Raw genomic sequence first — 59940 nt, 5'->3', positions numbered from 1 at the left:
ACAAAACAAACAAACACTGGTAGTGATTCAGAGGATGAGAGGTTATCAATAGACTGACAGTAACACAAATTGGTGCAGGTGTGGACACTGTGTGGTGATGGACAGCGATGTGGAGTGTGTGTGTGTCTGTGTGTGTGTGGAGATACATGAAACACAATGACTCATCCGTGCCGTCGGTTCAACCTGCATCACCCAATATGTACACAGAAATGTAATCAGAAATAATCATTGTTCCTGTTGCTCTAAATGGTTGCATTTGAAAAAAAGAATAAAAAAAAAAATAGAGAGAGGAGTCACAGGATAGGAAGTAAACAGATCCTGGCGCTGGAGCTTTCTCTCTTTCATTCTCCGTTAACTTTGATGCTACAGCTGTATAATATGTCTGCATACACACTAAAAAATGTTGGGTCATTTTGTTAACCCAATCGCTGAGTTATGAAATCGGCAACCCAACTTGGGCTATTATGATACATTTGGAGTTATTTATTGCAACTCTTGTGTTGGTTTCGAGTCCATCAGACCCAACACAGATTTTTAAACTCGGCACATGGGTTGTTTTGACCACTGTTGGGTTGTCAACGGGTTCGTGTGTCACTTCTGTTCTTCTCTCTCTGCAACACAAAAGAACAGAAGTAGTCCTCTGGCTCTCTGATGCAGAACAGGTTTGTGCTTATTTTCTCTACATATCTAATTCACACGACTGTGCGGCGTCATGTCATGTGAATTAGATATGTAATGTAAATAAGCATGTCATCATGTAATGTCATCCACAGAAAAAAATGCTTGAGCGAGCGCCCTCCATGTAGTTAGCGTCAACCAAATAGCTAGCTAAAGTGTGTAGCTCGCTAGCTACACTATGTATAACGTTTGCATTGCCAGCTGTCGGGACGGCTGTGGTTTAGTGGGGAGCGCAGTCGTCTTACAATCGGGAGGTTGTTGGTTCAACTCCTGTCTGCATGTCGCAACCCCCCACCCCCCAACTATGGGTAAAATAGCACCATTGCCTTGTGATTGTTGTGGGAGTGACAAAGGCTCAGGGAGACCCCCCGACAGAAAAATCCAGAGTGAAGCCCTGAAGGTAGTTGGTCCTCGCATTGTGGCACCCTCCAGCAACTCCTGTGGCCAAGCTGGTACCAACTGTAAGAGCCTGTCCCTTCTGTTGGACACTAGCAGCGAGGCTGAGAAGGGGGATCTGTCTGTTGTATTTTTTTAATTTATCTCTGAATAAAAATTTTTGGAAGACTAAACCAATGTGTTTAGTTGAATTAACACAGAATTGTAGTTAATATGACCCAGAGTTTGGGCACATTCAACCAATATATGTGGTAAAATTGACCCAGGCCTGAAATTAATTTGATGCAACAGTTGGGTTAAAAATGAGCACAATATTCAACCCAATCATATGGTAGAATCGACCCGGACTAAAACTGATTTGACCCAATGATTGGATTAAATCTGTGAACCCATCTGTTGGGTTAAAAAGACCAACCCATTTTGTTGGGTAAAAATAATTTCTGTTGGCCTGGTCCAATATTGATTAACTGTTGGGCTAAAAAATAAACCAATTTGGGTTGTTTTTTACCATTCATTTTTTAGGGTGTAGATATGCTTCAGTCCATCCACTCTTTTCATGATATATTTCTACTCAGGCTCTTGTTAAATAAATGTCTGGAGGGAACAAGCCTGTGCAGAATGAGCAGAATAAAGTCATGTCTTATTTACATATGAGCTGTAGCGGAGCCAGAGTGGGGGCAAGGGGGCGGTCGCCCCAGGGCCCACAAGGTCATAGGGCCCCGTTTAATTACATTTAATCGGAAATAAATTATTATAATAAAATGTGCAATGTGTGCAAGAAAGTATACGCATATGACTGTGGCCTCCAATTTGCCAATTCTTACATTACGACTGTCCATGAATGCATCAGAGTTTTAAGCCAGCGCTGATTGGCTGTGCGCATGAACGAGTTTTTTCTTTGCACTTGGTCTGAACTCTTTGGAGGGAAGTTAAACAGTATGCTAAACACTATGCTAGCCGCTAGCAGTACTACCCAAAACCTAACATCGGAGCTACTGGTGAGTCGGTGAAACCTTCAAAAATATTATCTTTATCAGAATGCTGTGGTCTTAAACACCTGCCTATTTGAATGTGCCTTGTGTTGCTTTCAACTATAAGAGACTGCCGAGTCTATTTCTTTCTAATATACGTGAATTCCAAAAGATATAGATAGCTGTGTCTATATCTATCTGAATAGATTGTGCAATTTTAGACCAGCTGTGTTCATTTTATATTTAATCTGTATCAAAGATGGTACAGATGTAGCCCGTGACTTTTTATCTGATATTTGAGCACCATGGACAGCGGATGCTCTGAGTGACAGCTGTCAGGCTGCATTTGTGTGTGTGTGTGTGTGTGTGTGTGTGTGTGTGTGTGTGTGTGTGTGTGTGTGTGTGTGTGCGTGCGTGCATATGTGTATTTGTTCTTCAGAACAAGTTTTTGAACTGGTTTGTGACTTTATTCTGCTTTCTGAGGCATAGAGGTTTGCTTGGCTCAATTAAAGTGAGCATTAGTGTGTTCTTTGATGGTAGCATGAGGTATTGTTTGAATGGTAAAATTACTGTCATAAGGGCCCATCGAGAATGCTCCGCCCCCTCTGTACTGAGGCCCACGCTCAGCCTCTGCATATGAGACATTATTAAAGCCGCTCATTGATTAGAATAAACTGGCAGGTTAATTCCAAATAAAGATTTCAGGTGCTCTCATGGTCATTTTGAAGCAAAATTAACTTTTTTTTTTTCTTAGAATTAAAAGTCCCATAGTCATAGCCACCCCACCCTCCCCACCCCGCAAAGCAGCTTGGGCTGCTCCAGCCCGGGGTGCTAAACCAGCTCGGACCGCCACTGCTCTCAGCTCCTCCGCTTGAAGAACGAGGACCAGAGACCACAGCCTCCATCTCCGGCTGCAGCCTCCGGTTCCACACCTCGTCTGCTGGAGGCTCTCTCACGGCCGTCACCGGGGCAGCAGGCGGGGAGGCGGTGCTGCGCGGGGTTCCTCGGCTCGGCCTGACCCTGGAACGTGAGCTCGGAACCGGACCGATCCGCGCTGCTTCCCGCCCCGCCGTCACTCCGCGGGCCCGCCGGGTTCACAACCCGACCGTAGCCCCGGTCGGGCGGTGGGGTTTAATGTTCGCTCATTGCAGACTTTCAGTACATTAATCGTATCGTGCATGCACGCGCACATCACATACACACACGTTCACATACTTTTCTTTTTCAGTCTGTGTTTGGGCGAAAGCATCTCGACTCAAATCCAAGTCAAAGTTGCAACTCAACTCGAGAATCATCAAATTCACGAACCGAGTCAGACTCGATTCATGAATCATGAACCGAGTCAGACTCGATTCCAGGTCATGTGACCAGAGTCCGACTCCGTTTCCATAGCAACTCTTTGATCCACTCAAATCTGCAGCCAGTTGGCTGGATTTCATTTTAAATTTTTGCATCGTCCAGTGCAGACATACAGCTTCTCGCTGTCGACCTTAATGATCCAAACATTAAAAAACTGCCCTTTTAGTTGCTGAACAAGCTTTTGGCTTCCAGTTCTTGGGGAATTCAAGTTTTCCAGGGCGTTTGGCGGAGGACAAACCCTCAAGAGAACCGACCACTCACTGAGAAATGTAAGAACCATTGTTTTCAAGTCAATATTTGACATTATTACTGGAAATAAATAACAAAAGTTTTTTACACCAACGTTTTCTGAATTGGCAACACTCCACAACAACTTTACTGGCTTTTACTGTTTCATTTTGCTCATATTGTTAGATTTAGCAGATGAGTGTGTGTGAGGCAGATGTATATTGGACATTTGTGAAAGCAACATGTTCTGAACCGATGTATTTACAGCAGTCATCCAAGATGAACCAGTTTGCACCGTGTGGGCTTCATGGAGACCCTCAGACTGCCCCCAACTGGGGTCCCACACACGTGACCGCAGAAAGTCCCATGTGCGCCCGGGGTAAGAGCCCTACTCTCACCCCCGACTGGAGCGCCACCCACGGCCCCTGCAGGAGCTTCCTGCATGCTTTCAGCAGGAGCCCCACCCAGGCACCCGGCAGAAACCCCACCCGCTGGGGCCCCAGGTATGGAGATAATTGTCTTATTGTCCAGTGACATGGGTATGAGTCCATTCTGTTTCAGAGGTGTTTTGGGTAACAGATTATTTTCCAGTCCAACATTTTTACGAACTTCGTACCATGTTTTGATGACATGCATTAATACAGGGTTGTCAGTTCTAATAGAAATAGTTTTGGGAGTCCACTTACAAACAAAATCCGCAGGAACAGTTTCTTTGAGTGCGTGCATTCCAATTAAAACCCACGGTGGGATATTTTCCCTACCAAAAAGAAAAGAAACAAGTCGCATTTGGGCTGCCAAATAATGCTTTTTCAGATTTGGTAATTTAAGCTCCCCCAATTTAAAGTCCCAGGTAAGTTTTTCAGTTGAAACCCTTGGAGGTTTACCATTGCATATGAATTGTCTAAGATGTTTATTAAGGTTCTTAAAAAAACTGAGTGGTAATGGAATCGGTAAGGACTTGAAAGAGGTATTGCAGTCTAGGCAATATGTTCATTTTAATACAATTTATCTGGCCAATCAAGGTAATAGGTAGATTTATCCATTTTTTCAGATCCTCTGTTATTTGACTAATTAGTATCACATAATTAAGATTGTACAGATTCTTTAAATTTTTATCCACCATTATTCCAAGGTATCTTATCCCCTCTGGGGTCCATTTAAATGGGCTCCTCTGTTGATATTCCACATAATCAAAGTCTGAGAGGGGAAGAATTTCACTTTTTTTTTCATAATTCACTTTATATCCTGAAACAAACCCAAAATTATGTAGAATTGATTGTAATTTAGCCAGAGAATTGAACGGGTTTGTTAAATACGGAATAAGATCATCTGCCATAAGATTAACTTTAAGTGTCGTCCTACCCACTTTTACCCCCTTTATCTCTGAATCTTGCCTGATTAACTCGGCCAAAGGCTCGATGGCGATAACAAAAAGGCCAGGGGACGAGGGGCCACCTTGTCGGCTCGACCTGTTTAGGGGGAAAACAGTGGGAAATTGTCTGTTAGTAATAATTTTAGCTTGTGGTTTTCTATAAAGTGTATTATTCCAATTAATAGAATAAGAACCAAATCCAAATTTAGATAACACCTTGAATAAATAAGGCCATTCAAGACTGTCAAAGGCTTTTTCAGCATCTGAAGTGACAGCTATACTGGGTTCAGCACTGGATGTTGCCTCATGAATAATATTAAACAACCTGCATAAATTATTGGCAGAGGATCTCTTCTGAATAAAACCCACCTGGTCTGGGTGTACCAGTTTTGGTAAATATTTACTCAGCCTATTTGCTAGAGCTTTAGAAATCACTTTATAATCAGTATTCAAAAGGGAGATCGGTCTATAAAATGAGCACTTTAGGGGATCTTTGTTTCTTTTAGGGATCACTGTAATTATAGCCAAAAAAAAAAAAAGGAGTCAGGAAGGCTTTGTGTTCTGGATGCTAGATATATCACATCCATAAGAAGAGGCACAAGCAAATCCGTAAACTCTTTATAAAATTCAGGAGGAAACCCATCTTCCCCTGGTGATTTATTGGATTGTAAAGAAGATAAAGCCTCCTGGATTTCTTTTGAAGTAAATGGGAGATCGAGATCCCTCTTGCCCTAGATTAGATAAAAATACATCTACTGCAGACAGATCTTCCGGTGATTCTAATTCATATTGATTAACATAAAAGTTTTTGAAGGTTTCATTTATTTCTTTTGGATTTTGGGTAATACATCCACATTCATTTTCAATTTGATTAATTGTTTTTAAACTTTCCTCCCTTTTTAACTGCCAAGACAGGACCTTTTGAGCTTTTTCCCCCAATTCATAGTGCCTTTGCTTTGTTCTCAAAATATTCTTCTCAGCTCTATAAGTACTTAATGTATTATACTTACATTTTTTATTGAACAACAAATTGTAAGTCTTTTTATCTTAATGATGTTGAAATTTTTTCTCCAGGCTCAGAATTTCACTATCTAAAATTTCCAATTCTGCTGTCTAAGATTTTTTTTAAGTCTTTTTGTATAGGAAATGATCTGTCCTCTTAAATAAGCTTTTAATGTATCCCATAAAATGAAACTATTTGGTGAGGAAGCGCAATTTGTTTCACAAAATAGTTTAATTGTTTTCCCTGATTAAAGAAGTCAGAAGTCAGTTTTCTTTAGGAGGGTTGGATTCAAAGGCCACCTGTATAAAGTTGGTCCTTTTTCTGGCATTTCTATAGACAGAGTAAGGGGGGAATGATCAGAGAGAATCCTTGGTAAATATTCGGACTCTAATGCTCTGTAACTGAACTGTGTTGACAGTAAGAAAAAATCGATTCTTGTATGTGAATTGTGACGGCCCGAATAATATGAGTAGTCTGTGTTTTGGGGCTGCATCTGCCTCCAGACATCTGCTAGATTTAAATCATTCATAAATGACAAAGTAGTAAAGGCTGAGTTTGTTTTGGAAATGCAGGTTGAAGGATCCAGTACTGGATCCAAACAGAAGTTGAAGTCTCCTCCCATAAGAATATGTTTATGACCTCCTGATACCTTAAGAAAAATGTCCTGGATAAAAGAAACATCATCATAGTTTGGAGCATAAAGATTTAGCAAAGTCCATTGTTCTGAGTAAAGTTGACAATTTATCAAAACGTAGCGGCCTAATGGGTCAGTAATTGTATCATGGATAGTGATGAGAATATTTTTATTTATCAAAATAGCGACTCCTCTTGCCTTGGAGTTAAAAGACAAGGAGAAAACCTGGCCTATCCACCCTCTCTTTAATGTTTTGTGCTCTTCTATAGTGAGATGAGTCTCTGTTGTCTTCTAGTGTGTGGTCTCTGAATCGGGGAAGACTGAAAAAAGCCTGTAATGTGTACTGGCCTTTACCGAATGCGGAAGCAGCCAGAAACAGCGCAGAGACAGGCGGTGGAGCGAGATCAAAACGACCAATAGCAGCTCTTCTCTCTTCCACCAGTGTTGGCCCCGCCCATTGGGTTCAGTGAGATTCGCAAGCAAAACTTTTGGATTGGCAAGCAAAACTTTTGAATTCAAAATCAAAACTTTTGAGCTTGCAAGCAAAACTTCAGAATTCAAAACCAAAGCTTTTTCTATTTTGATCTACAAAAAAAAAAAAATGGTGGGGTTGCCACTTAAATTATTTAGTTCTCAGATCTATTCTATTTGATTGAACTTTTATTTTTTAATTGCAACTTCATGTTTTTTGGTCTCAACTCTCTTTTTCGTTTGCAAAACCGTTTTTGATTGATTGAATAATAAAGAAATAAAATTATCTCCATACCCAGGCACATTCCTGGTGAGAGCCCCGCGTGCACCTAGGGTACGAGCCCTACGTTCACCCCCGTCAGAAGCTCCACCCAGGACCCCAGCAGGAACACCAGCCAGAGCCCCAGCAGAAGCCCCACCCAGGGCCCCAACTGAAAAAGAATATGTGCCCCCAGCTGGAGTCCAACGCACATTCCCGGCGAAAGCCCCACGTGCGCCAAGGGTTTCAGGCCAACATCTGCCCCCACCAGAAGCCCCAAACAGACCCACAGCAATGACCTCAACCAGGCCCCCAGCAGCAGCCCCCCTCAGCCCCCAACAGAAGCCCCACCCGGGGCCCTCAGCAGCAGCCCTCCTCCGGCCCCCCTCAGGCCCTCAGCAGTAGCCCTCCTCTGGCCCCCCTCAGGCCCCCAGCAGCAGCCCTCCTCCAGCCCCCCTCAGGCCCGTAGCAGCAGCCCTCCGCCGGCCCCCCTCAGGCCCCCAGCAGCAGCCATCCTCACGCTCCCAGTAGCAGCCCTCCTCCGGCCCCCCTCAGGCCCCCAGCAGCAGCCCTCCTACGGCCCACTCAGGCCCCTCAGGCCTCCAGCAGCAGGCCCCCTCAGGCCCCTCAGCCCTCCAGCAGCAGCCCTCCTCCGGCCCCCCTCAGGCCCTCAGCAGCAGCCCTCCTCCGGCCCCCCTCAGGCCCTCAGCAGCAGCCCTCCTACGGCCCACTCAGGCCCCTCAGGCCTCCAGCAGCAGGCCCCCTCAGGCCCCTCGCCCTCCAGCAGCAGCCCTCCTCCGGCCCCCCTCAGGCCCTCAGCAGCAGCCCTCCTCCGGCCCCCCTCAGGCCCTCAGCAGTAGCCCTCCTCTGGCCCCCCTCAGGCCCCCAGCAGCAGCCCTCCTCCAGCCCCCCTCAGGCCCGTAGCAGAAGCCCTCCTCCGGCCCCCCTCAGGCCCCCAGCAGCAGCCCTCCTCCGGCCCACTCAGGCCCCTCAGGCCTCCAGCAACAGGCCCTCTCAGGCCCCTCAGCCCTCCAGCAGCAGCCCTCCTCCGGCCCCCCTCAGGCCCCCAGCAGCAGCCCTCCTCCGGCCCCCCTCAGGCCCCTCAGGCCTCCAGCAGAAGCCGGCCACCGGCCCCCCTCAGGCCCTCAGCAGCAGCCCTCCTCCGGCCCCCCTCAGGCCCTCAGCAGCAGCCCTCCTCTGGCCCCCTTCAGGCCCCCAGCAGCAGCCCTCCTCCGGCCCCCCTCAGGCCCCCACCAGCAGCCCTCCTTTGGCCCCCCTCAGGCCCCCAGCAGCAGCCATCCTCACGCTCCCAGCAGCAGCCCTCCTCCGGCCCCCCTCAGGCCCCCAGCAGCAGCCCTCCTCCGGCCCACTCAGGCCCGTCAGGCCTCCAGCAGCAGGCCCCCTCAGGCCCATCAGCCCTCCAGCAGCAGCCCTCCTCCGGCCCCCCTCAGGCCCCCAGCAGCAGCCCTCCTCCGGCCCCACTCAGGCCCCTCAGGCCTCCAGCAGAAGCCCGCCTCCGGCCCCCCTCAGGCCCTCAGCAGCAGCCCTCCTCCGGCCCCCCTCAGGCCCTCAGCAGCAGCCCTCCTCTGGCCACCCTTAGGCCCCTCACACCTCCAGCAGCAGCCTGCCTCCGGCCCGCCTCAGGCCCCTCAGACCTCCAGCAGCAGCCCTCCTCCGGCCCCCCTCAGGCCCTCAGCAGCAGCCCTCCTCCGGCCCCTCAGCCCTCCAGCAGCAGCCCTCCTCCGGCCCCCCTCAGGCCCTCAGCAGCAGCCCTCCTCCGGCCCCCCTCAGGCCCTCAGCAGTAGCCCTCCTCTGGCCCCCCTCAGGCCCCCAGCAGCAGCCCTCCTCTGGCCCCCCTCAGGCCCCCAGCAGCAGCCCTCCTCCAGCCCCCCTCAGGCCCGTAGCAGCAGCCCTCCTCCGGCCCCCCTCAGGCCCCCAGCAGCAGCCCTCCTCCGGCCCACTCAGGCCCCTCAGGCCTCCAGCAACAGGCCCTCTCAGGCCCCTCAGCCCTCCAGCAGCAGCCCTCCTCCGGCCCCCCTCAGGCCCCCAGCAGCAGCCCTCCTCCGGCCCCACTCAGGCCCCTCAGGCCTCCAGCAGAAGCCGGCCACCGGCCCCCCTCAGGCCCTCAGCAGCAGCCCTCCTCCGGCCCCCCTCAGGCCCTCAGCAGCAGCCCTCCTCCGGCCCCCCTCAGGCCCTCAGCAGCAGCCCTCCTCCGGCCCCCGTCAGGCCCCCAGCAGTAGCCCTCCTCCGGCCCCCCTCAGGCCCTCAGCAGCAGCCCTCCTCCGGCCCCCGTCAGGCCCCCAACAGTAGCCCTCCTCCGGCCCCCCTCAGGCCCTCAGCAGCAGCCCTCCTCCGGCCCCACTCAGGCCCCTCAGGCCTCCAGCAACAGGCCCTCTCAGGCCCCTCAGCCCTCCAGCAGCAGCCCTCCTCCGGCCCCCCTCAGGCCCCCAGCAGCAGCTCTCCTCCGGCCCCACTCAGGCCCCTCAGGCCTCCAGCAGAAGCCGGCCACCGGCCCCCCTCAGGCCCTCAGCAGCAGCCCTCCTCCGGCCCCCCTCAGGCCCTCAGCAGCAGCCCTCCTCCGGCCCCCCTCAGGCCCTCAGCAGTAGCCCTCCTCTGGCCCCCCTCAGGCCCCCAGCAGCAGCCCTCCTCCAGCCCCCCTCAGGCCCGTAGCAGCAGCCCTCCTCCGGCCCCCCTCAGGCCCCCAGCAGCAGCCCTCCTCCGGCCCCACTCAGGCCCCTCAGGCCTCCAGCAGAAGCCGGCCACCGGCCCCCCTCAGGCCCTCAGCAGCAGCCCTCCTCCGGCCCCCCTCAGGCCCTCAGCAGCAGGCCCCCTCAGGCCCCTCAGCCCTCTAGCAGCAGCCCTCCTCTGGCCCCCCTCTGGCCCCCAGCAGCAGCCCTCCTCCGGCCCCCCTCAGGCCCTCAGCAGCAGCCCTCCTCCGGCCCCCCTCAGGCCCCTCAGGCCTCCAGCAGCAGGCCCCCTCAGGCCCCTCAGCCCTCTAGCAGCAGCCCTCCTCCGGCCCCCCTCAGGCCCTCAGCAGCAGCCCTCCTCCGGCCCCCCTCAGGCCCCTCAGGCCTCCAGCAGCAGCCCGCCTCCAGCCCCCCTCAGACCCCCAGCAGCAGCCCTCCTCAGGCTCCCAGCAGCAGCCCTCCTCCGGCCCCCCTCAGGCCCCCACCCATAGGAGCCCACCTCCGGCCCCCCTCAGGCCCCTCAGGCCTCCAGCAGCAGGCCCCCTCAGGCCCCTCAGCCCTCTAGCAGCAGCCCTCCTCTGGCCCCCCTCTGGCCCCCAGCAGCAGCCCTCCTCCGGCCCCCCTCAGGCCCTCAGCAGCAGCCCTCCTCCGGCCCCCCTCAGGCCCCTCAGGCCTCCAGCAGCAGCCCGCCTCCAGCCCCCCTCAGGCCCCCAGCAGCAGCCCTCCTCAGGCTCCCAGCAGCAGCCCTCCTCCGGCCCCCCTCAGGCCTCCAGCAGTAGCCCGCCTCAAGCCACCCTCAGGCCCTTAGCAGCAGCCCCCCTCTGTAAATATTGATTAATTTACTGATATCTTCATTATGAAAATGCAAAAAAAAAAAATAATAATAATAAAAAAAACAAAAAAAAACAAAAACAATTGTTGAAGAATGGGTCTTTGAAAAGTGCAGTTTGTATGTTCACATGATGGAAAAGGAGTCTGAAGAACCTTTTAAGCCCACACCTTAATAGGAAGGTTGTCAGTTTGTTTCGAAAATTGTGTGTGTGTGTGTGTGTGTGTGTGTGTGTGTGTGTGTGTGTGTGTGTGTGTGTGTGTGTAGGGTGGGGGGGGTGCGGGGGGGGTGTACAACTGTGTGTGTGTGTGTGTGTGTGTGTGTGTGTGTGTATGTGCGTTCTCGTATTTCTATCCTTGTTGGGGCCAAATGTCCCCACAAGGATAGCAAAACGTGGAACGACGTGCCTTGTGGGGACCTTTTTCCGGTCCTAAGTAGGAGAAACAGTGTTTTCTTGACCATGTTGTTGTTACTGAAAAAAGTAAAAGTGCAAAAACATTTCTTTAGGGTTAGGCTTTGTTGTGGTGTGGGTTAGGGTTAGGGTTAGGGTTAGGGTTAGGGGCTAGACATGAATGGGAGTCAATGGACGGTCCCCACGAGGATAGAAATACGAGACTGAGCGTGTGCGTGTGCGTGTGTAGATACATGAAATACAAAGACTCATCTGTGCCGTCGGTTCAACCTGCATCACCCAACAACCCTGAATCCAGACATAAAAATTGCAACACAAAGTGCTTCACAGATTAAAAGCAAACCCGCTCCACCCACTGCACCCACCAATCCATCTTCCCCAAAACCAAAGATACAGCACAAGAACACAAACCATCCCTACACCCCCCCCCCCCCCCCCCCCCCCCCCCCCCCCCCTTCCTCCACCATAAACTAATGAAGTGAGTATTAAAATAGAATATAAGGCTGGGCACAGATGAGTTAGAAGAGGAAACACACCCAGGAGCCATCTACATCGAGAGCAGCAGGTCGCCCATGGCAACCAGGGCTCCTGCACAGGACACCCAGAGGAGATGGGGAAGTGATCCCCAAATCTCCACCAAGAACCCACAGCACAGCAGTCTGGCAGCCACAAGCGAGCCCCGCTGCCGATGCAGAGGGCTCCCTCAGAGGAAACACTTGAAAATAATAATAGGTAAAAACATAAAAACTTAAGACTGAAAAAGGCTAAATGAGGCTAAAATATAGAGCAAAGCACAAGCATTATAAAATATTAACAGGACAATGAGTAAATACAACATAAATAAGATAAATAAAACAGATGAATAAGTAACAAATGATACCAAATCAAGACTACACTAAAAATAAATATCATTTAAAACATAGACCAAAAAGGTGGGTCTTGAGCCTGCTCTGAAAAATGTGAACATTCTCCGCGTCCCTGAGCTTTCGGGGCAAGTCGTTCCAGAGTTTAGGACCATAGAACTTGAAAGATACCTCACCCTGAGTCTTTCAGTTAACACGAGGTATTTGGAGGAGACGCATGCCACAGGAGCGCACGGTCCGCGGAGGCTGATAGGGTAAAAGCAGATCTGAAAGCTAAGAAGGCCCAAGACCATTAAGACACTTAAAAACCATTAAGAGAACCTTAAAATCGATCCTGAGAGACACGGGGAGCCAATGCAGCAATTTTAAAACTGATGTAATGTAGGCCCGCTTTCTAGTCCTCGTCAGGACACGAGCTGCTGAATTTTGTAAAAGTTGTAAACCTTCAATGCTCTGCTTCGGAAGACCAGAAAGCAGGCCATTGCAATAGTCAGTACGAATGGTGATAAAAGCATACATTAATGTCTCCGTGTTGGCCCGAGAGAGAATAGGGCGGACTCTGGCTGTGTTTTTTAAGTGATAAAAACCAACTCTGCTGATGTTCTTAATGTGTTGGATAAAATTCAGCTCAGAATCGAAGATCACACCCAGATTTTTCACTTGCGGTGATAGATTAATATAAAAATTCTTGTAGTTTAGGTAAAATGTGGCACTGGCGACAGGAAAAGGGTAACACACACTCTGTCAGCATAGATAAGATGCTCTCAGTCAGCATTCTGGAGAATGCAGGCAAGTCACTCATTCTGCTGAGTCAACTTAAGCTTCCCGTGCAGTTCAAGACAACATTTAACAATGAATGCATTGAGCAATGATAATCAAACAGAATATTTCCAACAGGAGGTGTTACTGTCCATCAGGCTTGAAAAGCTTAGATTTTCTCTTCATGGTTCCCCAAATTTGTTTGAGAAGACTTGGAGACCTCTCTTAAATTACATTGAATCGTTGACATCCATGCCTGATTGTGATGACTGAGCCCTCCCTTCATTTTATGTTTTATTTATTTATTTTAGTACTTATTTATTTCGATTAATTAATTTGATTTTTTAATGTCATTTAGCGATTTTTTGTTGTTTTTATTTTGTTTTTGTATTTGTTGTATATTCTGTGTTGTTTACATTGGGACAAGACACATTCATTGAGAACCTCTCTCCTTTGGGGTGGGGTAGGGGGTGGGTGGATGTTTAAAATATTGGAAAAAATGATATTCTGGAAGTTCTGTCCATCACACTGTATCATATGTTGTATTGAAATTGCTTCCAATAAAGATAGTTAATTTTAAAAAAAAAAAAAGTGCTCTGTAATGATCATCCTACCCCCAGCCAGGGAGGATTTTTTTTTTTGGCAAGAATTCTGTAAGACTGCTCAAGGAAGGAGGCTTTTATATCTGTAATACCAAAGGAGGGAAAGGATAAAACAGACTGTAAAAATTATAGACCCATAAGTGTTTTGAACTCGGACGATAAATTATACACAACTATTCTAGTGCAGAGAATGAATGCTGTAATGCCTTTGTTAATCGATGAAGACCAGAGTGGCTTTTTGAAAAATAGACACGATAATATTAGGAGAGCCCTTCATGTCTTTGAACAAATAACCGAAGTGAAAAGTAGATCAATTGTCTTAAGCTTAGATGCAGAAAAAGCATATGATTCAGTAGATTGGGACTTTCTCTATCTATCAATGAAAAGATTTGGCTTTTGTTGTGATTTTATAAGATGTTTTCGGTCTCTGTACTCATCTCCTACTGCCAGGATTAAAGTTAATGGCAGGCTCTCCAACCCCATAACTTTAGAATGGGGCTGCAGGCAGGGGTGCCCTGCAAGCCCAAATCTTTTTAATTTCTTTATTGAACCTTTAGCTCAGGCTATACGTCAGGAAACGGCACTAAAGGGGATCCTTATAGGTGAGGAGGAACATAAAGTAAGCTTATACGCGGACGATGTTTTAGTCACAATAACAGACCTCTGGTTTACCAGTACTAATGAAAATGTTGAAAACATACGGTCTGTACTCGGGTTATGCCCTCAATGTTAACAAAACACAGGTCTCAATCTCTGATGTCCGATATTAATTGGAATTCGACCAGCATGAAATATTTTGGAATATAATTGCCCAAAGATTTGTCACAATTATATGACATCAACTACATTTGTATCAGTAAAGAAATTTAAAGTGAACTTGTCTCTTGGAGCCTGCTCCCCCTTGACTTTGGTGACAGAATACGGATAGTAAAAATGAAAATCCTTCCCAAGCTAATGTACCTTTTTCTTGCATTACTGGTACCTATTCCTGAGAAGCAGTTTAGGGAATATAACAAACACATTTCAAGATTAATCTGGTTCAATAAAAGACCAAGAGTAAAGTTTTCTACCCTGCAGTTACCGAGGGAGAGTGGGGGCATGGCTCTACCTTCTTCAAGGGATTATTATATAGCTGCACAGTTGAGATCTTTGGTTAGTTGGTGCAACCCATCTATATGTACAAAATGGAAAAATATTGAGATGACACTTTCAGAAACACCAATCCAGTCCAGACTTGGCCATGTAGCAATGGAGAAGGATTTATGGCTGACTACCGGTCACTGGGTTAATCTGGGGATGAAAATTTGGAGAGAGTTGGTGAAGCAGCAGCAACTCCAGCAGAGTATAAAGTCCTTAAGTGGCCAGCTTATGACCCTGAGTTTTAGCCTGCATTTCATGATATTAGATTTAAACACTGGGCATCACATGGCCTTACGGCAGTGTGTACAGCCATTGAAAAATCTAAACCTATGGCCTTTGACACATTAGGTAAGATGTATGGGCTGGAGAAACAAGATTTTTATAGATATTTGCAGCTTCGCAAGTACATTTGGAAAAGGATAAGTAACTGTAGCCCTGGGGATTGTCCAATAATAACGATCTTTACTAATGCATATAACTCTTGTTAGTAAGCTGTATCAATGTCTGATCACTTTTAAAAAGGCCTCAACAAATTACATCAAACAAAAATGGGAGAATTAAATGAATATTGTGATTTCAGAGGATATGTGGACCAGCATCTGGAGAACACAGTTTACATCAACAAACTCCAACAGCTGGCGGGACTTCAGCTGGAAGACCATCATCCGTTTTTTCATGACACCAGAACAAAAATCCAAATTCAGTACCACAGCTGCATCATGCTGGAGAGGCTGTGGTGAAGTTAAGGCAGGTCATGGACACATATTTTGGAGCTGCCCATCTATACAACCTTTCTGGATAGAAGTAAAGGAAATAATCATAAGAACACTGGGCTTTACCATCACTCATTCGCCCACACTAATGTTTTTGGGATACAATACAGACAACCTTACAACAGACGATGCTTATCTCTTGAAGATCCTACTGGCATCTGCTAAAAAGGCCATGACAAAATGCTGGTTATGCAAAGATCCCCCTACCACAAGCCTCTTTATCTCCGTTGTGGAAAGTATCAAGCAGATGGAATGGATGACTTTCAACCTGCGACAGCAGAGGGAATTGGGAAAGAGACGCTGGAAGAAATGGCAGGACTTCATACACAGTGACAGTGCACAACAAACAATGTAGAACTGATGTACAGCTCTCAATGATCTCATATTGTAATCAATGTTTTTGTTTTTCTCAATTTTCACGTATTGCCATCCCCAGACCTCATAATGTTGAATGTTGAAAAAGCTTTAAATGAAAAGTGAAAAAAATAATAATTCTGTAAGACATTCCGTAAGTCACGCCGAATTGTGCCTCATACTTCCCTCTATTAAGCCAAATTGTGTGTTGAAGGTTAATGTGCTTTGTTTTGCGTGTTTTCAGCGCCTGAAGAATGCCCAGGGGGCAGAAACGTCGGGCGGCAAAACACGCGATTTAACTTTCACTTTAATTTTTGCCATATTTGCGCTCCTTATTTCAATTTGTGCCTTATACCAGCCTTTTCCCCGTGATTTTTCTGATAATTCGGCCTGGTTCAATATGGCAAATAGGAATGGACCGTGTTTCACTGCTAAAAGCGCCGTGACCTGTGTGCTTTTTTTACGCTCAGCTGGAGCGCGGTGTGTTTGCTGGCGTTTATGGAAGCAGTGCGTTAACGTGCCCAGCCCGAAAATAAATAATATATATTTAAAGAAGTAACAACCTTTTTGGGAAAACGTAAGAAGTAGAAAGTACCAATATTTAGATTCAAAATGTAGGGAGTAAAAGTAAAAAGTTGTCAGAAAAATAAATACTTCTAAAAGTAAAAAGTACCTGAAATTTTTACTTAAGTACAGTAACGAAGTATTTGTACTTCGTTACTTGCCATCATTGTCTCTGTGGGATTTCTCTTTGATTTCAAAAAGTCGTTTGATAATAACAAAGTCTCTACCGCCACCTGCTGGACGATCTGGAGTACAACATAGAGTCCAGCGTAAAGTTACCAGTCTGTAAGAAAAACTGTTCATATATTGGCTAAAATATATCTGGAAACAGCATTTTCTTGTCAAGAAGATAATAAGTCTTGCATAAAAAATAACATTTCCATACGATTTTAGTACAGTTTATATTTGTATGAGTTTGAATTACCAGGACATGACTAGAATAAAATAAAATCCCTTCTCTGACAAAGAGAAATGATGCATTCTTGCATCATGCACATGGCCGTTTTCAAGAACAACAACATTTAAAAACTACTTCTGAAATAAAACTTTAAATTTGACCACGAATTACTATTTCATGGTAATATTACTAAAGGGTCATTAGATTTCTATTTTGTTGCCTCCAATTCACCATTTCCTGTTAAAGTGTTTTGCAGCCTCATATATTATGTCATGGTGCAATTTATTAATTTGTGGCCACAAATTATTATATCATGGACAAAAATGACTATTATTTTATAAAATAGTATTTAGTGACCACAACTTAAAATGGGATAAATCCGGCAAGAAGATGAATGAAAGAACCGAAAAGCTTTGACCTTTTAATTCATGCAAAGACAAAATCAAATGAGACAGTAGCAGAGTGGTTTAAATATCTTTAATTATATATATTTATATATATATATATGACACAATAAATCAAAAAATAAATCCCTCAGTTAGTGAAACAGGTGGTTGCCTGCTTTGTTCAGATTCATTAATAAGCGTGTGATCCCTTTAACTTATGAGGCTGGAAAAAAAAAAAAAAGCATCATTCAACTTCATATATTTTAACAGGTTTGTTTGTGTTTGGCAAAAAGTGCAACGACTCCTCACGATGATGGCAACGTCAGATAAAAAGCTCTGAAGACTTAGAAATCTGGCCGGTCCTTCTTCAGCTTGGAGTAATCCATGTTGACTGTGAAAAGCTGGAAAAGCAGACACACACACACACACACACATACAAACACACACATGCACACACGGGAACAGATAATCAGTGTTACGAGGCTAATATGGACTTTGAGGCAAGATAACAGCGAAGATATGGCTTGTTCTTCAAAGAAATGTGCAGCACTTCAACCTGACAGGTACAGAGGTAATAATTAAAACAGACCGAGCTTCCGAAATCAAATGCTTTGTGTTTAATGTGCAAGAGGAACATACTTTGTACTGCTGATTGGGCCCCATGTTGTTCCAGGGCTCAGGGTTGTTCTTGCGATCCCATCTGACAAGGAAAGGAGAAGAAATCACTATCAAAATTAGAATCGTGATCGAAATTCAGAAAAGCACAAAGGATCTGATTGCGTCTTCATGCACACACACTTACGAGACATCAGGGTTTTTCAGGGCCAGGCGACACACATACATCACACTCATGGTAGCTCCGCCACCAATGAAGATGAAGAGAGGGATCAGCTGTTGGACAGAGAACATAATTATTGTCAGGGGACAGTCAAGGACACACATTCTTGTTTCTATACAGTAGATTGACTATTTAATCCAATTCCAAAGCTGCATTTCAGCAATAACTTGTTTTACCCTTGTTTATATTGTCGAAAGTCTAAAGATTGTACAAAAACCTTGAAATAATCATGAAATCTGATCAGAACAACTGGAATAAAAGCTTGTCACGTGCAAATGGAATAGAATATGTTCTTTATTTTACGGTAGTATGGTTTCCTCTTACAGTAAAACGGGAAAAAAGGACAATTTCATCAGAGAGAAGGGGTTAAATGTATGTAACCTGACAGTCAGGTCAGTTACTGATCACTGGGGGGACATAAACATTTCCGCACGGTGGTCTATATATGGTGTGTGCCGTAAAGCAGACGGCTTCGCCCCCTCGCCCTTGGACAGGAAGGCTGGGACATGCATTGCTCTGGCCTTGAGTCAGGCCGGTATGGAGACCATATAGGCACGAATGTACGTGCTGCAGCGATCCGCTCGCATGGCAGCCCCATCACGGATTCCCCCTGAAAGGGAAAGGCGTGATTTTCTACAAATCTCATTCAAATGCGGATTTTTTTTTCAAAGAATAATCCAGATACAACATTATAACCTCCGGATTAAACCACACCTGGATAAAAGAGGTGACTGAATGCGTAAAGATGGGGAGGATATGCTGTCATGGATGAGAGTAGAAACAAGAATACGATTATTAACGGACAGGAATGTTGGAATAAAAATCATAATTAGCAGAGCATTTGAATTAAATAAATAAATAAAATTGCGACGAAGCAACACATGTCGAGGAATCTGACAAATCACCCCACACAACACAAATAAATACCCCTTAAAATCTGCGTTAATCGACGGGAGGCAGCGCGTGAGAATAAAGATGTGATAAAGCTCGTGCGTGCTCTAATAATGAGATATTTTAGGGGGTCGGGAGCGCGCGCGGCCACACCGCGTCCTCGTATCTCAATGTCACCGGGACCTTAATCAATAAAAACCACAATGAAAAATTAAAAAACTAGAGCAGAGAGAGTCAGACTTACAGCCGGGTGGCTCTTCACTTGTTTAGCCACGGTCCCCAAAATCGACGACATGTCTTTACAATTCTCCCGCTGACGGGTCTGTTATGGAGGAGGAGAAAAAAATGTGCCGGTGCAGCGCGCGCCTGTGCAGCGGATCTCGGGCCTGGACACGCGCACAGTGAACAACAGTGAAATGCTCACCACCTCCTCCGCTGCCAGCCAATCCCACGAGGAGACGACAGCAGCTGCGCGTGGAAACCACTGGAGGACTCACTGTACATAAGGTCTGAGAAACTGTACTGCTTAAAGGAAAGCAGCTCAGCCTCCTGACCTTAAAATACACCCGGAGACATAAACAGAGGGTTAAACTTTATTTTGGCTGATTTTTCATGCCTGAAATTATTGTAAGTATAATAAAGACTAGTAAAAGTATTAAACATGGTCGTGTAAAAACAATATAGACTTAATTTCAATGACACCCGTAACGTTATGGTTTTTTTTAAATTACATCTTATATTTCTTTATTAAAAAAAAAGCTGAATGAGGTAAACGATTAGATAAAATATATGTGCATGAATGTGGGTTGGTGTAGTGTGTGGGTGTTGCCACTTCCTTTCCCACTTTGATAACACCAACTGTAACCTTAATATACTCAACAAAAAATATAAACGCAACCCTTTTGTTTTCGCTGCTGAAACAATTGGTTTGCATAACCAAAGAATTTCTGCACAAACTGTCAGAAACCGTCTCAGGGAAGCTCAACTGCATGCTGGTCGTCCTCATCGGGGTCTTAACCTGACTCCAGATCGTCGCCGTAACAGACTTGAGTGGGCAAAAGCTCACATTCGATGGCTTCTGGCACGTTGGAGAGGTGTTCTCTTCAACTTCGCACAGTCTTGGAAGAGCAGTGGACCAACATTCCACAGGCCACAGTTGACAATCTGATAAACTCCATGCAAAGAAGAAGATGTGTTACACTGCATGAGGCAGATGGTGGTCACTCCAGATACTGACTGGTTCAGAGTCCCCAGACCCCCAATAAAGCAAAAAAAACTGCACATTTCAGGGTGGCCTTTTATTGTGGACAGTGTAAGGCAGACCTGTGCACTAATCATGGTGTCTGATGAACATCTTGATGTGGCACACCTGAGAGGTGGGACGGATTATCTCAGCAAAGCAGAAGTGCTCACTATCACACATTTAGACAGATTTGTGAACAATGCTTGAAAGAAATAGTAATATTGTGTGTCTGGAATGAATTTTAGATCTTTGAGTCCATCTCATGAAAAATGGGAGCAAAAACTCAAGTGATGCATTTATATTTTTGTTGAATGTATATTTTTTCAGTTTGAGAAATGTATTTTAACTAGAGCAGTCTAAAGGTTTCCATACTTAATCGCAATTAAGACTCTGAATTACATTTTTAAGTTGTGTTGTTTCGCATTTCACGGCAGTTTTCAGCCCACAACCTAAAACATTCCGTTTTTGATTGGGAATCAAACACTGAAAGAATTTCCTTTTTGAATTTGTTGGATTTTCTTTCAAAATAAAATGCCATGTAGACCAACTTAACACAATGTCTACGCTAAAAGGAAGTAAAAAGCAAAATGTAAATCTTCATAGCAGATTGATTCCTTCATTTCAATAATTATTAACAGCACCGTTTAACATATTCAGGCTCATCAGTGCGATACTGTGGATATAAATCATTAATAATAATCAGACGTCAGGAAGTCAGACCAGACCTGTTCTGAGTCACCAGTCAGGAGTATTTATTAACCACACGCAGGACTCTCATTATTTATGTGCACAGAACACAGAACCTGAGATAGCAGCACATCTGGAGAGCCTCGTGACTCATGAAACACTGACTTTCTGGATGAATTGTGGGAGGAAAAAAAAAAAAAATTAAAAATCAGCATTTCAATAAGAATACAAAAAAATTATGAAAAATAAAAAACAAGTCCACCCACAGAAACGGGACTCTCAAAGAAATAAACCTGTCGAAGAACGCTGTCCTAGAAGTGCATAAAGAATCACTTGATATAAAAACGTGACAAAACGCCCGGTTACAGTCGGACCGCTCTAATTCATCATAACTGGGGGTTGTAGCTTATGTCGCAGGCAACGGAGGAAATTCACACATATACAAAAACAAAATATATACACACTGCTACTTCTAAACTTACAAGAGCACAAAGTGAATCTAAGAATCGTGACTCCGAAAGTAGCAGTTCTACTTGTGCAAACATGTCGACCAGAAACGACGTCGGCTTGGAAGAACTAAGAAACTGAGGACGACGGATACGTACCACGAGAACTGAAGAGAAGTCGACCGAAAACTATAAATACCAAGCATGAAGGAGATCAGAAGTGACAAAAAAAAAAAAAAAAAAAAAAATGAAGCAGGAATGTGATTTCATTGTGGCAAAAACTCGAAAGTTTGTTTAGGAGCAACAGGTGCTTGGTGAAGTTAATAACATGAATGTCGGATAAATATCTCGGAATGCATAAAACCAACTAACGTGTCTCATAAAAAGGATTGAGATCAGCTTGAATTCGGTGGACTTCTACCATATTGTACCAGATGAAGCACGTTGTGTTTAAAAGGAGAATAAAGAGGGGATTAAACATTTCAACAAGAACGTGCAAATTTCATAAATGTGTCGAAACTTGGTGAATAATATGAATTTTGTTAATAAAATGGGAAAATAAAACCACTATCCTCTTCTGTGTATATAGACGAGTGTGGCGTTGTTGTAGTGTTTCGGTGTCTTTGGCGAACAATAAAGAAAACAGTGCAGTAAATCGACGATCAGAAGGCCAACAAGTCACATCTGGGATAAGATTAAGAGGAGGAAGACTGGAAACATTCCTTCACACACTTTTTTTTTTTGGCCATAAATGCATCTTTGGGGTAATAAAAAGGCCGAACCAAAAGTCTCTTGGTTTAGAAATGTAAACTTTCCTACATACAGCATCATTTCAGACTGTGGTCGATTCGTTTCCCCCCCTCGCCACAACATAAAGTTAACTCATACGCCCAAATTTCAACCAAAAGAAAGAAAGAAAAAAAATAAACAAGCTTTTCCTACAATCACAAACTTCAACACGTCTCCTCGCCGGCTACGATTCGATGAAAACGCCACCGCCGACAGGACGCAGGCGCTAAAGGAGGCGGACGGGGCAGAACGCCGACCCTCCGTGGGGGGTGAAGTTCACTTTGTTGGGGTCGGGGCAGGAGGAGACCGGGGGGGATTTGGGCTGCTGTGGAGATCTGCGGGATGAGAGCGAACAGGAGGTGAGACGAGGCGGCGCTGGTGAGGTTCTGCCACATATTCACGCGTCAGCTGAACTGCGTGGATGCCGCCGTGGCGAAACTAGACTGCATTTTAAATCCAGTAGATGGCAGCACAGAAAAAGTGGAAGTTGTTTGAAGACAGATTAAGTGACAGAAAAAAACTGCTGCTCATACTCTATATATGAGAGTATAGTATTATTTGTGTTTTTAGGACAGCTGCAGTTTTTAAGGCATTCACACATTTCTTTCCACACGTCCCTATTTTCAATTTTTTTACGACACAAGAAAAAGCTTTTTATTCCCTTTTCCAATAACAATTATTATTGTGTTTTGCTATCTCCCCCCCCCCCAAAAAAAGAAACCTATGAAGGTGATTTTGATTATCTTCCGTATGCCGTATGGGTGACACGCGGTATGAAGACGACTTTTTTTCAGCAATTCAATGTAAAATTAAGCGAAATCGAGTTCGGGAAAAAAAGCCATAGAAAAAGCAGCAGACTGTTCACATTTGACTGATTCTGTTGGTTATCAAGTGAAATGTAGAAATCAGATTTACCACAATTATACTACACGACTTAAACCTAAAACATCATCCAAAAGAAAAACCGTGATTGTCGCCACTAGATGGCCTCCTGAGTCTGACTGTTTCATTCTGGATGTCTCTACATTCTACACAGAGGTAGATTATTTGATCTTGATGAATGCATATCAGGGCAAAAGTGAAGACAAAGAAAAAAGAAAAAAGGGAAAAGGAGGGTGAATAAAGAGCGTACTTCAGGTCCTCCAGTGCGGTGACCTTCTCGCAGCCCTCCGGAGGGTCTCTGTGGAAGCAGCAGCTGGTGTTGGGCTCCGGGGAGGAGTTGGGCTCGGACGGGGGGAGCTCACTGTCACTCTGGAGGGAGAAGGGGAACTGGAAGCCCACCTCGGCACTGTCCACCGAGCCTGAGCAGAACGCAGAGAGAGGAGGAGAACATTACCCCTTAGACACAACAACTCCTCCATACATTCACCATGAACTGCTCTGATTCGCTGAGAAACTATTAGATCACTCTTATTTGTGAGTTTGAGTTGAGTTCATCTTCTAAACTGAAGCTTAACTCTTCCTATAACGAGGCTGGTTTCACCTCCGCACCCCCCTCCGGTCGGCTGCGGCGGTTTTCTCATTTCGACTCGCATGCAAGCAGTGAATCACTGAAGTGAAACTTCGGCATTGTTAATTATTGCTCATTTCCCAAATGTTGTCAAATCAAACCGCAAACAAATCCCAGCAGGGACAGCTCAGAGAGCGACCGAGACTGAACAGGAAACTCCAAACTTACCAGGGACTGTTTTCATGTCTTTTACATTGAACACATTGAACTTTTGGAGCTCACCTGGATGCTGGTCCTGGGAGGGGTCCACAGACTGAGGCTTGGGGGTGGAGATGTCGTTGGGCGAGCAGCACGGCGAGGAGGGGGCCGAAGCCAAGCTGAAGGTGGCGAGATCACACTGGGATCCATTACTGCTGCTCTGAGGGGGGATCGGGGCCCGGTGCCCGTCCGGGACCTCCAGCAACTGACAACGCAACAAAAACGGAATTTTCAAAACAATGGAGCGAGACGCATCAGTGGGCCCGTATTAAAAGAACACTTTAAAACAAATCTGATCGTCAGATGAAGAGTCATCAGATGCAGCGTGCAGTGGAGGGTCGGCGGCCGTTACCCTGTGCTGGGGGTCCGGCGTCGGGCTGATGAACATGCCTTCCAGCTCCTGGTTGAGGCCCTCCACGCTGCTGCACAGCTGGGGGGAGAGTGTCGACAGCGCAGGGCGGGGGATGGGAATCGGCTGAGGAAACAAAACACGAGCGAACACGCCTTCAGTTTGTAGCGCAATACTGTGATCTATAGAGAAGGAGCTTTTCTCTTCCATCAATTTCTCTTTTGGAAAGGTGTTCCCTTGCTTGGGACAAAAGTCTGCTGTTTGTGGAGAAACAAATACTGGGGTCTTTCTCTGCAGCTCCCAGAAACGCCTCGACGAAGTCGTCCATTTGTTCACCATACAAGTAGAGCAGAAGGCTCCTTGTTTAAATAACCGACGACAAAAAAACATTTTACTTGTATGATCGTCTGTTTGCTTATGGGTCAGCCTTGGATGACCCAATATGGCGGATGTGTTTACATATACATAACAAAGAAGGGCGTTTTAATAAAAAAATTAAGATTAAAATCCAATACTTGTATTTAACTGTAATTAGAAAACAAATCACAAATGCTTCTTTACTTTCACTTCAGAAATTGAGCAATATTATCATTTATGAGCCATGGCAGGTCTGACACCCCCACAGGTCAGCCAAGCGTGACTCCAGCCACACACCAGAGCCCCGAAAAGCAGAACACATTTCACTCTGAAAAGCAGAAGCAACAATGTGATGCAGCGATCTTCCTGTTGCTTCAGTTTTATTTCATTTAACTCTACCAATGCCAAAAACGGAAAGATGAATGTATGCCAGTGTTTTCCTGGCTGACCTAATGCACTATAAGTGGTTAGTAGGAGGTGACGCGGTGTGTTTGTGGTGGTGATGATGATGACGATGCTAAGGTACCTGTGTAGTTCCCCAGCTACAGCCCTCCTGAGGATCTTCCCAGTGGCAGTCTCTGTCACGTTCCTCTGAGGCCGCAGGTTTGCTGCACTGCAGCGGCTGCTGGAGTTCAGCAAATTGCAACCAGTCAGTTATGCTGCTTCTGCATGCAAATCACAGCAAAATCCTAAACACTTCCAACAGGGCGCTTCATTTCATTCATTTACTCATGCAAAAGCATGGAACGGTTAAAAAGAGTGTTTATGTACGTATGAGATAACTGGCCACCTGTTGCTCAATGATGTCAAAATAAAAGTCTTCACAAACTGACCTCCTGCTTGTGATCAGCGCCACCGAGTGATGCCGAGCGCCTGTGGCTGCTGCCCCCTCCCCTGCTGCGACTCCGATCCGGCCATGAGTCCGGGGTCTGAGGAGGACAAGCACCAGCGGCGCGTCAACATCTCTCAAACGATATTGAACTGAAACTGACACACATTGATGGAAATGTCAATGGCGCACGCACACATTTTATGCTGATCTGCAACCACATCAGATCATTCACACCCACAGACTCGACTGATGCTTGTAGAAGGAGAGCAGGAGAAACTGCAAAAACAAATGGGGGAGGATGTGGGCAACCAGCGAGCGAGTGCCTGCACACTGCGCACAGAGGATGGGTGCAGCCTCAACGATCTCGTCAGCCGACTTCAGTGAGTCTTGCTCTCAGGGCTGTGGTTCTCACTCTGTAATAAGCCGTGCAGGCACCGGACACTCGGTCCTCGCCCCCACTCCGCCCGAAAACTTCTGCCTCTGCAAGAACTGCAGACAGACGCTCAACCTGACTCAGCTGAGCAGATGCATGGAAGACTTCAACCCTTTGACATCATTAAATATTATTTAACCCAGAGTCAGACGCTAAAATAAGAATTCAGTGAAATAAACTCACACCCGCACTCTGATTCATTTGTCTTTAGCGTATTAACTCGAAGGCTTCAGCAGGTAAACAGTCCCAGACTGCAGCTGACCTGGGTGCATTTGTCCTTGTGGTAGCGAGCGCTCTGGCCCTCTGGGTCTTTCAGCCACTGTCCCTGCAGGTACGACTCGGTGAAGGCGTCGGGAGACATCGTCCACCTCCGGCTGGAGCTCAGCTGGTGCGGTCGGATCTTGGCAGCTGTCCACGTCAGAAACAACTTTTTAATTTCACAAACCAGTAACAACTTATAGAAAGACAAACCGTGCTAATGTGGATTTAAAAAGAGATGCTGCAGCTCCCTGCTGAAGCTTTTATCACACTGTTATTTCATTCTCACATATATTCCATAGGATAAATACTTCAGTTTTGAGGTATAAAAGATATCTAGACCTGAAATATTTACTGATTGACTCACTGATAAAGTCATTCCCATTCATCCATCTTTTACACCAACTTTCACCTGAATAGAGTCAATAAGAGTGTATTGAAATTATTTCATATGCTTAGTATAATTATCAGGTGCTGCAAGATTAGTTTCATTTCAAAGAAGACAACAAAATTGACAAAAGATATTGTATAGACTGGCACAAGAATAGTTGCAATAACAGTTGCTTTCACAAATCAAATTACCTTTTACCCACACATCATGGCATTTAAAAAAGCATTACTTCTGATGTTCCAGGCAGATTTCCTTTTTAAAAACTAAGTTTTAATTCTTGACCTTTCACTAACTTGGTGAAATCTACTTTGTGTGCTGTGTGTATATTCAACACTTATTTTATTTCTGCAACTGTCAGCAAAATCCTCACATTGAAAGCTACAGACTTTAACATAAAGCAGAGGAAACAGTCATCCTTAGTGGTGGCAAAGGTCTCTAATGCTACAGATATGAACTGTGACAGCTTTAAATTCATGGCTATTATCAAGCCAACAGTTTTACTATCTAATCAAGCAATTGTGCACTGTTCATATAATAGTGGGTTATGAAAAGTTTAATTATATACATTGTGCATGATTGAAAATAACTCAATTTGAAAATTATGGTATGCATTTCAATTATTTATACACATTGTTGATGTATTTTGCAGATTAACTGTGAGGTTTCTGCTGTTTATCAACACATTGATCAAAATATTTATAAATATCAGAGTGAAGACATGAAGGAGTCCTGGTCTACCTGTGGACTGGGACTGACCGGGCTGCACATCCCGGAGCTGGGGTCTGGTTCTGGACAGGAGCTGGTAGGACACGGTGGCCCTCAGGGGCTGCTGAGGGGGGGCCGCGGGCCTGGGGGGGCCGCCTCTGTGGGACATGATCACCTGGTGGATGGAGGAGGAGGAGGAGGAGGAGGAGGAGGAGAGCTCCGAGGAAACTAATGTTAGGTGACCAGCTCCAAACTCTTCCTCCGGTGGTGATGAGGATGATGACAGACCTCAAGCCGCCGCGGAGTCGTTACCGGGAGTAACGTGGTCACGCCGTGGGGAAAAAAAACAAAAACAAAAAACTTTTCCTCCTGGATGTGTGCGCGTTAGCAGCAGCCTACTAGCAAGCAAAGTTTCTTTGTGAGAGTATTTCAGCGCCGCTGTCAGAACGAGGAAGCGGCGGGCTGTAGTGTGAGTTCCGAGCAGACTGGGACGCAAAACGAGCGACGTGTGTTTCCTTCAAACGCTCCACTAGGCCAGAAAGTTGAGGGGAGGAAACACACTTTCAGCCATCTGTGCTCCGCTTGCGGACAAACTAAACTCCTCCGCCGCCGCGCTGTTGTTGATTTAATTAGTTTGGGGGCGGGACCTGACGCCGAACGTCACTTCTGATTGGCTGATGGAACCTGCAGCTGCAATCCTATTGGACAACGTGCTGTCACTCGTGTCGCTTTTCCACGCTTCTTTAAAAAAAAACTGATTGTTTTGTCTTGGAGACAAAATACAACTTCTACAACCCTGATGTCAAGGTAAAAAAAAAAAAAAAAAACACCTTAAAACATGCAAATGTGTCACTATCAATTTCATTCATACGATCAATTGCAGCTGAACTATTCCTGGCTATCCTGAGGCCCAGCTGGGTGTGTGTACACACACACACCCACCATGGTGGTTTTGGGTGGTTTACAGACAGTGTGCATTGTGGGAGATAAATGTCCAGAAATGGTGCAAAAGGGAGTGTCAGTGGTGGACAGTAGAAGAGGGCCGAGATAACAAGATAGCATTTCAAGTCGCTCCTAGACCAGGGCTGAGTCCCACGCTGCACCCATCGAACCCCCAGCGTCAACAGATACAAGTCCCAGATCAGACACACCAAACTGTTTAATTTATTTATTTTTTGTTCAAATATCCTTTTTGTTGACTTGTGAAGCTGTATAAGTAGATTTTGATTTGTTTGTTTTTAGGTTTTTTTTTTTACATTCAACTCCTAATTCAAAATATGAACAATCTAACATTTCCAATTGAAAATTGTGAATATGTTTTTACCGTTATGGCAATGTTTTATATTAGCAAAAACCAAGGCTGCGATTGTTTTCACTCAATTATTCTGGATTGGACCCCCTTTGGGGTCAAAAGGCCATACACTCCTGCTCTTGTAGAACTGAAAACACCTTAATGTGGTGGATAAGTTGTGAGCTTTCATTGCGAAATATTTGCAGAAATTCCTCTTTTCAACTCCTAAAAATGTGGCTGTTAATCACAGTTTTGCTCTGGCATGTGAACTTTCAGCATATTTTCCTGCACCTTGTAAATATGTGTGTTGACAACTGACTGGCTGGTGGTGGGAGTTGTAAAGAGATAATTGCAACAAATTAAAGGGAAGCTCACAATGCGATCATGAGAGTTTCAGGAGGAACCGCTGTCTTCTAAAAGTGAGATGGAAATGTAAAGGTTAGTGGAATTTTGTCATAAAGGCTCCTCACATGTCTGCTAATCTTTAACCGAAAGCTATTGATCAGCATTTTTGTGATTTGCTTCTTCAATTTCCCTGTTATTTTGTATTAATGCAGTTTTTGAGTTAATTATGTATTTTTTTTTGCTGCAATTTTTTTGTTTTTATGTTTTTCTTGCAGTTTTGCTAGATATTATTCACTTTCCAGTCTTATGAATATCGATTTTCTGCAGCATACTGTACTTTCACTTTCATTTTATAAAACTTTGCTAATCTTGCTTTGTATTTCTCAATGAAAACATAAAACTGACTGACATTTTATGATCTGAAATGCTTTGAATAAGAAAACAATGCTTCTGTTTCAGAAAATCAAACTGAAGCAAAAACATAATTGCTCCACTCCTCTAAAATATTTATGTTTGACTTCTTTAAAAGGCGGGAAATGAATGGCCCTGCTACTTTTTGGCCAGTTTAACTTGGTTCTTTAGACACTGTTTAAAGACATTTTCTGGCTGAATATCAGACGGTGGTGTTTCAGTGTGAACTGGAGGATAAACCCTTTGTCTTCCTTGTTCGTTTATGAACTGGTGGGCCCGCGTTTTGAAGCTGTATGGCAGTAATATAAAGACTGATCAGCTGTGTTGACTGGTAGGGCAGGTTGTTGTGCAAACTCAAGGTTGGCAGTTTGATGCGCTGTCTCGCCTCGTCCGTGTGTTGAAGTGTCCTTGGGCCAGACGCTGAATCCCAAATTGCCCCGAATGGTGGGCGAGCAGCCGTTGCCATTGGAGTGTGAATGCATGGGGGTGGATGTGACTGATGTGAACCATGTTGAGGCTGCTGGAGCGCTGAAATTATGTCTTCAAAGTCGAATTATTTGTTATTTCAGCGCTTGGCTTTTAAACATGTTCTTAAAAAACTCCTTCTGGAAATCGTGCAACACTCTCTTCTCATTGTGACAGGCTTTGCAGTGTGTGTGAATCTGAGTGAACGGTGTGTGTGGGGAGAAAGCTGTGGCTGCTTTCGGATGTTTGGGACCCGTGTGCTTTTCTCAATAAAGTAAGGAACTATAAGTAAAGTATTTAACAGAGCAAAAACTTAAAAACTCACATGCATCTAATAAAAAAGGACGAGTTTTAACGCTTTGAAAAAAAGGCAGTTTTATTGCAGTTTTAAATAACACAATATTTCCCGACTCTGAACAGCTCTGCATTAGATCTGCAATGTACATGTCCGTAAGGGACACACGGAGAGGTGTGTCGTGAAATTAACCATAATATAAAAGAACGGATCACAGGAAAACATGAAAACACACATACACGCGCTGCACATTCACTACCCCCCCCCCCCCCACCCCAAAAAAAACACTACTCTATCAAGCCAACATGGTAGAAAAAGACAGAACACTCACTCTGCATAGTCACAATGCTCTTTGCATTTGTTTTCAATAGATATTTTATCTACTTTTCTTTTGTATTTTCACATTTTAGTGACTTTGCAAACCTCGGCAGCCTGTCATGTGTTTTTGACATTTCTTAGCATCCGTAGCTAACCTACCGTTTGATTGAATAAGGCCTAAACTGTCATTCATCCTAATATCATAAAGCTGTGTCTGTGGATGAGCTCAACATAAATCATCTTCACTGTAAACATCCTTCTGTTTTCATGTATTCCCATCTAATAGGATTATAACCTGGCAAAACATTGTCTCTGGTCCCTAAAACGTTACAGCAGCTCATCCTTCTTACTTGTGTTATGTAACAGGAGGATTAAGATCTACAGACAGACTGATAAGACACAAACGAGTGGACGGACACAGAGCGGGACCAGTTCAGATACGTGACTCGCACGGAGCGAAGCGGCGTGACGTGGGAGAGGTCAAACCTAAAAACCAGTTGTTTGCATTCCAGGAGGCTTCATCGATGAAAGAGTGAAACTGGAGCAGGCCAGGAGGCGGCGCGGCGGCGTTCCCCGCGTCGGTCCGCTGACGGAGACGCTGCTCTTTCGCAGACGCTTTAGAAAAAGTGGAAGTCGAGAGCGCAAAAGGCAAAAAGGGGACTCGTTCGTCCGCCGACCTCGACCAGGCGTTTCTGTTTCCCCGTTGTCTCGGCGCCTGTCAAGCCGTTGGCAGTGTTTCTTTGGCGGCGGCCCTAGCTGGGAGAGAGGGCAGGACTGTTCTCTGTGCTGATGTTGACCAGGCACTCGCTTGACTTCAGGCTAGCCAGAGATTTGCAGCTCGGGAGGGAGGCCAGCGACCCACACAGGCCCATCATAGAGGGGGTATAGTCCTTTTCTGAAGGGAGGTGGAGCAGGACAGCGCAAAGCAACGATCAATTCCGGCACGTACGGGTGTTCGCTCGCCTATTATTTTACGAGACGGTGGCGTGTCATTGTCTCGAGTGTTACCTGAACACCAGGCGCCTCCGTTCTGCTTTCCTTCCGTCCTGTGAGACTCTGAATAGCTGACGTCCACCGACAGCAGCTCCGTGCTCGGAAAACTCCTCCTGGAATGAGAGAAACGGACCAGCGGGGTCAGCAAACAGCACAACGCCTCCAGGCAGGCGCAAAACGTGGTTTTAAAAGATGTTTATCGTTGACAAATACTGTTTTACAAACAGGATATAAAACTGTCCCTTTAGGGTTGATGATCAGTACGATCATTTCAGACCAGTCAGCGGTTACAGTTTTTGTTTACTAACTAAACAATTCACACCACAGTCCTGTCGGCTGGGACGATAAAGCTTAGTGATGACGGAAATGTCGAGCACTCAGAAAATACACATGGTCAGTGACAGTGATTAAAAAAAAGAAGAAATATTTTAAAAAGCAGATTCATTGTCAGAAAGGTTCAATCAAGGATGGACTCAAGTTCGACTGTGAAGGTATTTTGTCTCCCTCTAGTGTCGCTTTGCATTCAAACCCCAGAGAGGATGCAACAGGATGTGAAGTGTTGTTCCAGAGCTGAACCGTGGGGGTATCGATTCCACTGCTTTGACTCCTCTTTGGGATCTTTCCTTGCAGCGTTTGCATGTTCTCCCCTGTGGTGAATAAGTGCCTCCACTGGAGTGTGAATGTGATCAACTGCATGGGAAGCAAACCTGCGGAACAGCTTCAGGTCCTCTTGGCTGCTGTACGGCTCGAGCGCCGGCCACTGGTTGACCAGGGGGATGGAGAGGTTTTTGGCCAGGTGGTTGGAGTCACATGGAATCAAGCTTGTCCTGACACGAACAAACGGAATTTCACGATGCAGCTTCCAGGTTTGTACCGAGGAGCGCGAGGTCGACATCCGGACACTCACAACTGCTCCTGGAGCTCGAGGACGACGGCCTCCAGCTCCTTCTTCTCGTGCTGGCTCTGGCTCTGCAGCTCGTCCAGCCGGGCCTTCAGCCGCTTGTTCTCCGTCTCCGTGTTCTTCAGCTGAGACTCGCGCAGGCGGACCAGCTCCTCCAGGTAACCCTGACAACACATGAAAGGAGAAGCTCACCGTCTGATTCTAATATTAGACATCCACCATCTGTGATGCTCGGCGTTAAAGAGGAGTCAAGCTGCACTGAGAAAATTTCACATATTTACATGTTTGAAAACTTTTTTTGAGAAAAGATCTGAGCTGACCTTCTGCGCGTTGACGATCTTGAACCTCTGCTCCATCTTGCGGCACTTGGTGCTCCAGCTCTCGTCGTCGGTCACCAGCGGGATGTAGGGGTGCTCGGGGAGGCTATCGTCGCTGGCGCTGCTGTCCACGCTCCGTCGGTCGTCGTCGTCGCTCATGTAGTCGTAACTGTGGCGGGAGAAACGCGGCTTCATCGTTATACTGCAACGTTAATTAAGCTTAAAGGTGCTGTAGGCAGGATTCGGCATCTCCGCCATCTTGCTTAGGTTTACCTAAGTAAGATGGCGATTTGATCCATCTAAGATGGCGATTTGAAACCCAGCACAGCCAATCATGTCCTGTTTTCTCTGACATCATGCCCTTACGCAAGTTAAGCCCCTCCCACAAGAACGTGTGACGAATGCCCCTCGACCAATCACGGTTAGAGCCTCAGGGGCTCTTCTGATTGGTCAAAGATACCTGGAGCTGTCAAGATTCCTTTTCAGCTCAGAACAGAGACAGATGGAAACGCTGCGCCCTCGCGGTAGTGCAGTTATGCTACACTCCTAAAGGATTATCAATGGATACTCTAACATTTAATCCAAAGAAAACACAGAAAAATGAGCATTGACTAGCAAAATCCTGCCTACAGCACCTTTAATTCCCACAATGAAACAAACAATTAAAAAAATAAGCTTCAAAATGTTCACATTCCTAGTTTTGTGGACGAGTGTTTGAATATACCTTTGTGTGAATTTCAAGTATGGAGTGTAGTCAATCACTGACGAAGATTTTCCGTCCAGAGCTTCTCCTTTAAGGCAGAAACTGTGAGAGAAACAAGGCTAAAATAAGATTGTTTTTAAAGTTTTAACTACCTTCTAGCAAGCTTACTAATATTTAACTGTATGCATGTCAGGACCGCCCACCTGAAGTCAATGGCTCCGAGTCCTATGAGCATCCCTGTCAGCACTGTGGCTTCTTCCCTCAGCATGATGGCTCCTTCTGCATAGAACCTCCTAAAACACACAGATACAGACACTGAGGATTTATTTCCAGTTACAATCGTGGCAGCGGTGCAGTGCTGATCTCCGACCTGGTCGTCCTGCTGTCCCTCAGTGCGGTGGCGATGTATTCGGACAGCCTCTTCTCCATCAGGGCCACCCTCATCCAGGCTCGGCCCTGCAGCCGCCGGGAAAGGTCGGAGGAGAGTTGATACACAGGTACAGCATGGAAATCCACCGAGTCTACATGTGGTGGGGGTGTGATGGGGAAATGATGCCGAGGACGGCGGGCTCGCCTTGGCTCGGGAGGTGCTGATGTTCTCCATGCTCTCGATGCTGCTGATGCAGCTGTTGGGCACCTTGCCGCAGGCCAGACGGATGTAGTCCCAGTAGCTCCTCTGACCGTCGAACCAGCTGGTGGAGCCTGCAGTGGCAGGATGGGACATTAAAATCACACTTCATGTTTCACCGGACACCTTGCTTTCTTAATTTATTTAATGCAAGCTGTCACTCGCATACACTTTGTCTTATTGTTTCTATTTGACATACTGAAGCATGACGGATCGTCCAGCAGGCCTGTTACCTTTGAACCGGTGGCTGAGAATGTGCTCAAGAATGGCTGAGAAATTGATGAACTCCTCTGATGAGTCATCGATGGGCTCGGCTGTGTATTTCTCCAGCAGCGTTTTCACTGAAAACCTGAGAGAGCAAGAGGAGAGTAAACATTTGCCCACAGATTACCACGGCTGCCTTTGTTTCAGTTCATGAGTCCTCTTAATCTGCATTTTTCACAATCTACTGGATATTAAGAAACATGTTTATATATGAAATACCACAGTAATGAAATGTTCTACTAGTGTAATAAATTCAGTGAAACAATTTGAAATAGCCGCCATAAACACTGCAACTTCCTGCGACGTCACTGTTTTCTATATCGATTATCTGTTCCAGCGTAACGCCAATTTCCTGGAAACTCTCTCCACTCCAGACTGAAGTCATCCATTTACTGCGAAGGAGGACCTTCACAGGCGGCTCTCAGGAAGCTCCTGCAACTCAATTTACTTTTTACAGGACGTCTTGAATTTACGAGTCCAGACTGATGTGATACAGTCACTTCCTGTGTTACGCGCCTGTGGAGCCTGAACTCCCCAACAGATGGAGAAAGTATTAAAACTGCTGAGTTTTGTTGTTTGTTTTTTGCCCCTCTTACTGAGTCAATTATTTTTAATTATTATGATTATTATTTTTTTGTCGTGAAATAGTCTCCTTAGCTGTCAGTCCAGTGCACATGTCGACCCCATGCTGTGGTTTATTTTGGGGAAAACTCTCCCCCTGCAGACGACCACTCCTTAGTATTTTCTACAAGACTAAATAATTCATCAGTATTTGCTGTAGGAACACCTGCCAAAGGCTGTTTATTCTGTTAAATTGAGTAATGGTGGGAGATGTATGGAGAAACCCAATGCACTGTTATTAATATGACATGTTCTTCTGAGCAAGTGCACACTGGTCCATCCATCACATGCGTATCACTGAGACAATGCTGATCTTGGCACAGACCGGGAGCCGGGCGATCACAGTCCCCTTTTGTTCCAAAGGCAACAATGTCTTGTTGAGCCGCTCCGACTGGACAATAACTGGCTGCCTATCCTCAGGACGAGCACAGTCCCCCGTGTTTTCACTGTAATACAGATAGCAGGACTGTGGCGTGACCCACATTACACCTGTCACGTGTTCGGGGAGGCGGCGGTGTGTGACTGACAGCGCAATGAAAAATGTCATTCAGACATATTAATCTTATTTTTTCGGTATAATTCAGTTTATTTAACGTTTTGCTTTAAAGATGCTGTGGATCATTGTAATCGTGGTTGTTTACAATTTGAAAAGTGTATGACTGAGCAAAAAGACCTTGTTTTTTGAAATGCCGGTTTGCGACCTTTATAAGAAAATAAATCTCTTTTCTATACATTTTTAACCCATGATCTTGTCCAGGGGTGACTAATATTAAAATATTAAAGCACTCATTAACTTAATTGTCCCACACATCATGTCCAATTACAAGATAAAAGTCTCTGAGAGTTTCTTTTGTTGTTCATTACAGTGAAATCATAGGAAGCAACAGGAAGTCAGAAGAGATGAAGATCCTATAATCATTACACTGTGTTTAGGCTGTATATGTGTGTGAGTGTGTGTGTGTGTGTGTTCACGCCCTGGCACACTGGACGCAGGCATACATCTCCACAGAAGCCTCACAAAGTCCAATTAGGATCTAATGTACAGGGCCTCGCCTTGAGTCCCCGGGGTGCTGGAGAGTCCTTGCCCCAGGAAGGTTGTCGTCATAGCAACCACGCCATCCGTGCTGAACATTGCACTGACAGAGATGACAGTGCTAAACACACCCAGCCAGCCGGGCCAGCCTCTGTGTGCTGACGAGGATGAGGAGGATGAGGATCATGAGGATGATGGACTTTAGCTTGAGCACAAATTCCATGTAATGCAAGGTCGCGAGTGTGTATTCCGCTGTGTGTTCATCCAGGCCCACTGAGCTCGAGGGGATTTAAGAGGCTCAAAATATGTAATGTGTGCAGCATTAAAGAGCAACTTCAGAGCTTTTGGAGCCATAAAATCACATGATCACTGAGAATGAAAGCAGCCATTCGCTTATTCAGCGGAAACACTGATCCCAGGCACCACACCAGGATGGAGAGAATAAACTGACCTGCAGACAGTGAGGAGGTTCTTCCTCTCCACCGCCACGTTACGAGCCGACGCTTTTTTCGAGACGTCTCCCATGGCCATGGCTGCGCGCACGCAGCCGGGCTGCATCCAGGAGGAGGAGGAGGAGGAGGAGGAGGAAGAGGCAGCCCCGGGATGAAAGGACCCCTCCCTGGCTGTCGGCGCACACCGGCCGGTCCCCCTCGCTCACTGCTGGGCCGGATGGATGCTGCGCGTCCGCATCGGAGCTCGGCGCGTCTCAGCGCAGCGGAGCATAGCAGTGCGCGTGCCGTGCGCGGACGCGTTTTGTGTCAGCAGCGCTTTTTTTTTTTTTTTATTATGAGGACTGAACGGTGCGTGTGCGCCCCGGCTCTCCTCCTCCTCCCTCCTCCTCCTCCCTCCTCCTCCTCTCTCTCCGCCTCCTCTCAGACCTCATCCTGCCGTCAGCGCCTCTTTACGCATCACGCGGGCTGAAGATGACGAGCCGGTCACGTGCTGGACATTTATCCACTGACTTCACCTTTTCGACATTAGTTCTTGCACCTTGGCTAAAATTACTTGTAATGTGATTATTTTTGCAGAATACAATGTGGAATATTTTATACAGTATTTACATTTTGTGCAGCGAGGTGATCAGAGGAACTGGGCCTATATTCAATTATTATATTTTACATTTAAGTTTTCAGGCAAGAACAAAAGACTGATTCTTTTTTTCATATTTTTCACAACTTTACAACAATTTTAGATTTCAAGATGCAAATAAATGTTAATTAAGGGCAATATACGATCTGTATTTGCATGTCCATGTTGTCTAATTTGTCATTTATCATTAAATTAAATTTTTGTTAGCAGTGTTATATTCTTTTCTGCAATCTCAAGTTCAAATTTCACCTTTTTGAGTTGGATGGGCTTTTCTAATGCTGGATTTTGTAATGTTTATCCCGTTATAAGGAATTAAAGTTTGATGTTTCAAGGTGCCACATCTCAAAAGACATGTCCCAAACCTTTTCTGCCCACTCTGCTCTTCTAAAATCACTCACTTTAAGTTTTATTTAGAAACATAGTGAAAATTACTCTCATACAAACTCGGAACTATTTTCAAAGCAAAAAAGCACTTTCTTCAAATCTGTCAGTAAAATTAGTTAACCCGTGTCACTTAAACTCCAGGTCAAACTGTGATGGATCGAGACAGGGTGGATACACAAGTACAGTGAAGTCAAACACACACTCTCATGTATTTCAAATGTTGGTCACTTTTTGAATACATCGAAACATTCTTTGTGGGATGCTTCTGTAAAAGTTAATCATTTTGAATTAAAATCAAGAAGTAGTCAACCATGGAATTGGATTCAAAATTCCAATAAAATGTAAAAAGTACTGAAAATAAATGCAAGTTTATTCATTTGTATGTAGCAAAAGAATTGCCTGAAAGAATCCAGTAATGCAATGTATGTAGTTCTGATTTTTTTAATCAGTGACTGGAACATGTAACAGTATTATTCAGAAAACCAGAAAACATGACTCGTCTCCCAGAATGTTGTACTTGTCTTATCAGTTTTGGCAGAAACTCTGATTAGTTTCATTTCTTGTTCGCTATCAGCTCCCGAAAATGGCTCCAGTACAATAAGGGTGATATCATCCCCATCGCAGTCGTCACGATGGATCATTTCCTCAGTTTTGTAATTTCCGATCAGCATCCTCCTCTCCTCTCCTCCCTCCCTCCCTCCCTCCCTCTCTTTTTCCACAGCCTGCTCCTGTGGGGGAGGCTCCGGTTCGGGGCCAGGTCTGTGGTGTAGTGCCATCAGTGTGGAGACACTCTGATCCCCCCCCCCCCCCCCCCCAACAAACCCCTTTTTCCTCTCTAATGAACTGACAGCTGGTTGCCACCATAGGTTGTTTGGTGGGGGTTGGGTCTTGGAGGCGGTTTTGTTCTGGTGGTGGAGGAGCATTTGCTCATGCACGCCTGTTTCTGCTGCTCTGTACGTCTGGACATGTTATTTTCCGAGCGAGTAGAGAAATGTTAATGTGCAGGGAAGCTGGCAATGCCTTTGTGCATCAAGTTTCAAGAGATGCATCTAATGCACGCTTTAATAATAATTAGGTGTTGATTTATGCACAGTTTATTTTCTGCTTCCAAAAGCTGGATTTTGTCATTTCCATGCAAATAAAAAAGAAGCCCCAAAAAGACCATAAATTACAGTTATTCTCACGCATGGCACGTTCACGGCACACTATTTTCTGGAAACCTGAAGACAGTTAAAACATTTACAGGCACAGCTCTCCGTCTGTTTACCTTGTGGATACTGGTGGCTTGTGCAGCAAGTTCGCCAGCTCACGCTCGAAGTCTACAAACAGCTCAGGTGGCCGACCGTTGCTGCGAGCCGAGGCCTGAGGGCAGCGTGCGAAATTCTGGACGGTGTTGCGAGGACATCGGGGCCAGAGGCCACACGGAGGAAGGAGTTAGGTTTTCCTTGTGAGGGGCAAAAGGTTTGTGCCTCGGCCCTCGGGGTCCTGTCAGTCTGATGAATCGGACTGTGGAGACCAGACGGACAACAAGCAGAGGTGCGGATCTGTCTAGACAAGCTGCCGGGACACTTCTGACTGGAACAGATGATCGCATTTTAAGGATCGGCCTCTTCAAGTAACCTGGTTGTGTTTTTTCCAGCTGAAATATGTAAATAATTTCACCGAGGGGAAAAAAAAAAAAAAAGAGGTTTGTGTGAAGTGTAAAGGTCAGTCGGTATCGTCTGGAAAATCCAACACAGGAAAAACATGAATCGGGAGATTGGGAATCGACTTGTATAGGGAAGCGGACCACTTTTGGCCCGCCTGCCACCAGTTGCCCATCTCCACGATCAGAGCGCACATCATGCATGACATAGCAGACAGTTATACATCTGACTGGTTGTCGGGTTCTTGCTGTTTTACAATAAATAACAGTCTGATGAGGATTTTTCCTGTTTGGAAACTGTTTGCATGCTGTCATTGTTTATGCGGCTGAATGCTGAGAACTGCGGGGAAAGTCCGGCGAACCGTAAACTCCAAGATGCCGTGGATGAAACAGACTCGCCACATTTGAGAAACACGGTCTTCTCCTGAGTCAACAATCACAAGGTGGTCTCCAGCTCCCTCAGAGGTGAGGAGCTGTGTGGATTTTGGTTTCTGGAGTATCCGGCGAACTCTCCGGACTCGGCCACGCCAGACGGCTCCTGCTGGGGTTCGGAAAGCTCGGTGTCGCCGGGAGGGTAGCCGCACGGGCCGGTCTGAGCGTGGCCGGAAGGCGAGGACGTGTGCCTGACGGCGGCGGCGGCGGCGGTGAAGGCGTGCGCTCTGGGATTGGCTGCGGACAAGCTGACGCTGTGCACGGTGGTGTGAGACATCATGCCGCCGTAGTAGCAGCTGCCGCCGCCGCCGCTGCTGGTGATCCTGGCCTTCTGTTTGAGGTCCAGCACCAGGGTCCTTCGTAGCCAGGCCTTCTTCACCTCCGCCTGAACCTGACAGAGACAAGATGAGAACAGACAGTTGTGTTCACACCTTCAGACAGACAAGATGTGTTCAAATATATCTGAGCTTCACTACCTCCCCATTGCAGAAACAGTAGATAAACGCTACGAAGAACCCCTGGGAAAGTTAAAAAAAAAAAAAGGTTTTTATTATAAAATAGTGTGAAGAAAGGGAAAATTCATTTATATTTTTGGTAAATTTTGTGTGTTCCGACCTGCGAAGAGTTGAAAAACATCTCGTAATGCATCTGCACCTGCCACAGCAGCCCGGTGACCTCGGTGTAGGGCAGAGCCATGAACACCATGTAGTGCACGCCGAACAGGGGCATGAGGACCAGCGTGGACTTCAGCAGCTTCCTGTAGAGAAGAGCGAACACTCAGAAAGGCACTCGATCTATACCGACCGTCCGTCGTCAGTGACACAGGAGCACGAGTCTACCTGTACTGCTGCCTGGGGTCTAGTTTACCGGTGTTCGTCTCCCACAGTTTAGAGGCCAGAACGCGAATAATGTTGATGAAGAGGAGGAAGTTCACCTGCAGAGAGAGAGAGATGAGCGAACAATTATATCATCAACTCCCTGTGGTCAATAACTGTTGTGAGTGCTACTCACAACAATGGCGGCCAGGATGGGAACTTGATAAATCCACTTGAGGTTTCCTGCACTGATGTCCCAACATCTAAAAACAGCCACACACACACACATAAAAAAAAAAAGCTGAAGTAAGCATTTGTGAAATGAGTGCGATGTTTGCTGTCACACAACCGTACTGCATGACTCACTGCGTGTCGGCCAGCGAGGCCCGGGCGCTGACCCAAATGGACACGAACACAGCTGGAACACCTGGAACGAGCAGACAGATGTCAGGTACAGCCCGGCCGGGAGCCCGGACAGCAGCGGAGGCAGCTCCGGGGGGGGGCCGCTCACCCCAGCCCATGACGGTGAGGGCCCACAGGTAGTTCTTGTCTGACAGGAAGGCCATGAAGATGAGACTGTGCAGGTACAGGCCCTCCACCAGGATCCAGTAGTGATTGGTTGCCAGGAAGTAGAGGAAGAGGGTGACGGCGACTTTACACCCGGCCTGGTGAGACAGAGGCGGATTAACTCTAAGAACTCAAACGGACATTAATAACGAATAAACGGCCTTGAACGTTGAAGACGCCGCTCACCATGTGCGGCTTCTCCGCTGTGAGCTCCGGCTCAGCTTTGGTTCCGGCGGATACGGAGTAGAGGACGGCGTCCTTGACGAAGATGCTGACCGCTCGGCATATGAAGGAGGAGAAGAGGTTGATGTGGATGTAGTTCCGTGTGCAGTGGAGACGTCTGTCGATGAGGCAGAGGGGGATCGAGGGAGGATTAATCACCGTCGCATTTATCGGCTCACACTGAAACAGTTGCATTAACTTATTTGCACCTCTTCCAGAGTGTAGCAGACGGCTCATTAAATCTCTTCTGTCGGTATAAATCAATGGGTCACTCAGCGTTTCAGAGTTTCTGTTGACTTACTTGAAGTAGCAGAGGATGGAGACGGCCACCAGGAGGGACGCCAGAGAGATGGAGTAACCGACGGTGTACATGAGGTGTAGCCGCTCAAACACCTTCTGAAGCAAACTCACACACTGTTACAGGAGCCCTCTTGTTTCTGTATTCTCATATACCTCATAGGACAAATGCACACACACACACACACACACACACACACCTCTTCATGACTTCTGTGGTTGGATGTGAGGTATCTGGTGCATTCAGTGTAGTTTGCCCAGGTGCGGTTGATGCTGGACACGAGCTCCCAGTTTCCTGACAAGTCACACTGGCGATAGGCTCTGCCTGCAGCAACCGGGACACACACACACACACACACACACACACACACACCGCATTAAAATCACATGTCTGCAGATTTATGAGTTTTTGAATGTCCATGGTGGCGTCCTTGACACATTTTGAACGTGCTGCGTTCTTCTGGGACGGCGCAGCTCTCCTACCTCTGTGGTTGAAGTCATAAATGTACTCTGGACACAGGACGGACACCAGCTGACCCGCCCTGCTCCGCGGCCAGCAGATGATCCCGTCCCACTCCGGGACACAGTCGCCTTCTGCAGGAGGAAGAGCGACAGCCTATAAATTTATCTCACACACTCACTCTATGAGTAAAATGTAGACATTTTGAAAAAGACACATGTCACAAAGAGGTTTTAGGTTTAGAAAAATATTTAGCCTGATGTTATTTTATTTCATGAAATTAAAGAAATGGACTATTTAATCCATTGCTGCAGAACTCAGCCTCCATCCGTCTCCATTCATGTGGTTTCCTTCTCTCGTCTGATTTCTCTGACGTCCGCTTCGTCTGAATGGACTTATCTGACATCAGCTTCCATGACGCGGTCCAAATTTAAAAAAGAAATGCCCCTCTTGCCTCTTTCAATCAGAGAGATACTGGTCAGCAGGATATTGGATTGGTGCTGTATCTGATCCTAAATAAATATTAATGCAATAAATACTTTTTGGCTTTGTATGTTTGGGCATCTGCTCACTGATATCGTATCTAACAGGAACATATTTGGCAAATTAAAGGATAAATAAAACTTCCCTCTCGTTGTTCAGCGTTGAATTTGGAATCTTGTAGCTTGACCTCAAACTAGTTCGACTGAATATGAATATAAGAAGGAACAAACCTTTCATGAGCGCCATTTGTGCCTGGATGCTCCTCTCGCACCTGGCGTGGGCGCCGATCAGGACGTAGATCTGCTCGTCTCTGGTGATCACGTCGTCCGAGTCAATCTGTCAAAGGCGTGAAGAGTCGGAAAAGAGAAACGACAGAGACGAGGCGGAATCAGCATGGATCTGGAGGGATGATTATGATCCAGATGAGCAGCTTCCCACCAATATCAAAGTTGCCGTCCACACATTTCTCTGGAGACTCTTGATGAACATATTAATATTTTAGGAATTTTGCTCAGAAAATGATCAGTGTTACGTTTCAGGATTTTAAAGAAATACATTTTGTTTGGTAATTGTGAGATCAGAGTGCTTCAAGATGTGAAGTTACGACTCAACAGCTGTCGTCTGATGTGTGTGGGGAAAATAAAGTCATTCAGTGGGAGCGTGTTTGTTTAAAAACTGACCCTCTTCCTCACTGATGAATGTCTGGACCGTTTCCTCAAGCAGATAAATCTGTGTCCAGAATTCAATCCATCAAAGAAGGTCACATCCATGTGAAATTTTCTATCTTTGGCCCAAAGTGCTCTCTTTTTTTTTTCCTTCCGTTCTTTTTGCTTTCTCAGTGTCGTAATATAGTGTAAGATATGATACTACTGTGTGAAAAGTTTATATTTAGAGCGCAAAAAATCATCCTTTCATTATTATACTGCAGAGTTGTTCATCAGCACACGCACACTGAGAGCTTTAGTTTGTGCAGTTCATGTAAGTAAAAATATCTAATTACCAAGTTTATTTTTTCCATCTTTCCTGCTAAATTTTAAAAAGCCAACTTCATTGAACACTTTAATTATTATCAAGAATAAAAGACATTCAGATCGTTAGATTGAATAGGATGTACTTACCAGTGCAGTCACTGTTATGACACTGTGGAACAGAGACAAAACGCCAATCTCCTGTGCTGACACCATGATGACTTTTGGACTTTATTATGAAAACAGTTTTCTTTAAACTCTCAGATCATTTTCTCCAAGTTTGTGCCATTCTCCCAAAGTTAAATGTGTCTGTCTCTAGTAATCCATCAGTGCTCCTCCATATCTGTTGAAAGCTTCCTCTGAGGTTCCTCTTGAGTTTTAGTGTCTGTTGAAATCCAGAAAAGAAGTTTTCGGAATGCCAGCTCCGTCCAGCCTTCTCGGAGCTCGGCTGACATTACTGTTCAGGTCAGTGAGACCGTGGAGTGGCTGGCTGTGTGCAGGGAGAGGGTTCCTGTGGCAAAGAGGGGAGCAGTGTGGACGAAACCTCCTCCTTTGGGTTGAGAACAGTTGGACTTGATTGGCTGTTTCTTCCGTTCCTTTAACTCTTTGTGCTCCTCTGGTGGAATCATCTGCCCTCCTGCACTCTGTTCATCTCTTGTTTTTAAGCTTGTATCCTTTATTGACATATCTGAACTCCTTTCAGCTTTTTATCTCCTTTTGATGATCAGTTTTATGTTAAAGCAACACACACATTTTTTTCCATACAAACACTTCCTGTTTTCTAAATCAGTGTTGACAATTGCTCATATGCCTCTTTCTATGTTCCACCGTCACAAATAGAAACAGTCTGGCTTAATATTTCCTACATGTCAAGAGGACAACATTTCTTATCTAGTTCCCATGCTGGGACACTTTAGAGGACACTGATAGAGACCAGGCTGTAATCTCCAGTGAATCGCTCCCGATCACTAACAAACACATAAATTACATGAAAACATGCGGTATGTGGGAGCAGCTTTTAGTTTTGACCCATACGTGAATGCACTGGGTTTACACACTATTCACTATAAGCTGCCTAAACTTTACATTAGATTCACAATCTGTAAATATCTTATCGCAATATAATGATATCTATAGCTTCGGTCATTATGAGGGCCACGGAGCCAACATGTCTTTGATCTTTTATTTTCTTTCTCAAATTAACTCAGTAACACAGCTATTAAAACTGACTTCTACTTTAAATGGTCAACTTTCCATCATTACCTGTGGAATTAATTACTCATCCACTTTTGGGAATTGGCTCTTTGGCCTCAAAGTACAGTCACATGGGCTGCATGCAGCACTCTTTTGCCCATGTCTGGTATGTTATATAAAACATGCACATGTACAATTCCCACACTGGACAAAAAAGATCTGTATAAAAAAAATGTTTACCAGATGTGGGAAATCACTTCAAATACACATTTTACAGGTAATGAGGACTGAAATTTAACACTTCTAATTATGACAATTTCATAATTATAAATCTGAGACATTCAGAGACACAAATGATCCTTAAACTGAAATCATTCAAACTCCACACTCCGCTCTCTGTGTGTGTGTGTGTGTGTGTGTGTGTGTGTGTGTGTGTGTGTGTGTGTGTGTGTGTGTGTGTGTGTGTGTGTGTGTGTGTGTGTGTGTGTGTGTGTGTTTCAATCTTATGATGAACTGACTTCTTCATAAAAGTTTTAAAATCACAGTCAATCAATCTCTTCATATATTATTGTGTTCATTCACTTTCACTGAAACCACATAATCCCTTAAAAAACGATATTAAAAAACAAGACTGATTTTATGTGAACGTTGATTTCTTGCTGTCAAGCTGTTAAAGTTGAAGATTTAATTTTTTTGCTTTATCCCCTTGAGCAACATAAGTTAATAAGCATCTTTGACGGATATTGGAACTATTTAAAAAAAAAAAGTACATTTTTACATGAAGCACAGTTGAAATTCTTTATGAAACAAACAATAATGTAAACACGCTGTCATTTATAGTGAAACAATGATGGAATTGGTTTTGATGACCAAGATTTGAAGTTGGAGAACAGACAAAAAAGAGATGGAGATAATCTAAGAATTATACAAAAATAAATAAATAAATAAATAAAAAAGGCCACTGTATAAATGCATCTAAATCTGATTAATTGAACTGAGTACTTCACTCTGAAATCCCTCTTTTAAAAAAATCACTTGGCATGTAGTATTTTTGTGGGTGTTTTTCTTATAACAATGACACTTGAATTTTGAAAAAAAAAACGGGCATTCAATGGGTTAAAATCCTGAAAAGAATGAATGAAAGAATTTTGATGATCAAAGTGAACGTAGAAAAATTTCATTCTAATATTTATTTTTGTATTCAAATATGAAATACAAAAAAAATTCTGTAAAGAGGATAAAACTTCAATATTTTCTGTTAAATATTATATTTCTACATGATCCGAGCTCTTAATTTTACTCCAGTGACGTCAGTTAAACCCGGAAGTTCCGGTTCCACCGGAAGGGCAGCCGCAGCGTGTGTTGGTGTCCTGTCAGAACTGTAAGTGCGAACATTTCAGCACTTTTCATGACACTACATCCCCCTTATATGAAGTTTGACACCTCGTCTGCACAGAAAGATTCAAAGCGGCGCTGTCACGCGCAGTATGATATTACTATTGTAGTAAAAGTGTAACATTAGCGGTGTCTGTGTTGAAGGGCATGGCGGGGGTTGCTCTGCCGCCGCTCAGGGCTCTCGGGACCCTGCGGACCTCCACGCTGGTCGCGGCCGCAGGCAGCTTGTGCTCCCCCCGCCGGGCCTGCTGTGCGCTGCCCCCGGTGTGGAGGACGTGTCCTGTCCGCACGCTGCGGCTCTGCGCCGCGCTGTGCGCGGGACATAACAAGTGGTCGAAGGTGAGACACATCAAGGGTCCTAAAGACGAGGCCAGGGCCAAGGCGTTCAACAAGTTGGGCATGATGATAAAAATAGCCGTGAAAGGTAAATCTGGAGCTTACTTGTCCTTTTTTTTAACTTTGACAGGTGGGTGATTTCACGTCAAGTTGGAGGTAACTTTGAACTCTTTCTGTGATCTGCAGAAGGAGGCTCCAACCCAGACCTCAATCTGAACTTGGCCCACCTGCTGGAGCAGTGCAGGAGCAAGAACATGCCCAAAGCATCCATAGACGCTATCATCAAGAGTGCTGTACGCTGTTTTCAGCTCCCATCCATCCTCTACAGCTGTTTTCAGCTGTGGTTGAAGGCAGAATTCATCCTGAACATCACTGGCAACAGAGACTGTCACACACTCTCTCTCTCATTGCGAACTCGGACTGAGGATGTATTCTCAGGATGAGGCGCTCATGCTTCAAGAGCCTCCTTTTTAAGAGAAAACTCTCCGTTTGGATATCATTGCAACCTGTGACTAACAACCATCTCTTGTTTCTGACAGTGCTAGTTGTTATGAGAAGTGAATTCCGTCTGGAAAATACAGAGCATACAGTTCACTATGCTGCTCTGCACATAGCAAGGACACAAGATGTTCACAGCTGATAATGATAACCATATTAATAATGGAAATAAAATGTGGAAACACCTTTTCTCATCACCTGGGAAAGTTTAATTTGTGAGAAATTCTTATGAACTAAGTGAATGCTCATTTTTACACGTGTTCAGTTAAAATAATCCATTAATGAGTTGTAACTCTCATGTGTTGCTTTCGTGCTCTGCAGGAAAAAGCTAAGCCAGTGTCTCAGCACATGTTTGAGGCTCGGGGTCCCGGCGGGTGTCTGCTCCTCATCGAAGCCCTGACCGACAACATCTCACGCACCCAGCAGGACGTCAAGCGCCTGCTGGCCAGACACGGGTCAGAACCACCTCACTGTAACCGCAGCCTGCTGAAGCCTTTTCAGGAGTGGCTAAAGTGCACAAATCCACTTCAGTAGCATTTCCTTAATGAAAAACGCATACTGTGAAACGTACTCCAGTGTCATTTCTATACAGTTGGAAAAATAATGGAAAGACACTGTAGTCCAAGTGTGCTGATAATGGAGACAAGTATCGCTTGGCTGTTGCCACTAGATGTCCCTATACAGTCAGTAACCACTGGGTATAGCTGAGATATATAGTATATTTCGGTGCACTGTGTTGGACTTTTGACACGTGCAGCTGTTTGAAAGATGCAAAAACAACAGTCACTGCTGAGAACTATGAAGGTGTGTGATCTGAATTTCCTGAACTCAGTGTGGTGATGAGACTGTGATGCAGCTTCACCGGAGAGACCAGTGAAAGGGATTCTGTTGCCCGTCCTCAGAGCGATGCTGTCAGATGGGGCTCGTCATAACTTCAACAGGAGGGGGGTGGTGCTGGTGCCGGGCCAGGACGTCACCACAGAGCGAGCCCTGGAGCTGGCCATCGAGGTCGGGGCCGAGGATGTCCAGGAGACGGAGGACGAGGAGGAGAAGCCCCACCTGCAGGTCAGGCGTCTGGAGCTACTCACCTAAAGCCTGAGTGTCACATATCTACACTGATACCAATTTCTGTTTTGAGCGTGACCACAAACTACATGATACAAAGAAAATGAAGTTGACGTTATTTCTTCCATTTTAGACAATAAATTAAAATAAATTCAAACTTTATTTGCTCAGCACCTTTTGAACTGATCTGTGCAGAGTTCCTCACAGATAATAATCAGAAGCGGCCACTCCTTTGCTTTCTCTCTTCCTCCAGTTTATTTGTGATATGACTGAACTGAGGAAGGTGCGCAGCGCGCTGGAGGAGCTGGGAATGCAGATCTCGTCTGCGGGGGTGGAGTTTGTCCCCCGCACCCTCTTGCCTCTGGACCGCGACCAGCTTGACGTGGCCTCCAGTCTGATAGGGGCCCTGAGTGACTCTCCTGACGTAGTACGAGTGTGGGACAACATCCAGGCCGACAGCTGAGCGCCGTTTCCGGACACGGGGTGGACATTGAACGTGTGAAATATCTGATTTCACATCCAGAGAGTTTCCTGACTGATGCCTTGTCCATCAGTGGGTCGTCGCACGGCTGCACATCGTCATGGAAGACAAACGTCATCAGGGTGAAAGGATGAATGCATTGACCAGGAATTGACTGGCTGCATGAGATAAAACTTGGAAAAGAAATGAAACGGTCCCTGTTCACACTTTTAACCATCCTTTCATCAACAGGACAGTTAATTCCTGAAGTTTTCATCAATAGTTGGTTCCAGCCATGCAGGCAGCATCCTGGAACACACTGTCTCCATTTCCCTCTAGGATTTCTAACAAAGATGTTTTCGTAATGTTAGAAACTTGAGCATTTCTTTGTTGGTCGATATCACAGAATCTGTCAGCAAGTTGGTTAAAAGTGTTGAAAATTAAGTTATTTTCATAGAAACATCTGAAAGCACTCTATTGAAGGGACAAATTTGTTTGCATCAAATATATTAAATAAAAATTGAGGTGGCCTCAGGACAGTAAAATACACCGCATCACTGTCGTTTGGGTCTTTGTCTCAAAGTTTTTTGTCTTTAAATTGAAATATAAGAGTACACACAAATATGGGATGAAAACAAAAGTCAGAGTGGTGCAACAGTTATGCTCTGGAACAACGTCACACCAACTTTTCTATAGACGCACAAGAGCAACACATCCAAACAATACACACATTCACATTCATCCACATGAAACGCACACATTCAGATGTGTGAATATTTGTAATTTCGGTAACACTTTATTTGAAGCCCCCCTGTATAGCACAAGTACATTTCTAAAGCATTATAATGCCATTATAGCAGGTGTAGCTATAGTTATAAACACTGATAGATTATCACAATGCCAGGACCGAACCCTAACCCTAATCCTATGCTGTATAGTGGGTTATAAAGCATTGTGATCATTCATGAGTGTTTATAACTACTTATAATGTGTTATACCGGGTGCTTCAAGTAAAGTGTTACCGTAATAAACCCTTTGTCAGACAAAGCCTTAATTTGACTGAATTATTGTGCAAAATGATGATTCAGGATGTAGAATTGTATTCTGTGCTAACATTAATAAGGTGGATTTTTCACAAATATTAAATGGAAAAGCATAAAATGTTTTTTAAATGCCAAACTACTGAGAATTGCCTGCAGAAAGTAAATGTTTGACTCCATATGCACTCGTTTGGGTCAAATTCAAGCTCCGATTTATCGATTTAAACTACACCTACATGTGGACACATGAGCAACGGTTTAACTCACATACAGGGTCAGCTTTTTTTATGTAAGCAGTGTATAGGATAAAACAGGAGGACTGCAGACTGTTAAAGGTTAAAGCTGAAGGACGTTTCAGAGCCAATGTCATCACAGGTCATTTCCTCTCATATTACTGTAGTGTCAACACTGCAGTCAATAAGATCCCACATTAACAGTATGCATGCAATATATTGAGCGGCTGCTATACATTTAGCTGGCTGACTTCAGTTTCTATTTTCTGCAATATTGCATCACACACGTCAGACCCTGAGCTATATTTTGAATATAATCCATCGAGGACAAGTACCGACACAATGATTGAAATGATAATTTGATGGAGACAGGGAAGTCCAGTGTAATGGCTCTGTGCCCATTTGTTTGTTTATCAATGCTCGGCATCGATTTTCCTGTCAGTTCCTCTCAGCTATAGCATGGCATCGATTAGTTTCCAGTGTCGCTGAATGTTGAGCAGCAACATGCAAGCTGCAGGCCAGTCCTCCATCCTGTGTCAGAGTGAAGGGTTTTCCTTTGACCGCACACATCTGCAGCCTCACAGGAGAAGCAAGAGTTTGTTTCACCTTAAATAGAACTAATCTAAAGGAGGGTGAGCATTTTTTTTAAACGCATTTGTCCGGAAGGTTTTTGGAAAGCTGACTTATGGCTTCATAGTTACGGTCAATGAGGATCTTCTGGTTTCCAGTCAGGTATGTTGTGTGTATTCTCTGCCAGTCGTGCTATTGAGGGGTTTCTCCACAGGCTAAGTGGTGTTGTCGCCACGCAGCAACGCTTTGTGAATGAAGTATTGACAATATCCAGGATCTGAGGGCAAAGTTTTTGGGGAGGGGCACCGCTGGATGGGCATCCTGGAAAATAGGAACAAGAAGAGAGAGAGAGAGGGTTCTTTTTTAACGTATGAAAAACGTGTTTTCAGAAAATGTTACAAAATGTCTGCATTTGATCTGAATAGAGAAATAGAAATGTGTTTATCAATTCCCTTTAGGCCAGCAACGCTCCATGTCTGACTCAGATCTAATGAAGAGTGGGGGGCCAAACGTCAGAGGTCCCGAATGCCGCTCGCCTCCAACTCCCAGGATGGAGCTGCTCAGTCCCTCCAAGGTGAAGGACCGCTCTCAGAACGTCACAGAGAAGGTCACGCAGGTAGGGGGGGTGACAACCTCGTATGGCCTCAGTCTCTGCCTGAGTGAGAAGTAAAATCTATTTAGTGCCGATTAAAAAAAATGAGTATGTATTTACTCCTGGTCAGGTTTAATCCATCATGTAGATCAAAGTAATGATCCTTTAATGAAGAAACTCCCAGAAAGCAGCTATTATGAAAGACTACAGTTAATTAACCTGCTAGTGGAAAAATCAGTAGCTGGTTTGGTGGCTGGATATTTTCCTCACGGGTGTGAAAAACAAAGTTACATCGAGCTGCGGTTCAATTCAGATCTCCTGTCGCTGCCGCTGGAACCCCCGGGGCTCAGCATTCTGCATCACTGCCTCTGTGAGATGGCGTGCAGTGAAAGTGAAGCAAACCCAGGAGTAGCGCTCAAAACAACTTGTGACCTTTCACGAGGGTTTTTTAGTAAACCTTTCCTGTTCACCTGCCGCATATCTGATCTGATACATGTACAGCGACATATCTCCAGGCAGAAAATATCAATTTGAGTTTGTGGTAAAGTGAAAGCAATGACATGTCTGCACATGAACTCGGCTCTGCGATCGTGACGCCCATCTCATCGTTACAGCCCTCCAGTATCGAACACTCAGTCAGAATTCACACCGCTGATTACAGAACAGGGCTCCATCCAGGCTTTCCTGTGAGACTTCTTTCTAACAACGTGGAAATGATTTCTGCCGAGTGTCACTAATGACAGGATGGTCAAGGACTTGTTGGACCAACCAGGTTGCAAAGATGGAGCATGCGACCTTCAGCAAGACCTCAGTCAAGGCAATATGTCTCCTCAAAAGGTCTGTTGGTCCCGTTGGTCAGCTAAAAATGAGAATTAGGAGATGGAAAGAACAGATCTCCTTTCTGCAACATGGGTTCCTGTGCAAGAAAACTAAGTAGCAGTAAGGTAATTGCTCATTTGTGAGTACTGTTGCTCACTAATGCTTTCTTTTCCTAGGTACTTTCCTTGGAGTCTGATGTTCTGCCTGAATATAAACTTGAGGTGCCAGAGACAACATGGTGGATTTTGCTTCACTACAGCCCCTTCAAGGCGTTTTGGGACTGGATTATTCTGCTGCTGGTTCTCTACACAGCCGTTTTTACTCCTTACTCAGCAGCCTTCCTCTTGGACGAACACGGGGATATACGTCAAAGAAGCTGTGGCTACACTTGTAATCCTCTGAATGTGGCAGACCTCATGGTGGATGTGCTTTTCATTGTGGATATAGTCATCAACCTACGAACAACATATGTGGACAATAATGACGAAGTGGTCACGCAGCCGTGCCGGATTGCCAAGCACTATATCAAGGGCTGGTTTCCCATTGATCTGTTTGCTGCAATCCCGTTTGACCTTCTGATTTTCAGATCGGGTTCTGATGAGGTAAGGAGTTTGTTCTTGATTTCCTCAAACTGATAAAAGACTTCTCATGAAATTCTATACAAATTCAATCTCTCTGATCTTCTTTTTTGTTGCTAATCAACACCAAAGATGGCAACGTTGACAAGCCTCCTGAAAACGGCTCGACTGCTGCGACTGGTCCGTGTGGCAAGAAAGCTGGACCGGTACTCTGAATATGGTGCTGCTGTCCTCTTCTTGCTCATGTGCACGTTCGTGCTCATCGCCCACTGGCTGGCCTGCATCTGGTACGCCATTGGCTTCGTGGAGAGGCCTTACACAGAGACCGGCTGGCTGGACAACCTGGCCGAGCAGCTGGGAAAGACGTACAATGACAGCGACTCCAGCTCGGGTCCGTCGGTCAAAGACAAGTACGTCACCGCTCTCTACTTCACACTGAGCAGTTTGACAAGTGTGGGCTTTGGCAACGTCTCTCCAAACACCAACTCAGAGAAGATTTTCTCCATCTGCGTCATGGTCATTGGATGTAAGTTGACACGGTCACTATAATCAGCTCAGAAACACATTATTTAGCTTGAAATGGCTCAAAACAGACATGTCTTTTGTCCTTTTCTGCTTCTGTCTCAGCTCTCATGTATGCCAGCATTTTTGGGAATGTATCCGCTATCATCCAGCGTCTATACTCTGGTACGACTCGCTATCACACCCAGATGCTGCGAGTGAAAGAGTTCATCCGCTTTCACCAAATTCCCGGTAGTCTGCGGCAAAGGTTGGAGGAGTATTTTCAGCACGCCTGGTCCTACACAAATGGCATCGACATGAATGCCGTAAGTCGGAATTGTGACAGACTTAACCTGTTTCATGTCGAAGGTGGTACGCTGATGATCTTCTATTCTCTTGTTCAGGTGTTAAAAGGCTTTCCAGAGTCCCTACAGGGAGACATCTGTTTGCACTTGAACCGATCTCTGCTGCAGAACTGCAAGGCTTTTCGTGGAGGTAGCCAGGCGTGTCTCCGTGCCTTGGCGATACGGTTCAAGACGGTCCACGCTCCTCCAGGAGACACTCTGATCCACTATGGAGACATCCTGGACTCTCTGTTCTTCATTTCACGCGGATCCATACAGGTCATCAGAGATGATGTGGTCGTAGCCATATTAGGTGAAGTAACATCGCAACACATGATTCCACAGAACACCTTTTTAAAAAGTTGGCTACTGAATGAAAAACTCATCCTGTTCTTACAGAAAACAATGACATCTTCGGCGAGCTCATCCATCTGTATGATGAACCGGGGAAGTCCAACTCGGACGTACACACCATCACCTACTGCGACCTTCATCGCATCCCAAGAGATGACCTGCTGGAGGTGCTGGATCTCTACCCGAGCTTTGCAGACAACTTCTGGAGGAACCTGGAGATAACCTTTGACCTCAGAGATGTATGTGTAAAAGGACAAAATTAGTTGATTGAGCTACACCTGTTAATAGTACCGATTTAAAAACTTTTTTGTTTGATTTGTGGTCTTCAGGCTGATCAAGTGGCAACAATCACCACAACGGATGATTCTGGTGATGACTGTGGGTATCGCCACAAACTGCGACACAGAACCCTGGACTGTCGGATTCGGCCAGGTGAGACGTGATAGGAGGTCGGTTTGAGACCTATGCCACTGGCTGGTAGCTTCCATAACATCCACAGCAATGACGCCAACTTAAAGTTGTCTTTGTACTCTCCTGGAGGTATATAAAAAGTTAGATGGTGTAGTGACCCACTTCAGGTCAACAGAAGTGGAAGAATCAGCAGGTGGCAGCAGTTTAATTCATTATTTAACTGATCAGGCTTGGATAGTTGGATGATATTTCTAATTAGTATGAACAGTTTTGATGTTCTCCGTAAGTTCACAACTGATAGACACTATAACTTTATAGATATTTTGTTTCGTCAAAGTGACAGAAGTGTTTCCTCTGAACAGATGGAATCGATCATGAGGACTCGTACCCTCTCCAGTCCTGTCACCACTCACACCCCCAGGCCTGCTGGGATGACCGTTGCAGCTGTGGATCTCTGTGTTCCCAGTCAAGCGAGGACCTCGCCAAGCCTCTGAGCCGCGGTGCGAAAGCAGAGCTTTATTCTCCAGAAGAAGCCAGACGGGACTACCCTCCATCTGTAGTTCAACTGCTGCCAAGTAGCACTTCAGTGGACCGTGGCCACCAAGGTAGATGACAATAGCTCAGTTTGTTCTGAAATTTTAGTCCGTTTGCATTATTAGTATTTGATTTTAAGTAATTTTGAAAAGTGTTGCATTTATTTTTACTAGTGGTCGAAACCTCTCAAAGCCTCTCTAAAACTCCATTTCTGTCCAGTGAGACGTTCTCTGCTCTCTTTGTGTTTTAGCTTCGTCCCTGAATGTGCCGGGAATGTACCAGTACTGGCCAGAGCGACAGTCTCAGAGGTTTTCCAGTCGTGCCTATCAGTCCTCTTCTACTCGTACCTCGTGCCACCCACCGCCGTTCACAGAAGACAGGCCCAGTGAGCTCGAGAGTCGACTGGAGGTTTTGCATTCACAGCTCAACAGGTGAATTTAGAATTGTTTAATGGAGGTCTAACCCTGCACTATAATGCAGATTTAGATTGTCTGTACCTTCTTCTCTACTAGGTGTATCAACACCCCAGAGTTATTGGCATCAGTGGTTAAAGTCTGTGTCTGATTTCCCCAGACTGGAAACTCGAATGACGGCTGACATAAACGTCATCCTGCAGCTCCTCCAGAGGCAGATGGCTCCTGTTCCTCCAGCCTACAGCACAGTATCATCCGGCACCCTCCCCACCGATTCGTATGGGTCAGGAACTCCGGTGCTTCACAGCATGTATCCCATTTCCCCCGTACAAATGGACAATTGTGCAACCACACAGGTACGAAAACCTGTCAACAAAATAGAAAATACATGAAAACCTAAGGTCTGTCACACTCTCAGACATCAACATCTTGTTTTCTTGTTTCCAGAACTCTGCCCAGACTGACCTCAAATGTGCCAAGAAGTCTCAGGAGTCGCTCTCCAGCGGGATCCACGTGACCGTGACCTCCGACGACACCACGTCACCGACCGTCACCCCAGAAACAGACGGCAGCGCAGGCTTACCTCCACAGACGCCCCTGGGATCGGCGAACCCCTCCTTCACGGCACACTCCGGGCTGTGTGGGGCCCTCCGCTACCCCTCGCTGCCGGGCAACCTGGACCTCACCTCAGAACTGACCCAGGTCCAGAAACACCTGTCAGACCCGGTGCTGCCCGTTACCTGACGGCCAGTCTGACTTTCACAGTGACTCTCTGCCGCTCAGGTTGTTGGAAGACGATACATGATCAACACTTTTCTGTGTTTTTTGAAGATTGAGCTGTAACCAGATAGCTGTGGCCAAAAAGGACTTCCCTTTCCAACCGAAAACAGCATCTTTAATGTACACGTGAAATGTTTTCTGTCTGGATTTTGGAAACTGTATAAGATTTTGAATGAACATTATTGTTCCGTACGTCAGTAACTCTCCAGATCTTCAGTTCTGTTACGATCTTGAGAAATTACTTTTTTCTCACTGCAGGAGAATTTTTACGTAAAGGTTGAAGCCTGAACTGATGCTGAAATGATAACAATGAATAAAGCGCTGGGTCCAAATTTTGGAACATGTTTTTATGTGTTTTCTAATAAGTGTAAATTATGATTCACTCCAATGTTTGTATGAAGCTAAAGGAAGGAACAACTTAAGAAAGAGGAGAAAGATTGTATAATGAAACAAATCCACTGGTATTAAAATTCACTGTAGAATACTGGGCCCTTCATTTCACCACTTCATAGGATTAATACATTTTATGCAATATATCTACAATAAAAAGTATCTCAATTTGATCACATTCTCATAAAATTTCAAAACCTACGAACTACTGAATTTTATTATTTTATCTCTGAAGTTGAGTAAATGATGCTGTACCAAAGCCAAGGGATCAAAATACAGCCTAAAGCTTCTCAGTAATCAGCACAACCGTTAAGTTATACATTCTTTTGTGACAGGGAGGCCCGACATTAAGAGCTCCCTCTCTCTCTCTCTCTCTCTCTCTCTCTCTCTCTCTCTCTCTCTCTCTCTCTCTCTCTCTCTCAGATGTATTGATTGATGATTTGTGTAATTTCTAATTTCAGCAGGTGAAGACATGGAAACATACAGCTGTGTATCGTCTGCATAGCTCCTGATTCATCCTCCAAAGCAGGAGCTTGTAACACTATAGGCTATTCCTCAAAAACATTATTCCTCCTTAAAAAGTCATTCATGTGAATAAAAAGAAGTTCCTTTAAATTTTTTGTTTAAAAAAGGCAGGTTGGATGCTGATCTGTAAAACTGTCAGGATGGAAATTTTTGTTCTTCAGGGGAGATTTCACTGCTGACAATTCAAAGACTTTTTAAAAGAGCAAAGAAAGTACCATGAATTGATCCTGGGGTCTGAAAGGCAGGTGGTTGGGTTTATTTGGGAGAAAAGTGTTCCAAGGCCCTCATTAAGGTAGAATAAAACTGTTTAGCGTTTCATCAGGTAGAAACAAAACTGCAGGATGCTGGTAAAATTACTGAAGGACCTACACAACAGGATAAATTTCCAGCCTCCTCTGGAGGAATGAAACTTCCGAATGGTTTTCACCAAGGACTCCTGTTGCACAGAACCAGTGATGCTAAAAATAAATATTAATTTTAAAAAAAGCACAGTTGTCGGATACACCCAAGTCATCAACACAGGACACACTGATGATGAACAGACTACTGAAAACTACTGAAAAGCTCCAGACTGTTTTCCCCTGTTATGAATCGGCTGCATTACATATTTAATGTAATCCAGTGAAATAAAAATGCACTGTTACTTTATTGTGAACCAGAACTTTATTCAGTTGGAATTGTTTAATTCTCTTTCCTTCCTTTTCATCTCATAATCGAGTCCTTCCTCAGCATAGATGATCCAAAAACAAAAGAAAGGTGAGTAGATTTCAGGGAGAAGCCATCATTTCTGTTATGTTTGTTTTTCAGGTGGCTGCACAGTAAAGTTCACTTTGACTTGATGTTTTCTCACCAGGTGTTCCTGGTGAGAAATCAGCCGTGTTCCTCCAGGCCTTCATACATAATGAAACACTCTCTTGATGAGGTTGTTCCAGTAAAGTCACATCAGCTAAAGATCTCATTGAGAAAGTCATTTTCCAGCAGCTCAGACTCTGAGGATTTCCAGCCAGTTGCTGCGGCAGATAGCGATCCAGTCGGGCTGTGTGGAAGTCCACTGGACGTTATTGACCCGTCCCTCAGCCGTGCAGGCCAGTATAGGGTCCTCCATGGCCCGAGGCAGGAGCTGCATGTCCCAGATTACAGCCTGGTGGTCATCAGACCAGAGACAGCCAGGAGTGGAGGAGGCTCTACTGTTTGATTCAAGCTCTCAACTATTTAAATGTATATTTAGCAAGATACTAAACCATCAACTAAAGAAATAAAGTGCAATATATTGTTGATTGCACTACTCTTTAAAACACATAAGTATTTAACTTTTCATTGGATGAAACATCTAATCATGGATCAGGACAGTTGTAGAAAAATTAACTCTCATTGTTAAATGATTTCACTCTTCAACAGGGGAAAGAGTAAATCTTTGATCATTTTTCAAATGATGATGCAAATTCTGCTGAGATTGATTACTTAAAATAACCCTGACCTGTTGGATGAACTATCTGAATCACCTTGATTCTTTGAGATGATTTTTTTCAGTGAAGAACTGCAGGGATACGTCAATCCAACATCATGTAAACATTCTGGTGGCCTCTCTCCCTCTAGTGTTCACTGCTTGTTACTGCATTGACATTTCCATTCCAGACAGTGGAAGTACAGCACCTGCAAAGGAAACAACAATGGGATAATAATTCTAAAGGAGATTTATAAATAAAGCCTGATGTTTATCAGTTCATTTAGGCTACAAAATCCTTATCTGGTTGGTTCATGAGATCTGTGTTTTCTGCCTGAAGGCGGCACAACACAAACAGCTCAATACACAAATCATTACATCAACAAAGATGTCATTCATCAGGTAGATTTATGGTCCTTCATTTGCAGGCATTGACAGCACATTTGTGTTTTCCCTTCCTCTTACATCCCAAACAAGCATGTTCCATGGTGCAGAGATGGAATTTTCACAGCATATTCTTTGCAAATGTGGATGATATTTGCATGATTTTTAAATGCCAGCAGCGTTTCACTGTTTACTCAGTTCAGGGTTGGTGTTAGTGACAGATTAATGGTTGACCGGTAGTTTTTCTTCTGGCTTTCTGTTGTCACTCATGATGCTTGTGAGCCAGGAGGGTTTTATTATTTTAATATGTCTCATGACATTTCATTTTTAGGTTACATTGATTTGAATGGTTATGCATTCATGTAATAAATTCTCTATGTTAGAAACAACAAATGTGTAACAATATAAGTATAGTCTGGTAATTCATTGCATTTCTGATAGTGATGTCAAAATTAAAAATAAATACAAATACATATCAATTTGTTTATTGAGCCATTTTTACATTTCTACATTTATCTTTAAATTATGAACAATTCTATCCTCCATAAACATTTGCATATCATTTGTAAAAGTGCCACTAATGATAAATCATGAATTCCACCTAAAACAAAAGCAAATATCTGGCACTGTCTCAAAGAGTTGACACACAGGAGCTCTGCAGTAAAAGGTAGAGGATGAAACAACAGAATATTATATGTACTGTATTATTCTGCTCATACCATGAGTCTGAGGGGGGAAGAAGCCATCTTCTTTTGTGTGAATTTTGTGAACTCTTTGTGAGTTCATGCTTCATTGCTTCACACTGCTAACCTGCAGGTGTTTTGTATATTTTTCAAGGTGACACACTGCAGTCGAACCTCTGCATAAAACCTGTGATGCTGATAAGGTAAGTATCCATCTAGATATTTACAGTTGCTGCAAAAAAAATGGCAAAAAAAGAGCAGAAAACTGCATCAACTTTCACCATTTCTCTCAGCTCTGTTCTCCAGCTCTAGGTTCAGTTTCTAAGACCGGAGATGCTGAACTCCAGCTCCTCTGAAGAACATGGTGTCTACACCTGTGCAGGCACGTATGTCTGGGCCTTTTTCTCCACGCTGTGCTTTGTCGTTGGTTTCCCACCATCTCTCTTCATCCTCTGGGAGATGTTCAGGACACACAGTGGAGGAGCGGCGCTCACACCAAATGATTTCTTCATTCTGAACCTCTCCACCATGGACGCTGCCTTCTTGCTACTTGTCATACCCGGAATAATGAATTATTTCTTGTGGAGGGATTGGGTTTTTGAAGCAGTTTGGAATGGCTTCTATGCTCTGAGCATATGTGGGCGACCCTTCATGATGGCCTGCTCCTGTCTGGACTGTTACATGGCCGTGGTCCATCCCATCATCTACCACCAGAGGAGAAGCCTGACTCCCAGGGTCGTGATGGCCGCCGTCGTCTGGACTCTCACGCTCGCCTCTGGGTTCGCGTACGCTTTCATGAAGTCGCTCACCATGAGCTTTTTTCCTGCAGTGACCCTTCTGATTGCATTCATAATAATTGTAGTATGTGACGGCTTCATCCTGCAGTCGCTGCTGCAGTCCGACCCCAGCAGAAGAAACATTCACCCCCAGAAGCAGAGAGCCATCCTGACCCTCATCTCCAGCCTGAGCATGGCAGTGGTTTCCTACCTCATCCCCACAATCTGTTTTACCGTCGGAAAGGTTTTGATCAGCGATGCCCAATTCCTTTTGTGCACTGTGGCCACTCTGTTCATCATTACATCCACTCTGGGATCTGCTGTCATGCCTTGGTTCTTTCTGGGCAACATTGGGCGACTGGATTGTTTCAGATCCACAATATGCAAGTCATAATTCTGACCATTTTCATGAAAAATTAGCAATAGTTCCTTTGCAGATGAGTGTGTCCTTTAATTCTCTGTCTCCAATATCCTATGAATTTCTTTTAAGCTTGTCCTACATTTATGCTGTGAAGCACATATGACATATACATTACATTTATTTTTCATTGTATATTAAGATTTAAAAATAAATAAATAAGCAATGCAAAAAAAAAAAGTGGGAAATGTC

General features: G+C 45.1%; 6 protein-coding genes across 7 annotated transcripts; 2 read left to right on the top strand and 4 right to left on the bottom strand.

Moving 5' to 3' along the window:
* Positions 1 to 17317: 17317 nt before the first annotated feature.
* Positions 17318 to 19176, bottom strand: ndufa4b (NDUFA4 mitochondrial complex associated b). Its single transcript, XM_030098240.1, has 4 exons — positions 19111 to 19176; positions 17940 to 18028; positions 17777 to 17837; positions 17318 to 17538 (listed from the first exon to the last, which is right to left on the bottom strand). The coding sequence occupies exons 1-4, from the start codon at positions 19159 to 19161 to the stop codon at positions 17482 to 17484; spliced, it is 258 nt and encodes an 85-aa protein (XP_029954100.1). The 5' UTR covers positions 19162 to 19176; the 3' UTR covers positions 17318 to 17481.
* Positions 19177 to 21974: 2798 nt separating this feature from the next.
* Positions 21975 to 27624, bottom strand: LOC115393540 (protein FAM117A-like). 2 transcript variants are annotated; one of them, XM_030098574.1, is made up of 8 exons: positions 27098 to 27624; positions 25973 to 26118; positions 25279 to 25374; positions 24972 to 25070; positions 24092 to 24214; positions 23764 to 23944; positions 23164 to 23332; positions 21975 to 22366 (listed from the first exon to the last, which is right to left on the bottom strand). In XM_030098574.1, exons 1-8 carry the CDS (start codon positions 27231 to 27233, stop codon positions 22258 to 22260), a joined length of 1059 nt encoding a protein of 352 aa, XP_029954434.1. In that variant the 5' UTR covers positions 27234 to 27624; the 3' UTR covers positions 21975 to 22257. The 2 variants fall into 2 exon arrangements, with proteins under 2 accessions (XP_029954434.1, XP_029954435.1); XM_030098575.1 differs by having other exon boundaries at positions 24972 to 25067.
* Positions 27625 to 30941: 3317 nt separating this feature from the next.
* rundc3ab (RUN domain containing 3Ab) lies at positions 30942 to 36275 on the bottom strand. The gene is made up of 11 exons (XM_030098573.1): positions 36101 to 36275; positions 33965 to 34080; positions 33678 to 33805; positions 33474 to 33559; positions 33307 to 33396; positions 33125 to 33205; positions 32404 to 32569; positions 32090 to 32247; positions 31890 to 32009; positions 31198 to 31295; positions 30942 to 31084 (listed from the first exon to the last, which is right to left on the bottom strand). Exons 1-11 carry the CDS (start codon positions 36205 to 36207, stop codon positions 30942 to 30944), a joined length of 1293 nt encoding a protein of 430 aa, XP_029954433.1. The 5' UTR covers positions 36208 to 36275.
* Positions 36276 to 39203: 2928 nt separating this feature from the next.
* pth3r (parathyroid hormone 3 receptor) lies at positions 39204 to 43227 on the bottom strand. Its single transcript, XM_030098898.1, has 13 exons — positions 43162 to 43227; positions 42274 to 42379; positions 41584 to 41694; positions 41301 to 41425; positions 41105 to 41199; positions 40768 to 40921; positions 40526 to 40679; positions 40381 to 40441; positions 40211 to 40277; positions 40039 to 40133; positions 39815 to 39956; positions 39676 to 39717; positions 39204 to 39590 (listed from the first exon to the last, which is right to left on the bottom strand). The coding sequence occupies exons 1-13, from the start codon at positions 43225 to 43227 to the stop codon at positions 39204 to 39206; spliced, it is 1605 nt and encodes a 534-aa protein (XP_029954758.1).
* Positions 43228 to 45538: 2311 nt separating this feature from the next.
* taco1 (translational activator of mitochondrially encoded cytochrome c oxidase I) lies at positions 45539 to 48171 on the top strand. Its single transcript, XM_030098961.1, has 6 exons — positions 45539 to 45586; positions 45745 to 46024; positions 46123 to 46229; positions 46756 to 46889; positions 47337 to 47499; positions 47753 to 48171. Exons 2-6 carry the CDS (start codon positions 45748 to 45750, stop codon positions 47960 to 47962), a joined length of 891 nt encoding a protein of 296 aa, XP_029954821.1. The 5' UTR covers positions 45539 to 45586; positions 45745 to 45747; the 3' UTR covers positions 47963 to 48171.
* A 2181-nt stretch (positions 48172 to 50352) lies between these two features.
* kcnh6b (potassium voltage-gated channel, subfamily H (eag-related), member 6b) lies at positions 50353 to 55092 on the top strand. Its single transcript, XM_030098090.1, has 11 exons — positions 50353 to 50418; positions 51390 to 51815; positions 51924 to 52317; positions 52419 to 52618; positions 52697 to 52949; positions 53036 to 53237; positions 53313 to 53422; positions 53764 to 54006; positions 54186 to 54366; positions 54509 to 54704; positions 54796 to 55092. The coding sequence occupies exons 1-11, from the start codon at positions 50353 to 50355 to the stop codon at positions 55090 to 55092; spliced, it is 2568 nt and encodes an 855-aa protein (XP_029953950.1).
* The last annotated feature ends 4848 nt before the right edge of the window (positions 55093 to 59940 follow it).

This window comes from Salarias fasciatus, chromosome 8 (assembly GCF_902148845.1).
Source record: "Salarias fasciatus chromosome 8, fSalaFa1.1, whole genome shotgun sequence".
Taxonomy (NCBI): Eukaryota; Metazoa; Chordata; class Actinopteri; order Blenniiformes; family Blenniidae; genus Salarias; species Salarias fasciatus.
This window is presented reverse-complemented; position numbering and strand designations above follow the sequence as displayed.

Coding starts and splice junctions, on each gene's coding strand:
- taco1 (XM_030098961.1), top strand. CDS start 45,748: ATGGCGGGGGTTGCTCTGCCGCCGCTCAGGGCTCTCGGGACCCTGCGG. Junction 46,890..47,336: donor CGCCTGCTGGCCAGACACGG/GTCAGAACCACC, acceptor GCCCGTCCTCAG/AGCGATGCTGTCAGATGGGG. Junction 47,500..47,752: donor AGGAGAAGCCCCACCTGCAG/GTCAGGCGTCTG, acceptor CTCTTCCTCCAG/TTTATTTGTGATATGACTGA.
- pth3r (XM_030098898.1), bottom strand. CDS start 43,227: ATGGTGTCAGCACAGGAGATTGGCGTTTTGTCTCTGTTCCACAGTGTC. Junction 40,680..40,767: donor CAGCGGAGAAGCCGCACATG/GTGAGCGGCGTC, acceptor CTGTCTCACCAG/GCCGGGTGTAAAGTCGCCGT. Junction 40,442..40,525: donor CCTCACCGTCATGGGCTGGG/GTGAGCGGCCCC, acceptor TGCTCGTTCCAG/GTGTTCCAGCTGTGTTCGTG.
- rundc3ab (XM_030098573.1), bottom strand. CDS start 36,207: ATGCAGCCCGGCTGCGTGCGCGCAGCCATGGCCATGGGAGACGTCTCG. Junction 31,296..31,889: donor GACCTGAAGCTGTTCCGCAG/GTTTGCTTCCCA, acceptor CTCTCATTCCAG/GAGGAGTTTTCCGAGCACGG. Junction 31,085..31,197: donor CGGAGGCGCCTGGTGTTCAG/GTAACACTCGAG, acceptor ACCTCCCTTCAG/AAAAGGACTATACCCCCTCT.
- LOC115393540 (XM_030098574.1), bottom strand. CDS start 27,233: ATGTCCCACAGAGGCGGCCCCCCCAGGCCCGCGGCCCCCCCTCAGCAG. Junction 25,071..25,278: donor GCGCTGATCACAAGCAGGAG/GTCAGTTTGTGA, acceptor GCTGAACTCCAG/CAGCCGCTGCAGTGCAGCAA. Junction 23,333..23,763: donor CTCCCAGGACCAGCATCCAG/GTGAGCTCCAAA, acceptor CGTTCTGCTCAG/GCTCGGTGGACAGTGCCGAG.
- ndufa4b (XM_030098240.1), bottom strand. CDS start 19,161: ATGTCGTCGATTTTGGGGACCGTGGCTAAACAAGTGAAGAGCCACCCG. Junction 18,029..19,110: donor AAGTGAAGAGCCACCCGGCT/GTAAGTCTGACT, acceptor TCTGTCCAACAG/CTGATCCCTCTCTTCATCTT. Junction 17,838..17,939: donor CTGAAAAACCCTGATGTCTC/GTAAGTGTGTGT, acceptor TTTCCTTGTCAG/ATGGGATCGCAAGAACAACC.
- kcnh6b (XM_030098090.1), top strand. CDS start 50,353: ATGGAGCTGCTCAGTCCCTCCAAGGTGAAGGACCGCTCTCAGAACGTC. Junction 52,950..53,035: donor TGTGGTCGTAGCCATATTAG/GTGAAGTAACAT, acceptor CTGTTCTTACAG/AAAACAATGACATCTTCGGC. Junction 54,367..54,508: donor TTGCATTCACAGCTCAACAG/GTGAATTTAGAA, acceptor TGATTTCCCCAG/ACTGGAAACTCGAATGACGG.